The sequence below is a fragment of the Macrobrachium rosenbergii genome, chromosome 4 (genome assembly GCF_040412425.1).
Source record: "Macrobrachium rosenbergii isolate ZJJX-2024 chromosome 4, ASM4041242v1, whole genome shotgun sequence".
NCBI classification, from domain to species: Eukaryota; Metazoa; Arthropoda; class Malacostraca; order Decapoda; family Palaemonidae; genus Macrobrachium; species Macrobrachium rosenbergii.
Genome location: NC_089744.1, coordinates 80,692,413 through 80,764,501, shown reverse-complemented (window position 1 = coordinate 80,764,501; position 72,089 = coordinate 80,692,413). Strand labels below are relative to the sequence as shown.

Sequence of the window (72,089 nt, the reverse complement as noted above, 5' to 3'; positions counted from 1 at the left end):
TAGATTAACATAATCGAGTAGACTGTAACGTATGCCTATGAACTTGACTAGGAAAGCGTAATCAATCAACAAATTAAAAAAAATGATAAAAGGCAACTACCAAAACAGTTGGCCAATAAACTTTCTTAATGCTCGAGGAACACATTGCCCCAGATTGCATCGTAGTATGCTATGAAAGTTGATTAAATCGATAATTTTCAAACGGAACTTCATTATTGCATGCCTCCAATTCATCTGTCCAAACAAATAGGCCTAGGTGTTACGCCTTTCATAGTTACCGAAATAAAAGAGGGCTAATTGTGCTATTTCAAACTCCAGTAGCCTTTCCGTTTTTGTTGGCATGGAAAAAAAAAAGTGGATTTGAACCTGGCTAATCGAAAGATAAATAATTAAATGGGTATTCTTACATTTTCTAGTTTCGGAATTAGAAACATCTGTGAATGTTGTAGAGGGCGAGGGCATTGTAGGTAAACTCATCACTTGATTTTTGTATATAAAAAGGTGTGTGCCATTTGCCTTTTAGCTAATGATTTCAAATGATTGTAATATCTGCTTTTTAAATAACATCCAAGACGAATATTTACAATAACACTGGCAATTATAAAACTGGTGAAATATACTTTTTGTTGGGTATGTTTTCAACACATTTGATAATGAACCTTCTTGAAAATTCATAGGTTAATATAATTGGATACATCCATAACTCAAGAAATTAAGGATTTCCACCAGAAAGTCCATACATGAATCATTGAAGACACATGAAAATACATTAGACAAGACCATATTTCAACGGATACAGCCTAACCTAACTTAAGGTGCCGGGTCCATATTGGGGAATACCCAGCCTAACCTGGCCCAAGGTGCTCTAAATCATACAGAATTATTTTGAGTATATCATGTGATTGCCTTTCATGTGGAGAGTAGGCACAGACAGAATTCTGTCAGGACGAAAGAATTCTACTAAATTTAGGTTTTATCGTTGTACAAAAACCTGTTGAGACTCTATGTACATATACTTTTGAAATTACTTTTGCTGACAGACACATTAATGAATTTAGCAGCATTTGCAAGCTTTGGCAGGTCCAGCCAAAGCCTATTCAAGGCCCTCAGCAAGACTGCTGCTTGCTTACCTCTACCACCCCTCACCTCACACATGCCCCTTGACCTACAGTTTAGTGAAAATTCCTAGTACACAAATGAAGGCCCCCAGTTGTGCTGGTATTTTTGCATACCCATCACTACAAAGAGTTTTCTTACATGGTTAATTATGATATATTTTTTGTATTGTTGACAGCTGAATTGAGATTGGAATGAAATTTATGTTTTATTAGGCAAATGAACACAATGGAATTTTTAATTTATTTTGGAAGATATGATCCAAACTTCATGAATAGAGAATAAATCTAACACACACACACACACACACACACACATATATATATATATATATACATATATATATATACACATATATATATATATATATACAGTATATATATATATATAGTATATATATATATATATATATATATATATATATATATATATATATATATATATATATATATATATATATATATGTGTGTGTGTGTGTGTGTGTGTGTGTGTAAAATTATTGCCTCGTTTTGGTTTTCTTGATGCAAATTCATCACGCATATCAGTTATGGTAATTGTATGGCCATTAATTACGATGTGCACAAATAATATTCAGCCCTCTAAGAGGTAATTGCACAATTGTAGACCCAAAGTAAATATGCATAAACTTTAGTATCTAAAAGCTCTACTTATATGCAGATACTTTTCCTGGTAGATATTCCACTGTGCCTGATGGCATACCAGGAATGCTTTGCAGTTCTATAACCAGTTGCTTGCCACCATTGTCAGTGTCCTTCAGAGATAGAGTGTTGCTGAGGGTTTTATGGTAGACCTTATCTTCTTTAGATGTGCTCTTAAGACTTAGGAGCAGTCCAGAATTTCATTCACCTCAACTAGCGTCATGAACCACACTAGGAAATTTATCTGCTAATCTCTCAAATGGTAAACAGACAGACTCGTATATATACAGTACTCATAGGTGAAGCGTTTTTTTCCCACTTCCGTGTTGAACTGCCATCATTCATGTCGTTACAGATTTACTTTGTAATTATGTGTGTATCAGACATCAGTAACCCTTCCCGTATCGGAGTATTGCAGTCAGTGCACCGCAAATGGTGCATTGTCGGCATTACTAAAGTGCGTTGGCAGTTTCTCTTTGACCCCAAATTGCTTCAACTTTTAGATCCTTATACATCATGATCTTTATGTTCTGGATCTCTTTATCTTGTTGCCCAACCCCTGTAATTCCCTCGCTTGACTAATTTAAGCGCTAAATGACAGAAAATGCTCCAGTGCTTGGTTTGACAGCCTAATTTTTATAACATCATTCAGTAACCTTGGTCATTCTGTGGCTAGGAAGAGAATTCCTAGTCTCCATGAATAAATCCGCAGTCACACCAAGCTGCATGGAGCTTGGCTACAAAGTATAATACAACATTCCACGAAACTATGTCCACGATAATACTGAGCAAACCGCCCCCATTTTTTCAGTGATTGAAATTGAGCTTTAGTGACGGAATCTGAGCTATTTAAGGCAGAGTTCCAGAAGAGTTTTTATAATTCGCCGAATCTGCTGTCTGACTGCAATTACCCTTTTTTTTTTTACCCTGCTTTTACTTCCGGTGTCTAATTATTGAAACCATTACTACGAATATTGCCAAATTCGTCCAGTTTTGTAATGTCCTAATTTGGCATTCTGAGTTAACGGTAACCTTATGTAACTTGTTTTCAATGAGTAGTTTGGATTCAAAGTAGCCTCGTGAACAGATCAAATTCAATTATGGAAGTCTCTACACTATTTTAAAGGCTAACTGAAAGTGGTAAAAGTACTGAAAGTTTTGTATTTCCTTGCTTACATTGTAACGACCTTCCACTCTTTGATTCATCAGTAGTTATTTTGCAAAGTAATTAAACTAGTGTGCTTACATTTATATTTCAATGCATTTTTGGGGGCACGGTGTACGTTTGAAATTATGAAGACGGCATAAGTTGGAAGATTTCAAAAATAATAGTCCCGGATAACTTAGCACGAGGATCCATTTTCTCTAATGTAACCTTTCGAAGGAAACGGAGTCTCATACTCTTATTTTAACAGGCTCTTCAATATTTCTTATTAACCTTTTGCCTGCAAGACAAACTTCGGAATAAGTCAAAATGAAAAGGAAAAGATATCAAGAAATGACACCTCTTTTGTGTATTTATGTGTACGCGTACGTATATAGATAAGTGTTTCGAATGATTTCGATCATTAGATTTGCTACCACCAGAAAAATCTTTCCTGTTGCCACAAGCAGGGTTTATCACAACGACAGTCGTGTGCTTTCTTTCCGATTGCCTAAATACAATTGATTTAATTGGTTAATGTCTATTGTTTACTAATCATACGCTCTTGCTGAAGGCGATTTCCTTAAGAAGGAACATCTGAATTCCTGCCTTTATAATTAATAAAGTATTTGATTTGTTGTATTTAGTAAAGAAACATTTGCATGAAATTAAATCATGATTTTAGTGTTAAACAGCATAATTAAATAATAAAAAAAGCAAAATCATGGAGCTCTTTAAGGTTACCATTTGTTTGTATGTGGAAGAACGGTAATTGTGGGGTGAGGTGCGTGAATGACTTGATAACTTCGTGATTATACAACGTATGGTGTTAAGACAAATCACTGTACCTCTGAACACTTTTGAATTTATGAGAAATATATGTTTTAAGGTAATGCGTCACATATAAATTATTAGAACCATCTTAACCTCTCTTGTTTTTGACATTTTTATGCCAATGTTTTCATAGTAAGAAATAAGAGTACATATTTTTTCACATGAAACTGCTATCTACACGACTGTCTGTACAAAATGTGCATTGTTCCATCAGACTGTGCAAGACTGATCATGCCATGGTGTTGACAGGCCCAGCAAAAAACTGTCCTCATTCTTCTAAATATGAAGTTTTACTTGGAGTTTTTAATCCAGAAAATGGTCTCTACCTTGAAATTTTGCATTGTGATATACATCAATTGTTAATGTAATTTAGTTACTTTTTTTGCAGTCTTTCCAGACTATACTTCTCAGTGACTAAGCTTTTAAGTGTTATTAGAGGGTCCTGGAAAGAAATTTAGTTTTTGTCCAAGATCAGTACAAATTCCTTGTTCTTCATAATTTTGTGTTTTATACATTTGGATTTTCCAGTTCGCTAAATTTCCCTGCTTTTGTATAAACAAACCAGAAAAGGAAATCATTCCTTTATTCTGGATTCATCTTGCCACTGACTTGCTCATTTATGGTCTCATAATTATCATTGAAAGGTCTTAACTGCATGAATAAATCCTTCTATTGCATGGATCCAGTCAGTCTCTACATAAGGTCTGTTGCTTCCTCTAAAGGCTCACACCAAGGGAAGCATCTTTTAACTCAGGTTACTAAAGCAGGATCCTCCTTTTTGCCAACCTTCAGCATGATGACAACACTGGGGACAATAGGGGTTAGTAGGTGACTCAGACCAAGTGGAGAGTTGGAGAGATGCAGCTACTCTGGACATTGATGGACACAGAGAGGATGAACTTGGGGATAATGGATGAGGATGGGCCTGTAATGTAGATGCCAAAGGTCAAGGATTCTAAAGATGTGCAGGAGAGGGGGGAAATGGATGAAGAATGTTGACAAGGAGATTTGAAAAGTTATAAAAATTATATTCTGCTGGGTATAGCATTTCTTCATCTCCAATACTTCGCCAAGTCTTCATCCTAAGCATCTGTGATGACGTTAACTGCATCCTTGATAATACTCCATCATTACCCTATCTGGACCAGCATCAAGAAATCAACCAAGACCTTTATTATTTACTGATGATAGCAGGCCTTAAACATGGAAACAGTCTCTTGGTCCATAGGCTGGATGAAAGGAGTGGTGTTATGAAACAGAAACAACACCTTAGTGTTATGACACAAATTGTCTATGATCTTGGGATGAATTGCAGTATTATCTGCTGGGAGGAGGAACCTGTTAGGAATGTTATTGCATCTGGCGTACCACTCAAGAGCTGGCTAAGCATAGCTAACTATATAGTTATTGTTGTCATCCAAGCCAAATAGTTAGCTCCAGATTACAGGTACTCAAGAAACTCTTTGGTAAATCATTTCAGTACCTTCAGATCCTCTGAATGATAAACTGATAGGGGAATCAGCTTCAGATCTCATACAGCTTTCTCTTCCCAGGTTATATGCAAGATTTTTTTTACATCTTCCTTGTTCAAGTTTTGTTTGTGCTATAAGCCCCATCATATTCTGCTGCTTCCGAATCCTTGTGAATATGTGGGAGCCACCAAGTACTGTATTATCAGAAAGCAAACATTAGCTCACTTCTTGAACGCCCATGCCACCTATAACTTGCAGCAAATGTTCCCTTGTAATCTGGGCCTCCAACTCAATCCCTGAGAAGATCAGAGATAAGGGCATAACTGTTGTCATGCAAATGGATAAGCTGGCTGACTTCCCTCATTTCCTGAACCAGATGAACAGGAGCCCTTATGACTGGGACATACATCTTGCTAACCCTCCATACAGCTAAAGACATTTTGACCCACAGCAAGAACAACATTCTATTCCCAAAGGACCTGAGAAACCATCAACTGGGTGAGTCTGGGTTCCTTGACAATAGTGTAGGCATCCTATCGCTCACTGTTTTGCCACACATACTCATTTTCAGTTGAAATACCAAGCTCTTGCACAAGTTTTTAGGATTGGAATCCCCGCCACACACACTCACACACTTGCACTGCACCTAGGAGACATGTTTAAGTCATGGACACATTTCAGACAACTGAATACAGTACAATCTTGCAATTACAAATGATTCATTTAAAAATGACACTGTAACTGTTTATAATTCACCTGCAGATTCACAAAACATTCCTCATTGAAAGTTTTAGGAAATTGTTTAAACTGGTACCAACAGAGATCAGAACACAGCTGGGTAGGTACCTTGTTGTCTAATATTACTCACTTTTGATTGATAGCACTCCCAGTTGCACACAGGTAATTGATGTTGTACATAACATCTCTTCTAAGAGCACAGCACTTCTGCTTTTGACATGTTTTTCAAACAGTAAAGTTGTGGAGACCATTACAACAAATTTTGTATGGTCTCATTTGTAAAACTGAGATATTGGGTAGGCTAATGTTTACCTAGATTACCAGTACAGTACTTGTAACTAGCCTAACTCCATAATGCTGGTATATTATTTACTCAGACATCATCAGCATCATTATTGCTATTCTGGGTACTTTACTAAAAAAAATATATAAAAAAGGTATTACTGAAAAAAACAATTTTGATGTACTGAGATGAATATCCTCATTTAACACCCAACAGTAACCATTTCTACATATGTGTGTTACATTAATTTTTGCAGAATGAACCAAAAGTGACAAATTTGGCTTATTCTTGTACATCTAGTCAGTTATAGAAGATGGTGTTAGTAAACGGAAAGGAATTGATGGATATGAGCTCTTGTATCCTTTCTGTAAAACCTAGACTACCCACAAGCCCTCTGAAGACAAACCCCCTATTGGAGCTCACCACAGTGAATGTTGGAAGAAAAGTGCTTGTCATTTTCTTCCTCCATTCTTATTCTTGATTGATTTAGTAATTCCTCATTCCCTTTAGCACCAGGCTTATTGAGGCAATCTGTGAAATGTAGCAAAAAATTACTGTTTAGAAGAGGAGGAACCAGAAAAATGAATTTTGTTGCACTTCTTACCAAGGTTAGTAAAATCACAAGTGGATGTACTGCAGCCCTAGCAAGTGCAAGGTCCTTATCTCCTTCCTTCAGCGGAATAACTTCACGGTATCTGGAACTATTAGGAAATAGACTCCATGGCCATTCTCAGCAACATTGTCTCCTGAATCTTGACTACTGATTACACAACATTGGCCTCTAATGGTGAGGATTTTTTGAAATTGCAGAGTCTTAACCTCTAACAAGATGATTTGGCTGCTCTTCTCTTCGGCATAAGATTAAAATCCTAAGTCCTGGCCAAAGCTTTTGCGGGTCACTGATCTGCCGATCAAGAGTGCAAGTCTCCTAGGCTGTGAACATCTGAACAAACAAGGCCACGCTGAGTGATCCTGCCATGAACCTGACTTATCAAGACATTGGACATGCCTCAGTACTGCATATTCAGGGGTATGAAAGCTTAACTTACATTTCTGTGCCGGAGCATTACATCCACTGCTTCTGAGATTTGGGAGGTTAACTCTTGGAAGCTGAGTTAAATGGTATAAATTGTTATGTATAAGAAGGAAACATAAAGGCTTAGGTGCCTTCTAATTATGGTGATGACTCCTTTAATTGTCATTTGTAACCTTTGCTGTCAACTCCCTACAATAACAGTTAACATCCATGATATCAACCAACATCCAAGACCTTGGCAGATGCAGTAGTGTACTGCATTTTTCCTCCATATCTTAGCCCTCTTTCAGGTGGGTGTTAAAATGTATTTTCTTAAAGGTGCTATGATGAAAGAGAATCCCTTCAGTCTACCTCTCTTAGAACCAGAGCACAGTTTGAGAATATGACTCCAGTGAAGACATCTTTCCAAGAGGAGTGATGTTCCTGGTTTTGGTAGCCCATGAAGAGCCAGGGACTTGCTTCTTGACTAGATATTATTATTCAGTTGATTAATAGTAATCTCTTGGTTGAACGAATTTCCAAGAAAAGAAGCCTGAAAAAAAAAAACTTATAAGATTTATGACCCTCTGACCTTTGAGAATTTTTGCCACTGTCCAGTAATGTATCTCTCAGGGAACCTCTGTTACCAACATTCATGATCTCACCTCTGAAGGATTCCAGATTAAACAAAAAAAAAAAAATTAGTTGCTGGCTGGTATTATGGTTACTTTTCCTTGGAATAAGTGTTGTCCACTTGCTGGAAAATTAAGATAAACAAGTGAGATGGTCTGACCATGAGATGAAATGGGTAGAGGGGAAGTTCAGAAAAAAAAAAAGTGACTTAGTTATGGAAGCAGTAGGTTAGACCAATTGAAAGGCATAAAAAATCAAACAGAAGGAAAATAGGTGAAGACCTGGCTCAGATAGGAATTGGTGTGGAAAAATTAAAGGACACAAGGGAGTTGAGAGATCTAATTCCTCATTTAACTCATCAAAGGAAAAAACCTGACGTGAAAGCATTGATAATGATGATGATGTAGTGCCCTATGTACTAACAGCAAAGGGATTCCTTATCTCCTTCTTTGAAGAATAACTTCATTGTTCCACCAATTGTCACACAGCAACCACTGTTCGTAAGTAAAAGTAATAAATTTATTGATTGCATAAACACATACAGTGCACCAATTATGTCACAATATTTTAATGTATGTATTGGCTAGTGGAGAAAGCACTAAACTCAAAAACATAATTTTAAAAAAAATTTGCATACAAACCCATTACTTTTCAACAGCCTTACTTGCTGTAGCTCCAGATATGTTCCAGGAAAGGGGCCTTACCATTTTCCACACTTGTCTGATTATGTATCCAGGTCCATCGATGCCACTACTGGCCTAAACCATCTGAAATCAAGAGATTACATTTGTTTTATTTGATGATAACCTGAGCTGCTGTTTAGGTGGGATTGCTTTGGTGTCCTGATGATGTCTGGAAGCTACAATATACTGTATAGTAAGTAGGCAATGGACCAAAGACACACTTGAAGGTAAGTGTATTCAACAGAAGTCTTCAGGCTAACTAGGGGTCATAAGTTTGACAGGGCCTCGTTATTAAGGAAATAGGTTATACTGTACTTTGTTTGAGTAGGGCCTTGTTAGTAAGGTCATAGGTTGTACCTGTGCCTGTTGGAGCATAAACTTCCAAAGGAAAACAGGAAAAGAGATGCTCTCTGGAAAGGTGAGGCAGTAGGAACAGGTTGCCCAGAAGGCATACACCTGAGTCAAAGGATGACTTATGAGGATGATGATAAGTATGTCCCCGCTCCCCATCCCAAATTTCCTTTCCAGGCTAAGGCACATCTTAGCCTGCAGCCATTATACACCTACCCTGTATGAGTATAAATTCAATTATTTGTTTCAAATCCCTCACATAAAATCTGAAAAAAAATAGGAGGGGACCTACATATACAGTATTGCCAAGCTAAATATCTTATTATTCATTTTAAAAGAACATAGAGGTTGAAACACCCCTGACTTTATGACCCTTGACATTGAGTTTGAATGCCCCATACTTCAAAATGCAAGCAAATGTATACACTGAGATACTTTAATCACGAAGATATTGCATTCGTGGAAACCTGCCATTTAATCGCACCAGTAGATGAAAATGTGATCCCCTCCTCAAGATTTTATTCCCTCCATATAATGCCTTATGGATCTGACAGGACACATGGGAGGGTCTCCCTGATTACCAAATTAGACAGGCAGAGCTGATGTGACAAAATTAGTAGTAGTTCGAAAAAAGGAGGAAGTTGCCATTGTCTTGGCAACAATACAAGCACATTAGTGGGGCCAGTATTTCAACAGTTTTGGGTGTGGGTGACTTGATTGGAGTGCATGAAGTACACTCATTCTGAAGAGAGGCTATGGCAAGCAAAAAACTGTTTTTGAAATCTTTAAGGGAAGAATACTGAAATGGTTCATAAGTGTCATTGGACATATTCTTGAGGACCTGAGATAAGACCCACATAAGTGGTTTAAAGCATGTATGTAATGCCTTTCTCTTGAAATGCTAGCATATATGCTTAGTCGAGAACAAGATCAGTACCTTAGCCTTCAAATATCTGTGATAGAGCTGATCTGCTGTATATGCCTTTATTGCTGACACACAACTTCCTCAATCTATGTATATATAGCAAGAGCTCCTTGTAAGGTTGGACAATTCTACCAAGAAAGAGAGGTCCATGTCCTTCAATCGAAAAACCTAGCTCAAGGCAAAGTGATAGCCTTTTATCACCGAGACTGAGAGAAGCTTGTCTCATTGAAGGTGGATGAAGATGTCTGCAATCTTCTGAAAAACAAAGCCAATTGGAGAAGATGGCTCAATTCCCTGGTACATATTAAGTGAGGCTACTTCAAATATTCAGCTAAGAGAGAAGAGTGGGCTAGCATACTAGGATACCACTCAGCACGGGGTCAGTGAGGAACTACCATGGTTATCTGAGGCCCAGAGAGACAAGCACTCAGTTTATTACTTGGTAAGTGTGGCTGATTGGAGGAAAAGTCATAGACATCCAGATCGTTTCAGGGGTTCTAAAAGGCATCCTCCAACCCCAAGGTACCTCTAAGTGGGAGTGGGAGAGCAGAACACAAGGACTCCCTGTTAGCCAGTAGAGATTCCATCTGTATGTGTAAGAAGCAGATTTTGTGATACATACAGACCACAACCAACTTGCACAGGTTGGACACTCATGGTCCCAAAGCTCAAAAAGCCTTTACTTATGCAAGAAAGACTCAGTTTCTCCTTGCTACTGGTCCCTTGCAGCTAGGTTGGTCTGCAAAAGCATTTCTTCTGCCTATAACGTCCCTGGATAACAGCTTGATGGCATGGCAAACCACCTATTCATGCATTTACAATGCCCACTAGCAAAAGTGAAGGGAGACCATCCCCAAGCAAACTGCTGCACATCACAGCCTACTTCTTGATGCTGGTCATTCTTTGTCCTCTCACGTGAAGCGTAGAGATCACAAGGTGTGTGCTCCACCCCTCCTTTGATGTGATCATGAACAGAAGCATCTTTGGAGGTGGAGAGTTCAAAGAAACTCACAAATTAGTTCCTGCTGTTCAGCCACTAACAAGGTTCTCTTAATTCTTGCCTCAAGGGAAGAGGGTGAAAGTAGTCATTTGAGGCCAAACAATGCTACTCCAGTCAAGTGTTGGAGGAAATGCCCATCAAACACAAACTTCTCCAAAGGTGACAGAAGACCAAAGACATCCTCCCAGAGCTGAGCTGGTTGTTCCTGCAGTAACAGTAGCTGCGTTGTTACCTCCTTGAGCTTGCTGAAATGAAATTCTGATGAAAAAACTCATGCTGCTACTATGTCTATTAGCATGCCCAGGTACTGTGCCTGCTGCCTCGGCAGGAGATCCAGTCTCTCACTTTATCACAACCCCTAGGTCACAACCAAAGGCTAGAGGCAGCCTTTGTTCTGGAACAACTGAATCTCTAAGCTCCCTGGAACCAGCATGTCTTAGAGATATGCAAATGTAGCTAGTATAAGTGGGCCCAAGAGATATGTTAATGTAGCTAGTGTAAGTGGGCCCAAGCTGGCACAAAGATGAACACTCACATGAACACCTGAGGGGCCGTTGCCAGTCCAAATCACAGGTCTTTGAACCAGTATCCAGTCCCACCACACACAGAGAGTATCTACTTCCTGGATGGCTGATGGATGGGTAGCTGAAAATAAACAACCTTTAGATTCGCCAAAAGTATGAAGTCACACTCTGATGGGATCCAAAACAGAACAGTCATTCATGGAGAGGTCGATGACCAGGCTGTAACCCCAGTTGACTTCTTTACCAAGAAAAGCTGACAATAAAAGCCTAGAGACAGGTCATCTATGACTTGTAGCACATTCTTTTCCAAAAACACCCACACCTTTGCTGACAGGACCAGAATGTTGGGAGAGCCTGGAGGGCAGGCTGGAAACAGGCTCAGCTTCTGAGGGAGGGGAGGGTGGCAGACATTGACAATTAGTTTATAATCATCTAAAATACAAACTACCCAGGGCTCTGCAACCAACACTGCCAAGCCAAATGGCAAAGGGAAAGACCGTCAGGTCCTTAGCACACAAAAGATCAGACCTCCTTAATTGCTGCAGCGGTAGAATGAGACGACCAGTCCCCCAAATTTCTAAGTACCTCCCATTTGAGCCAGAACTGGAGCAGACCTTGTCCTTTTGTGAGGAAGAAGGAACCTGGGCTCCCATCACAGTTTTTAGAAGGTTTGAGGCTTTACGATACCAGACACAGAAGGCATGGATGGCCCTGAAGGATTGACCACATTGCCCTTCAACACCCCAGAGGGCTTAAAGGTGACTGCACAGTACACCAAGGTGTTCCAGTTGTTAGAATGCATTTTCTTCACCGCTGCCTCAGCTTTCCTTACCAGAAAGAGTAAAAAGGAACCCAAGTGCAGTCTCGCCTCCAGAGCAGGGGTGTGCACAAGGTGGGGGCCTTGGGGTGCTTGAGCCCGTGCCCTTTTTCTTCTCCATAGCTAAGATGGCCCTTTTTTGTTAGAAATAATTTAATTGGATCATATTATGCACAGGTTGATTGATATTGGACCAATATTTGTCAATAGTATATTTCCGCCTAACTTTTGGTCCACTGTCCGATGCAGTGGTCTGAATCTGATTCAAAATGCTCAGCAGCAAGACCTTGACTTACAGTTTGCATATATGATCACTGATAGTGTGCTAAAAAAAAGACTTAGTGAGCTAAGGACAGAAGAAGAATTCAAGGTTACATATGAAATTGCTATTCGACAGGTACAAGATGCAGATATTGAGGTTCCAGAGGAGATTCCAGGTCAGAAGAGACCAAGAAAAGTACCAGCAAAGTTCAAGTATACCTCTGTCTGCAACAACAGATCACACTTCACAGACTTTGGAAGAGTTCTATTATGTAAAAGTATATTTACCATTTCTGGACACACTTGGTCAAGAAATTAGAAGCTTTAAAGGGAAGGATGAGCGAGAATCAAAAGATAAAGAAAAGATCCTGAAGTTGCTCCATAGCTTAATTATGCCAATGAACTGGAAGGCAGGTGCAGACTTAACAGCAAGTACTCTAGTTCAAGATCTCCATATGGTTTACAAATTCTACGAATTCAAGCATGAGGAAGACAAACTTTTGACAGAATTCATGGTGTTTTACTCATATTATTCCCTGCTAAAACATGATCTGAGAGCCACCCTCAAATGTATCAAGGAGTTGCTTAAAATTTCCGCAACTCTTCCAGTTACAACAACAACTAATGCTGCTAGGCATTGAGAAAGACATCATAGTTGATAAGGAAGAAGTCATAAATATTTTCAAATGTATGGCTCACAGAAGAATGCTACTATGATCTTTGTAGTTTATTAGGCTGCAGCATCCACATTCTTCACTAAAGCTATTAATTTAAGTTTTGATGATTAAGAAAATAATTATTTTTATTTTTCAGTAGGGTTAGGTTTTTATTATTATAATTTATTGAAAATCTTAGTGGAAACAGGTCATGTTAAAGGAATTAATGTTGATAAATCTGCTTTCTATAATAAAATGTATTGAATTTACTGGATTTTAAGACTGTTACATAATCTTTTCAACATTTCTTCTTTTTATATACAGTATGTCTTATATTACAGTATTATATAATTGTAGCTTTCAAAAACTAAGGGAGTGCCCTTTTTTTTCCACTAGAGGCCCTGCCCTTCTGAAAGTCTGTGCTTGCCCCAGCTCTAGAGTGCCCCCTGAATATGCTCTGCTGATGAGATGGGTTTCACAGCCTCATTGCAAAAACAAACACACTATACATTTAGAAAATAGCATTTCAGTTTCCAGTCAAGACAGTGTAACACACATCTACCTAGAAAGGTGGCAAAGAAAAGCTATTGGCTTATGGCAGGTGAGTGGGGATACTAATCTAAACCCCCACCTACCTTCCATCAATTAACCACCTTATTATCAAGCTACAATGTCCATTCCAGCTTACGCAGAGGAATAATATATACGAGGCAGTAGTTTGTATTTCAGCATGAACTATTTCAGCAAGAAAAAAGAGTTTGTTTATTGTATGGGCATATCAGATTCAACAATTAACATTAGAGAATAACTTCAACATTGTGAGGCAAGTGAAAGTATCCTAAATAAATAAAGTTTGTGGCTAATAAAACACTTTCTATAGAACAATAAAAGGCTTTTACTGGACAGAGCCAATCAATAAAACACTGACATTCATAAATGAAGTTTTACAAAAATAATTTAACGTGTCAGGAAGAATGTCTGAAAAGAAACACATCTTATTTTCATGTTCTAGAGGTTCTAGAGTTTGAAATATATTGAAAAAAGCATTGTTATTCGGAGCACTGTATTACGGAAGACTCACAAGCACTTTCTTCTTTTATTTCCAATGAGGAACCCCATAAGCATCATTAGATGATAACTTACAGTGCATAAACAAGATATATTACTTTCCAGGCATTAAATTAAAAATGATGGTAGGCTACTTCAAATAACCTGAATTGAAATACATGACAAAAGTTAATATCTAAATTACTAGATACAACAGCAAGACCTGAGATACTTGTGAGATATAAAGTACATTACCCAAATCTATCATTTTCAAAATTAAAGAGCTGTTTCACCTTAAACAAGACAGTATCAAATGCATTATCAAGAAAATATGAAATTTATATGCATCTTTTTGTTGTTTTGGACTTCATTATAAGTAATTTCAAAATTCTAAACTTAAACACTGTCTTACACTGTAATTTATAGTAGCTACAATGGCACTGCATTACTCATACAGTGTTAAACTACTGTGTATGCATGAGTACTGTACCAATAAAAAATAAATTCTACAGATTTTAAGAATAAGCTAAAATAAATTTGCATGGCTCATCTTGTCCAATTGCTGATAGCAGATCTCTAAAATTAAAAACCAATAATTGCTGTCACTTTACAATACAGGAATGTGGGGAATAAATACTGTCAGGTATAAAAGCTTATGTTTTTCAGGTTTATTTGTCTCTCCCAAAACTTTAGACCCACACTATACTGAGCTTCATATTCCTGAAACAGAATTGCTTTGTGAGGATCAGGGTCATTTTAGGTAGTTGCAAAAAACTTATGCAAAAATATTAAGTTTTTTCACGTAAATACTGTCCTGAATTTTAGGTATTGTTCCAATGCCACAACAACTGCTTCTATCTATGCTATATATCAACGTCTACATCACTGTTATCCGATGTACTAGCTGATGTTGATCTATCGTCGTTGATGAGGAGTTGTGCTGGCACCGAAGTTAATGCTAGGCTGACAGGTTTCATAGCAAGGCCAGAAACAGGATGAACTCCCAGACCTGGTGACAAAGGTCCAGTCTGTACAACCCCTCCTCCTAATGCAATCAACTGATGGACTCCACCAGCCATGGCCTGTACAGTCGTATTTACACCATGTACAGCTTGAACAGCATGCATGGCTTGAACAGCACGTATTGTTTGTGGCAAAGATGTGTTTGCAATAGCAGGAGATGATATACTGGTGGGTATCAAATTTGTATTTGCAGTACTAGTAGTTGTTGCAGTTGGGGTAGTGGTTGTCATAGAGGCTGTACTACTACTGCGCCCATGGACTGGTTGGACTTGGTGAATTTGAATGTTTGCTAACTGAGGGATTACTGGTCGCACCTTTTTACCACCAGGACGATGAGGATTCCTACAGCCTCTACATCTGCATTCTATACATGCTTTGGCCTCCACATAACAAGGACAACGCTGACCACAACAGGTTAGTTTTCCCGGCGTAGGTGTTGCATTGCCACAGCGACACCCCTTTCGTTTTGGCTTTGGCTTGGGTTTTGGTTTTGGCTTCTTTATTAAATCTTGGTCTGGAATGGCTGCTTCTGGCTCTACTGGAATACCAATACTCTTATTGGTGCATGCCGCTGTAGCATCCATTCCTGGTGGCTTTCTTTTGATAGTTATTTTTGTACTATCTCCATCTGCATACATGACAGAATACATTGAGGACGAACCATTATTTACGGGTGAATTGTTATGTTTTGGTGGATAGGATGGCATGTCTCCTACGACACTATGTGTAACAAGACCTTTTGTACTAGAGAAAATGGTTCCCGGTGCAAAACCACACCCTGAGGTGCCACTCGGTAGAGCCGCCAAAGTTGTTGGTATTACCTGGGAAGAATAATGGTGATGCTGTACAGGCAAAATAGGTGTTTGAGTAGGAACAGCAGTTTTTACAGCACTCAAAGAACCAGTGGTTGATGAGGATACTGGTGAGGGCACAGCTGTACATGTCGGCTGAGTTGGACCTTGAACCACTCCTAAACTTACTGAAGAGGGCACCAAAGAAACATGTGGCGTAGGTATAGTTTGTATTGGCGCTGGCGGAGGTCTGACCTCTTGCTTACACTCACTGTGAGAAGGTATGATGGGGGAGACAGCAATGTTCACTTCACTAACACTGGTTTCTGGCAATAAAAGTTCTTTACTAGGTTCACTCGCCTCAGGCAAGGAAACCTCTGTCTCATTTGTACCGTTACCAAAAAGTGTATTTTCTTTGTGTGTATCATCCACAGAAATGGTCTCGTTACTTATGTCCGTCAATATGTTTTCCTTCGTATCACTTTCGTAATCATCACAATGAATGCTATTAATTTCCTCACACTTATTATTGTTAGTTTTCCCAACGGCTTCGTCAATCATTTCAATTAAACTCAACTGGCCTCCATTGTTATATATCGGATTTAGCTTACAGTATATAGGAGTAAATTTAATATATTCGCAGAGTTTTCTGTAGCACTGGAGCAAAAGTTTGATCTGGGCATTGTCCACATACATGTCGTAGTCTTTGCACCAACTGCAGGTGGGCTTCAAGCGCTTCTTGCCCCCTAAGCACTTCTTGCACACATGGTGTTGACAGGTCGTCTCCGTCGGCGTGTAGGGCTCAACGAGCAACTTGCCACACACTGTGCACGACAGGGACTGACGCAAGTACGGCAACAACTTGTACAGCTCGAGCCATGTGTCGCGGTTCTCTGGCTGCGCGTGCATCACCAGTCGACAGGTGGTCACGTACAAGTTGGTGGCATTCATGGTGCACTGGCTGTCACTGGACCTACCACCATCCTTCTCCCGCAATTAAAAAGGGCTTGCGAAAGGGCTTTCGGGCTTATTAAGGTCCGCCTTCCTTAGGAGCAACCAAAATGTCTTTTCCTTCCCCGAACCGAACGAACCTATTTACGGTCTTCGGTGACTCTCGGCATCCTGTTTGTCTCTCCCGAATCCTTCTCTTTATGTATTCACCACCGACATCCAATAATTATGGCAGCGACATTTCAAACACGAATTAGTAGCATCTTCGCCAGGTCTCAGCCTTGTAAACAAAACAAAGGTAAACAATGTCCCTTATAGGTGGGGAAAAGGGGATCCGAAACAGAAGAGCATCGGAAGGGTGGACATGATGAGACGGAATTCGCTGCCTCTGCTTGGGATTATGTGGCATTTGATCAAAATATTTCTTTCATTCCAATTTCCACCGTTTGCGATATAAGGCATAAGCACAAAGTTATGGTTCATCGCGTTTGGTGTCAAACTTTGTAAGATAAGAAAGTTTTTGAATTATCCAATGGCATACAGGATAGGAAAACGGTATGACACCTCTGTAATTAGCTGCCTTTTGTATTCAGTTTTAACATTTGTATTTGTGGAAGGCTCCTCCAATCACTCGAGCTTAATCGTGCTCATTTTGGATTTTAAGCTGTGGTTGTGCATTTTGAAATGTAAAATGTGTATCTGCGGGACCTGCGTTTCTGAATGTCCACGCGCGCGCCCGCCCACAACCCCCACAAACACACATATATATATAAATATATATATATATATATATATATATATATATATATATATATATATATATAAATATAAGGAAGACTAGTTTAAAGAACCTCCAGTGCAGAAACTTCCACAACATTAGCTACTTTGTAAACCCACACAGGAGGCGCATTAGCATCACTTTGATCCCCTACACACACAATGCATCATTCCCCTCTGTCTTGCAAACGCTTCTGCACTTCTTGGATGTGAAGGACATCCTTCGCTACCAACATCCAACATCAATATGAATCTACCACAAGGGTCCTGGAAGCTAAATAAATTGACTACACCGTTATGGACACTTCGTCCCTTATGGGTTTAGCCAGAACTTGCTGAACCATTTATCTCCCCATTGCTTGCAGCTTCAGAATTTCTTGTATATATATGTTGCCCTTGCATGCTACAAAATTTATCGTTTAAAATTGGGTACAGATACTTCCTGAAATAAAACACTTTCTGTTCTTACTTTTTTCATATATTTGGCCAGTTGTGAATATACTGTATGTATGTATGTATGTATGTATATATATATATATATATATATATATATATATATATATATATATATATATATATAATGTATATATATGTATGTGTGTGTGTCAAGAGAACAAGACGAGAGTTTCTCCTTAGGGGAAGATATAGAGCAAAAGTTTGTTTACAAATGGGTTTCAAAGTCAAAACATCAAAGCAAGGACAAGGAAACGACGAAATTCTTCAGACAGCTCTCGCCGTTATCCGATTTTCTTTTGCATCTGTGAAATACAAAATGCTGGAAGTGGTGCACCGTAGGCATTACTAAAGGTTGTCTGCAGCATCCTTTTGGCTCCAAGCCACACCCACTTTGTAGTCTTATCCTGATTCCTGCTTCCTTTCTTTCTTGCAGTCCAGCCTCTAACTTCTACTTCTTAGTGCAATGCTGGAGTTTTCTCCCAGTTCCATCCTTAGATCCTTGTACTTTGTGTCCTTTATTTTCTGGATCTCTGTACCTTGCTGTCCAACTGCTCCAGCTCCCTCTTGTCATTGTATTAAATGCTGAATGGCCAAAAGTGCTCCAGCTTTTGGCGTGACAGCCTAAATTTCATAAGCCAATCAATGAAAATTTTAGGAGGTTCTTAATATTGTAATAGAGAGGAAGACAGAATAGTATGTGTCATCATGTGATATTGAATTTTCATTTTGCGTTCCTGTTCTGTGCTCCTAGCAAGGTGATTAGTTCTAATAATTGACTGGGTTATAATTTGGAGGATCACATCAAAATTGATTTTGCCCTAAACTAGGGGATGGCCTAAATTTGATTTGGTTACTATTACAGATAGTGTATTCAGCTCTGATCACACACTTATGCATGCATATGTATGTTTTGTGTGTGTAAATTATATCACGATTAGTCTTATACATACATCAGATTAACGCACAGAAACCTAATCTATAGCATCATGATGGACTAATGATCAAATACATCTACTTTAACTCAAGTACTGGCCATGCCATGTACTGGGTACTCATTGATAAATCTGCAAAGTAAGTCTTCATCATGTTTTTGTATTCTTCTTTAAAAGTTTTCTCATTAGTAGTCTGTATTCCAGTACTCTACATTCATTAAGCAAACACGCATTCAATGCAAATGTTGCTCTATCGACTAAAGAAATGATTAAAACTAAACAGAGAATTCAACTTGAGCAAACCTTGTGAACGGCTTTTTCGTTAGTGTTCTGCATTACAACACTCTGCATTCATTAATAAAACACCGACATTCAATGCAGATGTTGCTAAACCGGCTAAAGAAATGATTAAAACTATTTAAAAAGGTTAACATGAGTAACTTCATTGTGATGGTCACAGCTTTGAGAACCTTTACAAATTCTTACCCGAGATATGATCCATTCAGGTGGCAAACACGGAACGAGGTATAGATGCTATTCAGAAGGTAAACATTCCCGACCTTATAGTAAGAATAGCATCTCCATAAAAAGTCGTTTAATAATATGGTATGTCCCCGTAACTCATGTCTCCAGCTCTAGCAATGACAGATTTGAAAAGCATGTGAGACATGCTTCTTTGAGAAGTAAGTGAATGGCGAGATAGAGCTTTTAATGTTATAGGTAGAGGTAGTTTTAACGTCGTTCCTTTTCGTAGCTCGACGTTACCCTATACCAAGACATGGCTAGGCTGGATTTCCTATATTTTTCTTTGTGTTTAATAGGTAACGAATTTATAATGATGCTAGTCATAGTAAATGTAGTTATTTAAGCCTTTCTGTTACATTCGTATAGACCTGAATCATCGTTGCATGTTTAGTTAGCCGAGAGTACTCGAACAAATAAACAATGGTAGATGTTTACATTTAACGTTCGTTCTGAAATTGGTGGGATATCGCTTCTTGTCATAGTTTTTGAAAAGCAAAAGTTAATAATTCTTATTCACTTCTTTTGGAAATGCTTGGTTAACCCACTACATCCCCTGTGTATCAAATGTTAGGTTAATTTGGCCTCTCCCCTAGCCATTAGGAAACGGTTTTTTGGATTATAAATGACTGACAGCGAGTGGAGTCGAGGTATAGGCTATTCAGTTAATTAACATTTTTAAGCTAAACTTACCTAGCATACTAGGTATCACCCTAGTTGACCTAACACGAAGTAGGTGATATGGCTTCAAACTGGTGTTCACCCACTTTATAAATGTGCTTATAGGCTAGCATAATGGTTTAACCAACCACTCACAACAGAAATGAAAGTAAAATTCTTTTGAATCACTTGAATAAATATCAGATAAACCAAATTTTACTAATTTAGGGATAAATACTACTGATATAGGCTAACACCTAAGAGAACTCTCCCCATGACAATAAATGGGCTAGGTCATTTCTCGGCTTTGAGAACTTAAGAATTAATGGTATTTCTAATATTAACTCCACAGCTTTTTTTACCTTGGAAATCAGTTTTTCCTGTACTTTTAGGGCTGCTGGTAAAGGAGACACGTTTGTTTGTTGTCAGCCAAGTGTTATTTGCTTCCTATCTCTACCCAGCAGTAAAGGGGGGCTGTGGGAATTTGGTGTTTTGGGTGGGAGAGAACATGCACAAAGAAAACGGATGTGTTTGCCTTATGGAAGCATACTCCAGACGTGCAAAATGCCAGGGAGCCATTCATTGTGGGGAGGGAGCGGCTGATGGAAGGGGAGGAATGTTTGGGAAGGCAGGGAGAGAGTTCTTCACGTCCCCTCAAATGTGTGGGAAGGTGAGAAGTGGCAGTTGGGGGGCAGGCAGAAGGAGAACATACTGGCACGGAGGAAACAGCTGGGCGGAGGGTAGGTAGGAAGGCATTAAAAAGGTAGGAAACTACCAAGCAACAAGCAGAGGCTTAGAGAATAACAGGCTGGCAAAAAATAAAATGCCATTTCCTTTACCAACAGCCCCAAAAGTATAGGGAAAACCAATTTCCAAGGCACCAATCAGTCCGCAGCAGTTCCGAACTCATAAAATAAACTTGAAAAAAAAATGCCATTTGATATACTAAGAAACTGTAAAGCCCCAACAGACTTACCTTACGGACTCCAAGCCTGTTTCGGGGAAATGGAGTGCATTTTGACGCACCTGAATGCTTTTTTTTTCTGTAAATCCAGTCTGCACTCAGTACTGCGTAGGGGTTAAAATTCTTTTTTTTTTTTTTTTTTTTTTTTTTAAGGCCTTGATCTTGATGCAGCTGAATCAACTTCTTGTTATTGCTGTAGTAATATACTTTAAATTCCTGGTATTTGACCTAACAGTTCTCGCAGGTAACGGTTAAAGAGTGGCAAGTTATAGGCTCGAAGGAGCACTAAGTTTATGGCAAGGACGTAGCCATTGTATTGAAACGAATACGCGGTTATTCAGATTATTAAAATGCAGGCCTACGTTGGAGATAAGGCTAGTGGTGGGTTGAGAGAAGAGGGTTTTGGGGGGTAAATGACGTCACTGAGAAAAGGAGGGAAAGGGTTTTGTATAAGAATCTACGAAGGAGAGTAGGAAACTTTCCGAGCGATAAGGTGTAGAAGTGCAATAATGCTTGAAGAGTCAGAAATTGTAACATGCACTAAACGTTACAGCAACCAAAAGAAAAAGCTTTGTATAGGTTATGATAATAACCTAACCAACCTAAAATAATAGGCCATGTTAATTAAATGAGGGTGTTTATAAGAAAGAGTAAAATGTAGGTTAATACCAAGCCCACCTAACCTAGCAGACCGCGTAACCCGGCCGGAGAGACTTCACCCCCTCTGGACCCCCCCTTTGCTTAAAATATAAATTATAAGGTTTTTACAGCAGCTAAACCAGTTAACCTAACCCAACCTAGTAGGCCGCGTTACCTGGCCGGGTGGTGAACCCAATGATGAAAGGGTTATGAACCATTCCAACTCAAACAGATGGGTGCAACAGTTGGAAAGACGAAGGTCTAACCTGTGAGGATTGCGTATGAATACCCCCCACAGCCCCTCCAATGGCGAGAGAAACTTCGCAATTCCTCCTGAAACCCCCTGTTTCCTCACAGTTCCTCTAGGGTGCAGCCCCATTCTTCGAGGCCTATTCTCAATTGTAATGCCGATTTGTAACGCTTATAAGGAAACGTCACTTGAAGGGAATGACATTCATGTACAGGAGTAGTAATAATTGTGAATAAGGAATTCGAAATAAAGCAAGCAGAAAGAAAAGCTGGTTATAAAAAATGAAAACAGAAAGAAATATAAGTAACTCAGAGTATGAATCCAAACGTCGTTTCACCCAGTCCTAACCATCCGTTTGGGCTGTAGTACGAAGAATTAGGAGGGTTTTCCTCAATGTAGAGTTAAGTGTAACGTGATTGGTTGGATAAGTATTTATAGGCTTTGGATGCCATTCCCCCCCCCCAACCCTTTTCCTCAGTAAGGAGTCGGGCTGTGTACCAAAAGCTCCCCTACAAGAGTGCGCTTGCATGGCAGCATTCAAAATAGCAGTAGTAGTGAAAGGATTTGTCTTTGTAACAGCTCCTTGGCCGTCTTGTTCCTCCTGTGTTTGTGTAAGGGTGTTTCGTCTCTGTAATGCTGTATACAGTAAAATCTGATTGCCATCTTACCCCCCGTGGTCTACCCCACCCATAACCCTGCTTTCCCTAGGGGTCTCCTAAATTATAGGATAATAACAAGCGGGGGAGCAAATCACCCTGTCCCAGAGGTATACCCCAACCATAACCCTGCTTTCCCATCGGGTCCCCTAGCTTGTTGGATGAAGTTTTGTGGTTAATTGCAGGTTAATTACAATCATGCAACAAAAATTGAAGGTAAATCCTTAATTAGCAACCAAAATACTATAGGAAAAGTTTATTTACATGGGACTTCCTGCCACAGAGTTAGTATTAGTTCTAATGAATTAATGATAACTGTTCACAACCATAACTAAGAGTTGATTACATATCAAAGTGAATTGCTGTGGGAACATTGGAAGTATTTTAGTTTTTCTTACAGGAGTACAAACCATCACCTGTTAGGCTATGCAAGAGTATTCCTAAGTGTGAGCTGGAATCAGTTGTTGAAGCTTGGTAAGAAGGTGGTGAATTTGGTGGTAGGCTTGTGAAGAGTGGAAGTCCCACACTCATATCATAAGCTAGTACTTTTTCTCCAGTTGTTGCTGATTAAAGACATGCTTTGCCCTTGCTTCGGTGATGCCCTTTTTTCACTGGATGTATGTTTTCGTGTTTGGTTTTCATCATTAACCCTTAAGGGATGGGCTAAATATATGTATAAAGCACACCCCAGACTGGGCAAACTTTAAGGTTGACCAGTTCAAGAAAAAACACATCAGTGGAAACAGGAGGATATGCAAATGCACATGGTGCAAGAAAATAAATTCTAAAAATTTTTCCTTACCTTCCATGGGAAGTTGAAACTGGGTATTTACAGCCCTGTGTGGGGCCTCTTTTACAAGACACTCGTAAAAATATGTTAATATTACCAAGTTGTGCATGTTTTTCTAATAATTTTATTTTATTTTGTAGAATTATAATTATAGCTCACACAATATCACAACAGATAAGAACCAAAATCAGTAACAAATTCTGAGTACTCTATATTTGTTGTAAAATATTTACGAGATTTACCGAGATGGGGAAATGCAGTAACTTTTTGTGAGGTATACATGTTTATTCTAATATTTATTTGCACTTTTCTTTGCAAAACTACAATTATAGCTGACATACTATCATAAAAGATAAGAACTAAAACCAGCGGCAACCCTTGGGTATATTTATGAGCAAATAAATAAGAAGACATCCTGGAGCAGCAGAGAGGCAGTACATTCCCCTCTGAAATCTCAAGGCACACTGATAGATGTCCCTCCCGAGCTGAGCTAAATAGTTGCCATAAGTCATTTATGGCCTATTCAAGTACTGTGAACATTTCTCCCCTTATAAATTCATCCAAACTGAATGGCGCATAATATTAATACTCATATGAGGATTCCCGTCCATCACCCGAAACCTATTATAGATACTCATATGAGGGTTCTCGTCCATTAAGGGCTAATGTTAAAGAGTAGTGAGCAACAAATGTATGAAAGATATGAGTAGGCTGAATCTCTTTGATGCATCTCTGCTGGACTGCCTTTCCTGTTTCTCCTGGTTGTTGTTCTCTGATTGTCAGGGGGCCATATGTGAGTAATTTGTAAACCAACTCGTGCTCACCTACAGTGACAACCTGCAAACATATGCTAAGCTCTCCCCAGGTGAGACCTTGGTTAATACTTGGAAGTCCATTGCCTCCTGTCCTTGTTTCATCAGCTGTTCAAGCTAGGTTGGAGTAGTTGGAGTACCGTGAAAGATTTGACCTTTGATAGGCATTATAGGCTACCCAGCTTTCTGTGTTCTTGGACCTGTTGCTCCTGCCAAGGGTCTCAGTGCTGTTGAACCTTCTGTAACTGTTGTGTTGCTTTGGGGAGATATCCCTGCTTCAAGAATGACTGGCTTCACTTGTTTTCACTCCTGTACAATGTTGACTATAGAATATTCTCACACATTAGAGTATACAGTATGTAGAGTGGCTTACCTATCCAGTGTAAATACAAATTATTTTTATAATTTGTTATTTTAGGCTAATGCTACATAACAGAAACCTTTCCTTTACTCTCACTCTGCTTTGAGGACTATTATTGTGATGTTAGTGCACAGTATTTTGGGAGAAAATCTTTGGATCATTGTTGTGACATTCTATCCTATAATAATATCTCTCTCTCTCTCTCTCTCTCTCTCTCTCTCTCTCTCTCTCTCTCTCTCTCTCTCTCTCTCTCTCTCTCTCTCTCTCTCTCTCTCTCTCTCTCTCTCTCTCTCTCTCTCTCTCTCTCTATGTTTTGAACCACTTTGGTATATGGCCCTATGGGCACCCTGTATTCTTATATACCATGGTGAATAGTGGGTTGCAGGAGTCAGTTTCTACCAGTTCTTGCACAAGACTAGAAATCTGGTATTGCCTGTAGTGATGGACTTTCGTCTCAGTCTCACTTGCCAGATGAGATAGCATGTAATGGTTTATCACCAGTATAACTTCTATGAGACAGATCCTCATATTCAATGAGTGGTTCTCTTTTGTATGAAGGACAAAGGTTTTTACGTATCACTGTATGTAAAATTAGGCAGAAAACTAGTTGGAGTGACATTGTAGAGAGCCATGAAATTGCTAGGCATAGAATACTGTGGAGAAATAAGGCTGAAGCAGCTGACCTGATGGGAAGATGGGATTAAGGTCATGAAAAGAAGATTGGGACCAGCAGCAAATTTTAAAGGCAAGTTGCACTCTTTCGTAAGTATACAAATCTGGACATTTTTTATCCTCAGCATTATTATTCCTTCCTTTAGTGAACTCTGTATTGGTACAGAGGAAAAATAAGGATAAGCTGTTTTATAATTCCCAGTGCTAAGAGATTTGTAACATTAGAAAAACATGACAGTATTTGTAGTAAAAAATTATTTTCTTTGAATAAATGTGTCACACTACTCATGATCTGCTCTTCCCGATGCCCAGTTTGTATAAAACTTTCTGTGACTTAGTAAAAATTGTCCGAGCTTTCAGTTGCTAAAACAGTTTTGAGGAAGTCGTACCTTCTGTATACCTCTTTGTATACTATAACCAGCAGTTTGACAGTGTGTGTGTGTGCATCTGCTCATTTCAGCTCTAAGGCATCAAGTATGTGGAGTTCTGCATTTTTTGAAATATTACTGTATTACTTTAGTTTGGGTTTCTTGTGTATTCAAGTTCTTTTTGAATATTTGTTTAATTTTTACTTCCCTGAAATTTTGGGTAATTTAAAATTAGGAGTTGATCTTAGAGATATCAAAATATAATGAGTAGGATATTATTTGTATGTAAACTTTTAAATGATTTTCTGTATATCTTATGGTTGTAAGTTTTATATTTGAAAGAATATATAAGTATTATATATTTTCATTTGCTCTTTCATTTCCAGATGAATATCCAGAATAAGAGATGGATGATGTTAGATTTTGAAGAAAATTTTAATCATTGCTGGAGAATCAAGTTTTAACATTGCAAAATGCTGTTACTGTAGATTTGCCATGAATCTTTTAAATTTTAGATACTCTAGGCCTTGCAATTACTTCTGCTACCATCGACATTATCACAGCAAAAGACATTGTATTTCGTAGAATTTTGGAAATGTGAATTTAAAAGCAATCTTTGTGAGTGTAAGTGTAATTAATATTTTAATTCAAGAGGTTGTGTGTTTAATATTTAATGGCAGGATGAAGGATATGGCTGGAATTGATAAACAGCACATAAAAGATTTAATTGCTCAGGGCAATAGGTTTGAGGCTATGAATATTTTCCTTCAGTGTAAATTTGGTAAACCAGAAAATGCCAGTGTTGGAGGTGTGAAGATAAAACGTGAAAGTGCGGAGTCGGCAGTACCTAGGCTTGAGAAAAAGAACAAAGATGAAATCAACAAAACTTATGATAATAAAGACAACAGCGAGAGTGACAGCGATGCCAGCGAAGGTGGGAGCGAAAGTGAGACGAGTGGGGCCAGTCAGGTGAGCTCCCCTGCACCACGTAGTGAAGCATTAGTACCTGAAGTGGAGCTGAAGGAGGATGAGAACTTTGATGTGGACGTGGAGACTGTCGACCCTCTCTCTGAAGATTTTCTTCCACGGCCTCAGGTCATGAACCAGTCCGGACCAGCACACATGATGCAGCCTCAGCATAATATGCAAGGTACTTGCCATGTACTCTTGGTTGCAGATTATTATTCTTGATTTTACAAAAACTTAGTGATTTAGATAGATATCAGTAATCTTCATTTAATTACAGCAGAATTAAAGCTACAGCCTTAGATAGAATCTGTTCATACAAGAATATTAGTAAAAGAATTTCGAATTGGTCACTTAATTAAGTTCTTCCCACTTCTGTGACTCATAAAAAATGTACAGTACTCACCAGATATTGAGATATTCTCTTGGCATCTATATTTATGCCTGCAAAGCATACTCACCTTCTATGTGAAGCAGGTTTTTTCTTGCATTTGTCACAGTGGTGGTTTAGGTAGTAGGCTACTCATTCATAATGTTTTTTCCAGAATTTTAAAGGAATGCAAAGAACTTATTAAAATGTTCTTATTTTTGTGTATTCACCATGTATATAATTATAGGGGTTGTTGTTGGTATCGTCATAACTTTTCAAAACCATACTAGTTGTAGGAAAATGTTTTAGTTGTTTTCCAAATAGAAGCATGTTTAATTTTTTTTTTACACAATAATGTGATTTATTTGCAAAGTGGTATGCTCTTCCTCTTGACAAGAGATAACTTACTTGGTGCCAGTAAGATGTGAACAAACTCATGGAGGTTGCAGAGGTTGGTTATGCTTCATATTGTATACATACTGTATTTGAAGTTGTTATCCAGAGCAGAGCAATCTGATGACCATCATAGTAGAGAGGCTGGACTTGAATATCGCTCCTGGGGGAGCACAGCCATGACAGAGACAAGTATTTCTCGGTGGTAGACAATATACAAGAGCCTTTTATATGGGCTAAAGAATTAAAATCTTTCAAAGCAATAACTTGAAGATGATAATTTCAAGAATTTTATGATTTAGATTGGTGCATGATGGACAGTTATATGGCCTCAGTTAGGACAGGAGACTAAATGCTGCTTTAGCATTAATGCTAGAAAGGAGTTTCAGGGTCTAGGGTGCAAATCTATCCCAACTGAGAAGATGAAAGTGGAAGAGGACTGACTGTTAGGATTGACAAGAGAGCTGTCAGGAGTTCAGTGTCACAAGAAGCATGAATAGCAACCTAAGTAAACTTTCATGAATTTACTGTAAGACTGTGTGAGAGAAACAGAAAAAACATATTGATAGCAGCCCCATTAGTCCTGTTATGCTCACATCAGCCCACAATGATCTGCCGACTTAGAAGCTTGTGTTCTAAAAAGAACAGTAATGGTACTCTGATACAACATGAGTGCCACTTTGCCCCCAGACTTCCCTATATTTACTGCCACAATTTATGTTTATGTAGAGCTTATTTTATAAATATAAAATAAGCTGTGACTTTACTCTGACTTTATTGTGCTTTTGCAAATATCTGTCAAAGTTGTGGCTGCATGTAACAGAGAAGAGGGAACATTCTCAAAAAGTATTTGAACCTTTACCTGGGAAGTCCAGTTCCGAATGCAATCATAATATTTTGTCTGCCTAGCCTCCTCATATGATGTTTTACACCTGTGATTGGTTTGATTAAGTTGTTAAAAGTACAATTGATTTCCAAAACATCCATTTTTTCTCCATAAAGAATTCAGCTATCATGCATTTTTTCCCTTCTGCATCTCATCCATTCTCATTCAAAACCCTTACTTCTTTTCTTCTTTTCATTATGTCTTGCCCTCTTTTTCCCTTCTCATACATATGCTTGCATTAGTTTATGCTAGTTGTCTGATGTTTGATTTGATTAACACTACTTCATGCCAAGTGACACTATTCAGCTGCTCTGATCTTCTGCTGTGTTAATCCCTCTAGCTGTTTATTATAAAGTGCTGTATTTCTTCCATCACCTTGTGTTTTTATTATAAGTTATTTTTAAGCCCAATAAGTAGATTATTCTAAGGTTTGCATTGGTGAAAATGGTGACAATCTACTTTGTAATTTTTTTAGCTACTTATGGTCAGATGGGGGGAATGGGTCACTTTGGTGGGCCCACTGGACTCTATGGACCATATTGTGGACAGATGCCACAGTATGAACCAAGGACAGATGGTACAAACACCACCCCAGTTTGGATGGACTTATCGCACCAACAACATCCCCATCAACATAATCAGCAGCAGATGCATCCCAATATTCTTCAGCATCAGCAGCTTCAGCAGCAGCAACAGCACCAACAACATCAGCAGCACCAACATCCACAGCAACAGCAGCAACAGCAACACCAACAACAACACCAACAGCAACACCAACCACCACAGCCGGAGCAAAGTCCAGATTATGTAAGTGGAATACTGTAAGTGGAATGTTAGTGTAATGAGCCTCAACTTAACATTTTGCTGAGAAAGATAAGACTCAGATTTTTAGTAGAGTATATTGACCGCTTCTGAATGATTCTTCTGTCACACTCATCACTTTACAATTGCCTTAAATGTGCACCAGCTCAGTTTCTCTTTACACTCAGAAGCAGAAGTTCCCACATTGTCGTCTGGTTGCCCAGGCTCTAAAATAGAGATTTTGACTATACTGTAAAATCATTCCAAGTCTGTTTGTCAGTTCAGGTGTTATTTACTCCTGGAGATTTTCAAATTTTCTTACTTATTTCTCTTTTGTAATTTCTTATTTCATCCCTTGCTACTTATAATTTTCAGTCTGGAAATGGGTTTTCTTCTTGATTACACAAAAAGTATTGAAATAAAAGTGATAAGTATTTGATATGGAGGCAGTTACGTGCTGGTGTGATATGTAGGCAGTTACTTGCTGGCATGAAAAATGTTTTATAGAAGATGGTTAATTGCTGTTAAATGGCTCTCCAAGTAAGTGATACCTTTCTCTTTTTCCTACTTTCTGTATTATTAGCTAGCCATAACTTTTGCTTTTATAGTAATTTTGTGTTGGTATTGTCGTGGAGAAGGGCTATTAAGCCATTTGTTTTCATTCACGGTTGGAGACTATCCAGTATCTCCTGTGAGCTAGAGACTTTTCTCGCTGAGCAGCAACAGAGATGTAAGGCTATCTCAGAAAGTCTTCTTCACCTGTGTACCAAGGGAAATGGGCCATCCACTGTGGTTGGTGTTGTGGACAGGGTTTCTCTCTGGTCAGAACCTCTGTTCAGCAAGTAGCTGATTTCCTTATTTTTTCCTTAGGGAAAAATGCTTTTCTGTGTCTGCCATCAGAGGCTACAGAGCTGCTTTGGGTATGGACCTAATTTTGAAGGATGTAGACTTGTCTCCCTCAAAAGTTTTGAGTAGTCTTGTTCTCTTGAAGAACTTGAACCACCTAAATGGGATCTGACTGGTACTAAGCAGCCTCACTCATGCTCCATATGAACCTTTACAACGATCATCAGACAGGAACTCGACCGCCAAGGCCATCTTCTTACTGGCCTTGGCTTCTTCAAAGAGAGTAGTCTCTCTTTTAATGTTAAATACACAAGGGGTTGGGGGTCTGTAGCCTTCAAATTTGTCCCAGAATTTGTAGCTATGACTCAAAATCCTCCAGCTCATGATGACAGATTTGAGTCCTCAGTACCTTCCCTGGGAGATTTTGTTAATAACGATGTGGAGGAATTGCTGTTATGTCCTGTCAGAGCACTGTGTAGCTACCTTAAAAGGACTTGTCACCTCAGATCTGGGTGTCGAAGACTTTTTGTTATCTGTGGGACATTGCCCACAGGTCCTTGAACACTTTTTTCCTTGGGTGCGGTGGTGGCTGCTCAACAATCTGTGTTAGCTTATCCAGTGCCCCTGGTGTGGCAGTTTGCATCTTACCTAAGATGATGGTATGAAATGAGATTAACTGGTCTCTCTTTTCTCTTTCCCCTTGTCTTCTCTACTGGTGGGAAGTAAGAAGATTAATCCATCATGTGGTGGAACTGGTTAGATACAGGTGAGTGAGAGGTTATTCCATATTGTAAGATTTCAGTTTAGCATACCTTGAGAATGTGTATTGAAATCCAAAAGTAAATAGTGCAGCAGTTTCGTGTCTAATATTGAGTGAGATCCACATTTCAAGTTAGTGTTTGTAGAGGATGACACCACCTTGGTCGTACAGAAAAAAAAACATGCAACATTCAAAAATACTAGTTGAGGTAAATGCCATTTGTCAGAATATAGAAATGGTTGTTCATAGCTTCCTCAGAATTATGATCTACTTGGAGATTTTGTGGTAATGTTTAGCGAATGGGAAGGGAAATCTCATGGCAACACTGTTTGAAAATGAATACAAGGGTTCTTGATACAGGTGAACCTAATCTCTCCCTACACAGACAGGTCATAGAAAACTTTCGGTTGGACATTCTGACTGCCTGTTTGATTTCCTCTGGAGAACATTAGATGACTGGCATAAAGGTAAATGTGCCCATTATAGTAGATCATCTTGGTGCCTGTGTAAAGGAGACTGCCAGAAGTTCAAGGAACAAAGTAGAATAGAAGACATTGCAGATGCATTGCGGTGTTGATAATGCATTTACTTGCTAAGTGGAACCCTTCACACAGCAGGATTACACTACTGTATTCCAAAAGTCCGGGTTTGTTCCATCAACGAGCAGTTCCTTGGTGATCACCGGAGAATCAGATATTACACTGAGCTGCAAGCACTGTATTGACTAGGTGCTGTAAATACCATACTGAACCACATATAATTTATAAGAGATGTAGAGCACAATGCTGACTCCCAGTGAAAGCAGTTTAGCATTGGCTTTGGTCATCTTTTGTTTATCTGTTTGGTATTATTTGAAGACTTGCTCAGAGAAATTCTGCAAAGACGTGGACTTTCTAGTTGTGTTTTATATGTACATTGTAAGCATTCAGCATGCAAATGTGTTTGTTGAAGCAATGTTTTTTGTATTTCTTCATTGTTCTCACACATTCTATTATTACCTATCTGCACATGTGATGTGTTGACAAGCTGCAATGCATGCTTTTCTTATAATCAATATAATACCCAGCTTCATAACTGGGCCCACTGTCCAGTGGTCATGTCTCTCTACTGGTCATGGTTGTTAAGAAGATTTCTTTTCTGTCCATCTGTTTGAAAGGTGATGCCCTTTCTTCTAAATGCAGTCTTTCCTTTCTTTGTGCCAGAGCCAAAGATGGTAGCCCCTTTTGTGTTTTTGTGAATGATTGATTTTATTTATTTTAAACTTAATTTCATGCATAAAGACCAAATTACCTTAATAGGGAACTTTATTAACATTGTGTGCTATATGCTGTAAGCTAACTACAATGTGGAATGTGTAGGTTAACTGTTTTGGACTCAAGAATAAACTGAATTTGCAAACAAGCTCTGGGAACAAAACTTGTTTGTATGTCGAGGACTAACTATAAATGTATTACAACAGGTACCACGGATTCAGCGTGAGAAAGAGCCTATTCCTACAGATCTTCACAAGAAAACTCACCAGAAGTTCTTTCGAGATCAAGGAAGACCTTATGTATCCCGCGCTACGGGTAAGGAAGTGCGTGGCCGAGCTATGGGTCCACCTTGTAATTGTAAAAAGAAATGTTGGTCAAAAATTGAACATGGGGCAGATGAAATATTTTCTTCCTTTTGGGATATGGGCAATTTCGACGAGCAAAATGTTTATTTGTATGGAAATATTTCCATAAAACCTGTGAGTCGTCACTATGTTAAAGGATCTAACAGAAGGACGTATACATTTACTTACTGGTGTAAAGTGCGAGGAAAACATGTTGAAGTTTGCAAAGAAATGTTTATGGGAGTTCATGGACTACAGAATAGTAGAGGGAGAATTGGAAATCTAATGAAACAAATGAAAGAAGGTAACTTGCTTCCAAAACCTGACCAACGAGGTAAGCATGCTAATCGCCCCAATAAATATACTGAACAAAGTCTTCGAGGAGCACGACAGCATATTGAAGCATTTATCAACCGTAATATGACATTGAAAAAAATGTATCGTGATTATTATGTTCCATGGTGTGATGAAAATAAAATTGCACCAGTTAGTGAAGATAAATACAGAAGAATATACTCTGAAGAATACAAAGTTTCCTAATAGTTGTTACAGATATGTGATAGAAGTATTTCATTCATTGTAAAATATTTTCATCTCATTCTAGTTATAATGCATAACAAGACTCATTTCATAATTTTTCAGTCTATTGTATATAAAATCATTCATCTCCCACGGTCACAGTTTGTTTTAATGAGGTTATTGAGAGCTGTTAATTTTTTTTTACTTTTGTTTAGGTTCTATGGAAGGAAAGGTTTTCCTCATTTATTTTATGTAAAATTAGGAAAATTGAGTGTTATGTTGTCATAGGTTTTCCAAAAGTTCCATCTGATGGGAGATCAAATATGTATAGCCTATATAAGCAGTTCTGACATACATGCTGACTAATACAGAAAGCTTGTGCCAAGGTAACAGCATACAGTAGTACAGTGTAAGCTCGCTAATATGGACATATTGGTTAAAACCCAGTCTGGATAAGCATATGTGCTGGAATGTCATGAATTTTTTCACCCCCAGGATATTCAAGTATTTTTAGCCTATATTCACCGATGATATGAAAACTATTTAACATTACTGGTTTAGAAGTACAGAATTCAAATTTTTCATTGTTTTAAAAAAATAGTTAGGCTAATGTTCCTACCTAGCTAAACTTTTATGGGTAATCTGAATACAGCCATTTATACTTGATATTAAATGAAAATGCCAATACAAACACTGCATTAATTTGTAGAGACAGATAATCGTATACAGTAATCAAGGAAATTTTTCATACAACTTTGCAAGGAATAGATTTTTACAGGGCTTTTGTAACTCCCCAAGTCTCTCACTGAGCACATTATTCTCATTGGCAGAAGAGGAGTAGAAATTATGATGTAGAAGTACACAAGTGTGTTGTTATCAGCTAAATACTTTTACAAAATAATTTGAAACATTTAAACAAGACATAAAAGCCAATGCAACTTGTCCTAAGTTAATGAAACGCACACTAGTGCAAAACCATTCTACAACATAAGCAAAGGGTAACATTAAATTTTTGAAAGTCATCCTTTAAAAAACATAGTAGCCAAAGCATATCCGTAATTGGAGTGAAATGATAAATGCAGTTGACGTAATTCTTATAAACCCTTTTTGTATACAAACCCACTGTATAAATTAGTTCTGCTTAATGATCATGACAATCCCCTGACATGGGACTAAATTATATTTAATTAGTGTGTGAAACCATTGTAATTTGTTTTTAAAATTTGGTTTCTAAATACCCGGTAAAGTGTTTATAGTTAAGTTCAGTTGTGGGGTTCAGTTTTAAATAGTTAGTTAGTTGTGAAACTAATTAATGTATTATTGGAGGATATAAAGGGAAATATTTTATGTAACTTATTACCTCCATAGATCATTCCAAACTTAACCAACCAAGTGTACATGCATTTGGAGGCACAACCTTTTTCACGACTATTGATACAGTATATTTTCACTTTCTACCGTATCTTGCAGTGATACTGTATATTACCAATAATTTTTAGTTATGCAAATTAATAATTTATTTAATAAAGCTTGTTAAAGGAATACAAGCTCTTACTGTGGTATGTTACTTGATATCTTTTTGCACAGAATTTTATATTAATTCGCATTTGTTCCTGCACGTATAAAAACCTTCGGTCTTTACTTATGGGATTTACTTTCAGCGCAAGCTGGAACTGACCGTTAAACTTAAAACAAGGTGAATATTGGTAGTTGGCTACCAGCGGCATGGGAGGAAGGCCTGCCATCCAGTCGGTATGCATAACTTTTCTTTTGGCCACAGTCTGAGACAGACGTGCGTCTTCTGCTGCCTGCCACTCGACTTAATTACATATTCATTTTTTTTTTTTTATAATTGTTATTTTGAGATATTTTGCTTATTTTGGAAATACTGCAACCTTACAACATGTCTGCTCTTTTTAATTTCTGTTTTATTTAAATAAGCTCCTTGCTGCAAAGTTGTTCTTACACAGTTACGCTGCGCAGTTATCATCATCTCAGTTTAGCCTTATGAGCATTTCTCTTTGATAATCTCTCTAACTTGTTTTGCCTTTTGATATAATGCAAACCCAACTCTTGTCTTAGCCTTGGTGTTTGTTCATTTATGCTGCTATATCTTTTGTCTCTTACATTTCCAAGGAGAGAGAGGGAGCCTATCGCCTCCAGCTGCTCTATTTTTAGACGCCTTCCCAACCTCATTTTATTGAACATCCTTGTTCTACATCTTTTCTCTGTTTGTTCTGAAGTGTTTTCTCTCTGAAACAAACAGGGTTTTTATTTTGACTACACTATTAATCGGAATGTAATGTTTTACTCTTTCAGATGTTGTTGAGATCGAGAGGCTTGAGATGGAAGAGTTCTCTTGCTACAGTGCAGTGGCGTCGTAACGCAAAATGGAGAGTTCTGCCATCTTCAAACATGGAATCCCTCTCTCTTCACATGATGAGGAAGTGGAGGTTGATGTTGCAGGACCCTTAGACAGAGTTGACCGGTTTCAGAAAATTACCTCCAAGACTAGTAGCTGTTTCTTTCTATGGATTTTGCTCTTGTCTCAGGGGGTTGGGGAGAGTCAGGCTTTCTTCGCTCCCTCCCCCTCCTCTCGTTCCTGTTCTGGAGTCTTGGGACAGCTTTTCATAATGATTTTCATCACCACCTTCACTTTCTTCGTCATCGTATGCTGTATTGCATTCTTTTCGGCTTCTTTCTTCCCTGGAAGTTACAGTATCTGTAAGGAAGATGACACACTTTCGGAGAGACAGCCCATGAGCTGTGTTCAGGCAGTCAACTTTGATTCTTGTGTGTGCATGTGTCTTTGCCAGCCATGAGAGCTATTTTATCCCCTCCTGCATTCTTCGTTGGTTGTGCAGTAGAAGTCAAGCCCTCGCCTTTGTCTTTTGCTGTACATCATGCCCACGTCTACCTCGGGCGTTCCTGCCCGACCATATGTCTGCTGTCAGTGCAACTCCCGCCTGGGTTTTCTTCCCCCCCTCCTTCTGTTGTCCCTCAGGGCACGGATGAGCTTTTCTTCAGTTCTACAGAGTCCCTGGCATACTTGTGCTTCTCTTCCTGCAAGTTTCCATTCAGGAACAGTTCCTGGTTGCCGTTTTCTGCGATGTCACCGCAGTTTTCCGGACAGAATAGCCGAAGATACGCCCTCCATGGAAGGCAGATATGTGGCTGTGCAATTTTGCACTCCTATCTCTTTGCTTCATATTTGTATGACCGAGGAGGAAAGAGAAGAACCGGAATAGGTAGAAGTAATCTTTGCTTCATATTTGTACGACCGAGGAGGAAAGAGAAGAACCGGAATAGGTAGAAGTAATCTTTGCTGTTAGCACTATGTTGCACGTCAGTGACATTTTGACATTGCTACAGTGACCGAATATCTTTAGCCGAAGTTTTGCTCGCCAAGGACAAAGTGCAGCTGCACTGATGTTGCATGGCTGTGTCCTCTCCACAAATGTTACACAACTGAGAAACATACACAACCTAGAAACAACTATCCTGGTTGTGTTTGCTGATTTCATCTACCTCCTTAGGCTGTTCCCTGTCTATGGCCATAGACTTGGAGCCCCTTATAATTAGCCTGAATGAGTGTCAAATATGTGGAGGTTTCTCTACCCAAGCAAGTTCACGTAGTGATGGATCACTCTTCACAGAACGTTTTCCACCACCACAATTGTGTGGACAATTGGCTGACATCCATAGGACTGTAACAGCCCCCCCCCATTCACTTTGTTGTTAACAAGATCGTCAACATTGCCATGGCACTCCCGGGCGGCACCTCCACTCTGTGTTCTCATGGAGAGTTCCCTGGCGAATGGAATTGCTCAGTTCCCGTACTGGATTGCTCTTCCGAGAGCGTTTCTTCCATGGTTGGGCAGGGCCCATCTCTGACACTTCCGTGGATGTGTGGAACACAGCTCCCTCCCATGCTCATGTGATTCGGGGCCATGTCTGTGCCTCCTCTGTCCCACTCACGTTCATGAATATGCAGCAATATCTTGGAGCGGCCAATGTCTTTTTCAGGTAACGACTACATCTGATGAGCGGCTTCGTTCTACCTGACCTTCATGACAGCATCCATCCACGGGGACTTCAACATTCTACAGATAGGATAGGAATATTTGTTTAGTTGTTGCTACTCAATAGTTCCAGTTGTTCCTACATGTATAGAAACCTTCAGCTGTGGCACTCTATCTCTTCCGGAGCCGGAATAGTTCCAGTTTCGACTGCACTGGTTTCTTCAGATCCCCATACATTCCCAACTGCAGTTCAGGTTTCTGTACACCTTATGGAAGGCCATGCCTCTGACAGACAACTTGAACATGTGTCTTCGGGTGTTGTGTTGATATTGACTTCCTCAATCGGACTGCTTTCATTGAGAGTGTGCAATTGCAGTGTTTTCTTCCACAGGTGCTTTTCTTTGGATGAAGATTGAGGCCACGGTTGCGTAGAACACCGTCCAGTGGCCCTAGAGGAGACGATGTCGCGTCTGAAGGGCAACTCTGACCTACCTTGCGTGATCAGGACCGTGCCCTTTGTATGAGAAATGTCCCCCAGCTGTGTTCGCTCAGCTGGGACTGCTTCTCTTATAGCAACTCTTTTCTCAACCAGGTGAATACCACCATTCTCCAGGACCTGTATGCGTGTTGTCTCCTCTTTCCACGGATCATCTGCGGCCTTCATCTACCGTCGAGCCTTCAGTCTTCGGATTGGCTCAAAAGTTTACTAGGCCCTCTCCTCTCTGGTTCCCTTAGCCTCTCTCGATGACTCAGTTGTTTCATCAACTGGAGTTGTTGGTAGTTTTTGTGTCAAGTGTTTGAGACCTGTCAGTACCGATTGATTTAGGAGGTGTACACAGGGAACCAAGAGTGTGCCAGGTAGAAACATCAGGGCCAGGACTGATCCTCTTCTTTTCAAGTCAGTAGAGTGGCATAACCGAGTGGTCATACTTATCTGCGCATCAGAGTAGGATCCAATAAATACTGATCATACAGGGCATTCCCCTGTACCATCAGAATTTATTTTTATTCTACCTTTAGAATGATACATTGTGGGATCGGTTTTAGCCACTGGCCATCGTACATCCAAGTTTTGTGATAGATTTGAGAAATGTCAGTGGAGTTCTTAGGTCCTTTTGGGACCACAGAAGTAATTAAAGGTTTCCCTTTCAAACCTCTTCCCTTCCTGGAAGAGGAACTTGGGTAAGAAGAACAAATAGATGCTAAGATGGCTTTCCTCCCTTCATGCATTTTATACTTGCAACCATCAGGGCATTCAACTTGAGTCCTACATTGGATTTTAGGGACGAGTATTCTGAATACTCACCCGCATTCCTATCTCTGTTGTGAGCTTCCAACCTCTACCCAATATTCACTTGACTTTCGTCTTGACTTCAACTAGTGCACGTTCATTCAAGGTATGTCTCCTGATGTATATCGATGATCGATTGGTCCTAGCGAGCTCTCATGCGCAACGTCTTTAGGACAGGTCCGACCTCTCAGATATGGTCACAACCTGAGAGTTGTGTGGATTTGGGAAGTATCTGTGAGTCTAACAGATACAGCAGCGAGGTTGCCCTCGTCTTGACAGAGACAACCAGCTAGGCAGTTGCAAGACGTTCTTGGTAACCATTGTCACTGGGGATTCCAGTTCTTCATGGGCAGCTTTGCCTTCATTCCTTTCAATGCAGTTTGAAGGGGTCCAGGCCTTTGGAAAGGGACTCCCCGTTCCTTCCCATTCTCTTGGAGAAGAGAGACAGGACTTAGTCTATGGTTAAATGACAGGTATCTCCTTTGGATTGTCGCTACACGATTTCCCCCCCAAGGATACTTTGTGCATCAAGGCATCAACCAGAATGGCAGTCACCTGCAGTTCAACAGGTTAGGTTGAGTTAGGTTAGGTTTGGTACCTATAATCTGGAACTACTTAGCTTTTCAAGTCTCAGGATCCGAGGATAGATGCTCTATGGTATTGACAAGCAACAGTACCATGGTAGTTCCACAGCCAACATGAAAGGGGGCTAGTGTCCTTAAATTGACGGTGCAGGTGCATAGGTGGACAGTAGTACATTCAGCATAGCGGTCAACCAGACACATTCCAGGCAAGATGGATGTATGACAGACAAGATCGGTCACTAGGGACGGTGTAGGGACAGTTGTGTCGTGACACCTCAACATTCCGAAGGATAATTTGATCTTGGAAGACGGTCGAGTTAGGCCTTCTATCTTGACACACTGAAGCTGTGTCTGTTCAGCTCTGACTTTCCGGACTTGGGCATAACAGCCAATGGTCATACCACGTTGAAAGTACCTCTTCTCATCCGATCAACTAAGTTTAGCAAAGTTGGGTCTGGCCAATACTTGGATGGGTGACCTCCTAGGAACACAGATGTGGTTGGCATCTTGGGACTTGTTAGTTCTGGCTCAACCAAGAAATGGTGTCCAAGAGCACCATTTCTTTTGACTTCGTATGATGATCAAATGGGCGTACTTTACAGCTGACGTGGTTAACAACAGTACATTCCGGGCAAGATTTCACAAGGTCGGGCATTGGTCTGCCCTCTGCATTGGGAAGAACCTGTCAAATGGGTACTAAGGATGGGAATGTGGTCATGACAGACCACATTCACCCCTTTTTTTTACTTTCAGGACGTTGTCCATAGATCCTTGGACTCTTTCCTTGGGGTCTGTGGTGGCTGCTCAACAGTCAAGTAGCTCACCCAGCTCCTTGGGGACAGGTGGCATCTCACCTAAGGTGTACCGTTGCAAAAGAGAGGGGGTGTGTGTGTGTGGGACTGGTCTCCTAACTTTCTCTTTTATACCCTTCCTCTCCCAGGGAGCAGATGTACGGTTTGCAAGCTATTACGTGCTGGACGGGCGTGCGTGCAGGTGTTCTAGATGACTGAATATCCTATCTATAATCTAGTTCATCTGGATTAATAGATGCAAGTCCTACCCTCATTCTGGCAAGGGGAGAGCTGGACTGACAATGAACAAACCCGTTGGTTATCTTCAACTTTATTGTCCCTGACAATATGGGTTTATCCTAGCCTTTCTTCGAATCAGTGATGCTACATTCCATTAATTTGAAAGACCCAGAAGTCTGGCAGTTAAATACTATACTGTACATGTTCAGCAGATCAGAGATTGGGTCTCCTCCTTTGCTCTTACATGACCAGGAAGAGAGATCCCATGTGAGACAAACTACCAGTCAGTTAAAAGATTTGTCCAGAATCCTCCCACCAAAAAGTAGGTCTCCCATATGTAAAGACCAAAGGTTTGTATAAGTGTAGGAACAAATGACATTTTTAAAGTAATTTGTATTTTTCCTAACATACAAACCTGAGGTCTTTACATAAATAGCCCACCTCTACCAACCCTCATTCTGCTACCTGGGCCAAAAGGTAAAGTGAATGCGTGCTGACTGGATGGCAGGTCTTCCTCCCCTGCCATCAGTAGCCAACTACCAATAATCACCTTGTTTTAAGTTAACGGCCAGTTCCAGCTTGCACTGAGAGTAAATCCCATATGTAAAGAGGTTTATATGTTAGGAAAACTATATATTACTTTAAAAATTTGTCATTCTGTCATTTGACACCATCACTGGTGCATTGTTTCATGTGAAGGAAAATTTGTTCTCTGACACCATCTTGAGTCCAGGACAAGAAGCCAGAAGTGGTTTCATTTGATTGCTTTTCATCTTAAGCTGATAGAATTGTCAGTAGAATATTTTACTATAAAAATTAACTATGCAAGCTCTGTATAAATAGTGCTGTAACCATACTGTAATTTACAAAACACAGCTTCAATGTTTTATTTGAATGGATGTGTTTTTATGTTGTCCTCATCTGAAAATTATGGGGTACTTGAATAGTGCTTATTTGTTAGGATTCCTTTAAATCATGTTGGTCACATGACAGGCTCTATATGTTCTTTTATCTTGTATGCTTTGTATTTGAATTCCCATCTGGTACAGATTCTCATCTATTCCTACCTGATTGTTTGGGTCTTCCCACAATTAATGCTTTTGATTGTACACAAGTTTTTAATACTGTGATGCCCCGATCTACCTGTGCTATTGCCCATTTAAAGTGCTGTATTACCATCATAAAATTCTTCTTATCTAATGTTGCTTATATATTTATATTTATTTTTTGAAATTATTACCAAATATTGTGTAATTATTAGGTAGATCCTTGAAAAAGATCTTATCCATATTTTGTGCAAATTATCCAGAATTCCATTGTTCATAAGGTCTAAATTAACGAGGCTACATTGTACATTGTTATTAAATAAATACTGGAAAATTTTTAGATGGCCACTTTTATTTTCACCCTTTACTACACATGGTTAACTCAGTCATGTTTCCCTTATGGAAGTCCATTCCATGGGAAAGATTAATTTTTGGTGGCTTAGTTTTAGTTTGTTTACTTCGAGAAAGTCTCGTCTTTTGAAATAATGTACTTTTAGTTGTTAATGTTTGTTGTTGCAGTCACAAGGAGGAAATTGTTTTTTAACTTTTTAATGGTGAATTTGTGAGTCTTGTATGTTACACTTCAGATGTCATACAGTTTGGAATTGATAGTTATTATAAGTTAGTCACATGTACTAACCCATGGACTACCTCTTTTAGCATATACTGTACTATTTTTGGTTTATACTGTAGTATACAGTACTGTATATTATATAGTAAGATAAACTAAACAGGAGTTCCAGATTTCACGTTGTTTTGAAGTTGCTGTCAAAGTATTTGCTATTCCACCTTAATAGTTATGCTAAAGTTGGTAATGTGAGTAAAAGAATAAGAGTTATTTTAACAGTAAAAATACAAATTTATAAAAGTTAATCTTTCTCCTAGGTATACAAACCAGATCCTTTTATATAGGAGTATTCTTCAGTGCCAGTGGCAAATGGTTGTTGCACTTGGTAACAAGGTGGTTAACTGTTGATTATGAGGGTAAGTTTCCAAGCACTTTTTCCCTCGGCCTCAGTGACAAAGGGGAAGGTTCAGGTGGGAACTGCTTTGAAGAGCTTGTATACCTAAGAAAAAATACAAATGACTTTCAGTATCATTACTTGTTCTGAAAAGAAATCAAAACCATCACTTTTTATGTAGGAGACACTTCATGGGTGAGAATGTTGTCTCTGCCAGTGCCAACTGACTGGAAGTTGCACATTTCTGGTAATAGATTAGAGCTCATTTTCACAGATGTTCCAGCTGTTGTGAAGTCCAAGGTCTGTGAATATATAGGCACTTCTGATCATTGTACCATTGAGATGGACATATCCGTCAATCAGTGTATTCCTAATTCCACTATTGGAAAAATGGTCGTGTTGAAATCCAGAGCCAGTTGAGATTGCATTATTGAAGCTTGTCAGGCACTTAATATTTCAGATGCTATATTAGATCCTGATCCTAAGAAGTTAAATGAAATGCTGAAGGCTATTTTAATGAGATACGTCCCTAGAAAGATCATCAAATTTAGGACAAACAAACCAAATTCAGTGCTTGGAGACGAAATCGATCAAATGACAATAACAACATTTTTGTTAAGTCTCGCCATGCAGTGAATAGAACTTACCTTACAGCCAAGAGAAATTACAATAATTCCTCTAAGAGGAAACTTGAAGGAATTACTCGGCCTACTCTGTGGTCGACCAAATTGGCTTCATTTATCTTTGGGTCATGCTCGTCTTCCATTCCACCACTGCTAGTAGCTGATGACAGGTTGGTTACTGGTCCTAGGGAAAAGGCAGAACAGTTTCATCAAGCTTTTGAAACTAAGCAGTCAGCTGAGGATGTCCCTCTCCCTGATGCTTTGGCCATACCTCGTTGAAAGCACCGCTTCTCGTGCGATCCCTGATGCTTGTCATCCTGAACCTCTTCTTACAAATTTGCATTTTGCTCCAGGGATGTTAAGAAAGTTCTGAATTATCTTAATAGCTGGGGTGAAGATCCTGATGGTTTCCTCCCTTTGTTTTTTAAAAAATTTTCTAGCATGTTGTCTCCCAAGTTTAGTAGGTTCTGTAGATTTTTATGTCGACATAGTATCGTTGTGGATGAGCGCAAGCTCAGTAATACAGTGCCTGTTCCAAAGAGTGGCATATCTGTAGACTGCAGTAACTACAGGCCAATCTCTAGTCTCCCCATGCTCTCCAAAGTTGCTGAACAACTTATTTTTAAGCCACTATATAAATATGTTGAATATAAAGAATTGTTAGCTGATGGTCAATGTGCATATAGGAAGCAGCTAGGTACCCGCGATGCTCTTTTAGACTTGACATGCCATCTTTATGCAAGGAACCTTGATAAGGGTTTTGAGTGGAGAGTAATTCAGATAGATTTTAGTTTTGCTTTTGATTTAGTAAATCACAAGGCACTCATTTATAAACTTCAGAATCTTGGAGTGGGTGGGTATGTTTTACGATTACTTCAAGATTTCCTTACAGGTAGGCAGCAGCAAGTTGCTGTGAACAGGATCTTTAGTGAACCAAGACCTGTTGTGTCAGGAGTTCCACGGGGCAGGGTTCTTGGTCCACTGCTATTTTTAGTGTATACAAGTGACATGGTTGTTGGCCTAGAAAACAAGATTGTTCGCTATTCCTATGATGCAACACTTGTGGGTGTAGTAGTCTCCACTTTTGAGAAATGAAGCTGCCCTCGGCCTCAATCGGGACATGGACCAGACCAGGGAATGGTGTAATCAGTGGAGTATGGGGCTGAACTCCAGTAAAGCGAAAATACCATTGATTAGCAGATTGCGTACAGATTTCCCACCCCACCCTCCCCTTCAGGTGGATGGAACTTCGCTCAACGATTCTGAAGCTTTAACTATTCTAGGTGTAACCTTTGACTCTCATCTAACTTTTGAGAAACATCTAATGAAAAGTTCAGCAAATGCCGCACAAAAGTTAGGTATTGTTCGTAAGGCCTCATATCAGTGATGAAATCAATGCAACCTGTTTTAGGTGATTTGCACTCCCTTTACTAGAATACTGCTCTCCAGTGTGGATGTCTGCTTCTGCCAGAGATTTATCTCTCTTAGAGTGGTTTGTGGTAGTAGGTTTCTGTTTCCTAATAGCAGTACAGTAGTTATGACTTGGACCATCGATGGATGGTCTCTTGTTTGTCACTTTTTCATAAGTTCTACTGTATTTCAACAGAGATCTTTCACTTTCACAATTGATCCCTGATCCCCTTTATTTGCCAAGAGCAACCAGATTCGCTGAAGAGCAGCACCAATACACAGTAAATGTGCCCTGCTGTCAAACTTCTCAGTTCCAGAGGTCCTTTATTCCTCACACCAGAGGAAGTAGTGCAATTGGAACTTCAGAAGTTCAAGCGAAGGTGCAGTACATACTACACCTAATACTTTTCTCCTTGCATTTGAATACATTTTTATCTGTTTGTTAATTTATTAATTTTTTCTTTTCTAATAAGTTGGGTCTCTTCTTTCTGTATTTCCCTTTACCTCATCTTACTTTTTCGTAATGAACACCATATTCTTTGGAAGCTTGAATTTCATGTCAGTGGCCCCTGTGGGCTTGTTCCATATGAATAGGTTTCATCTTCTGAATAATAATGATAATAATCCCACCCTGAAATGCCATGATCTTGGTTGCAACATTGAGCAAGTGATGCAGCGACTCCTGTAACCTCATAATTAGTTTGGTATAAAGATGACAGAGTGCTAGGGCTCTGGGCCTTAGAGAGAGAGAGAACCTTATTTGAGTAAGGAAAAGATCAGAGAACTGTGTTCTAACTGTGTAAGAGTTGCACAAGTCAGAAGACAACTTGGAATCAGAATACTGTATAGCTCTATTGCCCTAACCCCTTAAATGGAAGAGTGGAAAAGTCGCATCTTAGTTGCTGAAGCTTTAAGACTGGTTACTGCTTACATCTAAGCCTGACCCAGCATATACTTGGACTGAGCTGCTGCTCTGCAGAGGGAATAAGAAGGGAGAATAGATAGAAGCCAGTCAAGTTTGCACTTGACCCCCAGCCCTATGCTCTCCAAGTACCTTAGGTGAGATGGTTTCCTATCTGAAAGGAGCTGGGTACTTGCACAACCTGCAGAGCAGCCACCGCAGACCCAGAGGAAAAGTGTCTGGAAACCTGAGGGTGAGGTCACTTAGGTAGGACGAGGTAAATATAGTCTAATGCTGCCGACACCTTCCCTCGTCACCCATATGGAAGGTTACTCCAAAATGCCAGGAATGGATTGACGTCCCTGACTTTATGAGTTTTCTCCCAAGATGTACCGCTGACTAATGTAAGATGTCAGGTCCTGCTTGGCAGCATGCACAACTCACATCAGGCATAGAAGCCTCTTGTTTGGAACACTGTAAGATCCTGGAGAGAGGAAACAAAAGCTTGTCTCTCTCACCAAACTCCCCTTAGGGTGTTAGTGCCATCAGCACACCTCATGTGGTGCAATGTAGGCATTACTCAAGGTTCTTTGCAGCATTCCTTTGGCCCCTAGCAGCAGCTGTTTTCATTCCTTTTACTGTACCCCCATTCATATTCTCTTTCTTCCATCTTGCTATCCACCCTCTCCTAACAATTGATTCATAGTGCAACTGCGAGGTTTTCCTCCTGTTTCACCTTTCAAACCTTTTCACTTTCAATTTCTGTTTCAGCACTGAATAGCCTTAGTTGCCCCAGTGCTTGGCATGTATGCCTAAAATCTATAAATCAATCAATTAATCAATCTCACCAAACTGATGATTACCGAGTTCTGCTACAATCCAGGAATTAATGAGTATGAGAGTGATTTCAGCCACTTGAGTACTGGACAAGGTCATGATACACACCAATAACATTCAGGAACAATATCCTGTAAGGTAGGTCCAAGTCTGATTACCCCCAAGTTATATCTAACTGATGTAAGCACAATAACTGCAGAGTTACTACATTTTCTCATGTCACAGTTCTTTGCTGTTCAAGTTATGAATCTCAATTCCCAGTCACCAGGTTTTGTTTCCTCATTTCATATTCTGATAAGTAATCTTGTTAGGAATATCACCTCGAGTGATTCCATCATTGTCCAAGCATAAGTTTCCTTATTACTGATTTTACTACGAAAACCATTAATTTATTCATTATTATAGTACATTCAGATCATCATCATCTGGTATATCAGCCAAATTATCTCCCTAATACCTCTATTACAGACCTCATGATAATGTTCAACATATTCTCTTTCATCTTTTTCTAATGTTACCATTAACTCACCCCTTCTTTTGACGTATTTTCTTCCTCTCAACCATGTTTTTTTTCCATTAATAATTCTGTGATGTACCCTGATACAAATGCAACTCCCTTAATACATGACCTTGTCAGAATCATCTGCTTGTTTTTCCAAATATTCACTTCTCTCTCTTTTCGGGCTTTGTTTCACTTTACTTTCAAGACATGAGTGCTTAACAAATTCTACTTTGCATTCATCATCTCTGAAATATTTTTGTAGCCACAAAGGATTTGGTTCATTCTGTTGCAGTGAAATGGCAAGAAGCCATTAACCTGAAGCCTAACATGGAGAGATGAACTAATGTCTAGCTGTGACTTCCTAACTGGGTAAGCTTTTTTTTTTCCTATGGAGACGTGTCTTTCTACCTGCCAGAAGAAAAATTTGTACGGAGCAGTTGAGGAGGGTACCTAAGTCTAAACTGGAGATACAGTGTACATTATAATCCTTAGGTGCTTGACTAATTTAGACCTATGCCTGGTTAGGGGTTTCAGTTTAGATAATGAAACTGATATCCTGAGCAAGTTAAAGCCAGTTTCTTGATTAACTTCAAGGTTCAAAGGACATCTCCAAAGATCAGAAATGGGACTTTCTTGTAAGAAGCCTTAGTAGAGTATCCCATTGGTCTGCAAGATACAGATTTAAATAGGAGTTAATGCTAGGGCAGAATATATTTTAGGAACGAAAAAACTTTTTAGACTAAAGCTGGAAGAATGAATTACCCAAGGAGGTTGTAAAAGTGTTTCAAAAAAGAGAAAAAATTAAGTGTATAAGTTTCTAAAAGTTATATGTATTATACCAGCAAATTCAAATTCTCTTCTTTCCAGCCCAAAACTCACGGATCCATTTTTTTTTACAACCATACCTTGTTTACCAGTTATTCATCTTTACATTTCTCACCTTTTCATTCTTCCGAAGCTCAGATACAACGCAAATATTTTCAACAGCAGCAACCTTTACTTTTTTAACATCCACGTTTCAACCCCATATACGGTATATGTGGTGAAAAAGTACATGGACAAAGTGGACTGTGTGCTTAATGTTGTTACTTGGTCAAAAACCACAATAAGCCTTACCTAATAGGCTAACATCCATACAGTGTTATACGGAAATTTAACGCGGGTGGATTTTTAGACGGCATAAGTGAGGATAATATGAGAAGAGAATGCGTCCCTTGTGGGTCTGATTTCCAATCAGTGTTTGTGGGATCGCGAGACCTTTAATGACAACAAAGATCGTAGACGACAGTCCAGAGTCAGTGAATCTTTTATAAACACCTAGGAATAAGCGTCCAAAGAGGCTGAAAACTGAATCATCAGGAGTAACAGACAAAAGAAACAGGGGAAACCCTTGCTTGGGTATTTGTCATATGCTGCCCAATGGACTTCCTTTTATGCTGTTAGAAGGAATAGTCCAGTTGGACCCCGAGAAAGAGCAAGTAAAAATGGAGAAACTGGTTGTCTGTCAAGTACAGCTACAGCGACAACTACTGCCGCTACTTAGCGGTTTCTTCATCTTTTCCGAAAGTCCCACTCCGCCGAGGTTACCCCTTCCACTATCAACTGCTTTGTTTGACTTTGGAAAGGAACTGAATATGTGGGAAATCTTCAGTCAAAATACGTGAGTGAGAATCAGCTATCCCCAATTAATTTCAAGTTTGTAGTTGTAGAAGCTAACTGTACCTGCAACTGTTTGTTGGGTGAACGGTGAGGAACTAGGAACAGTTCAGCAAAGGTAACAGTAACAGAAAATTGGGATATAGTAAGAAGGGTTGTTGAATATATCAATCTTAGATTATAATAAGATTCTGTATTCTTTTTCGATTTCTCCCGGCTTTAAAAGTTCGTCTGCTTGATTTATTACCAATTTTTTTTAGCCAAAATCACAAAGTGCTTCTATTTTAAAGAGAAACACATCTGTTGTTACTTAATTATATTTTTTATAATTTTATAATTAAAATCATGTAATTAAAAAAATATTTTTGTAAGCGGCCAGTAGAAACTATAGTCATATCATTAGTTGTTTAAAGGCGTAAGCTACACGCTATTTGCCACTTAATGTTTTAATTTATAGCCTATATCTTTAGGTAATATCCGTACGCAAATTTTGAGACTTATGCTTGGTACTTGCGCTATTACAACTTTTATCTATTTTCTATTACTACAACGACTACTAGCGTTGATGTTTAATTGTCATCTCTAGTACTACTACCACAGCAATTATTAATACTATATATATATATATATATATATATATATATATATATATATATATATATATATATATATATATATATATATATATATGACTCATATGTATATCGAATAGGTATCTCAGGTGGATATATATATATATATTATCCATATATATACACAAGTCTAAAATATATGGAACCTGAGTGTGTGTGTGTGTGTGTGTGTGGTGTGTGTGTGCTTGCATACCAGTACTATGAGTTTTCACAACTTGGGTTGACTTTAAAAGCAATGATTGCTATTATTATTATTATTATTATTGTTATCGTTATTATCCTTCTGCCAAGAGCAAATAAGATAGAAATCATCAACATACAATCAACGTGTGGAACAGAAATAAATTTGTGAGTCCCGTCGGGATCGAACCCAGGTCTCTCAGGTGATGGCGAGGGCGTTTTCTGGGCCACTCAAGTCTATGATAATGGAACACGCAGGATCAACTACTCAATCATTCAGACTTATCTAGTAAATGTATACCTGTTATAACTTGTGCATATGTTTCCCCAACTTATGTGTCAGAATGTTGTCAATTTGATCATTGTCCATTTTTGCAACTCAGAGTTATTTATTCATTGTATTTATTGTCAAGAGAAATAATTGACCACAGGTCACCTTGGTTCTCATTAAATTCCTCTGACGTCAGTGTCCGCTATATAAACCGCCTGTGTCCTCAGGTGGCAAACTTTTCTCCTGCTTTTCTTTGCGCCACTTAAAAGTTCCCAATAAAGGGGAGAAAGTAAAAAGTGAGGACTAAACTATCAAAGGGAATGAACACTTGACATTAAAGGAGGTAAAACAAATTACACTGAACTAAAGTCAACAGTTATATTTATCTTCATCCTTCCTTTGGCTGAACTTAGGTTCCCGTTTCAAAAAATTCTGTGTGTGTGTGTGTGTGGTGACAGAGAGAGAGAGAGAGAAATTTTCATAAGCCGCGTATCTTATGTCACGATTTTTGTTGGGGGGTGGGGGGAGAGGCGAGGAAAAGAGCTAAAGTGAAACATTTGCTCTTCATGGAAAAATTATTATCCCAAAAAGTCGTTTCGCTTGTTCATTCTTTCGATTAATGCTTCTCTTTTGTTAACCTTATCGTACTCAACAAAATTCTTACTGAATGTGTTCCTAAGGTAGAACATATTCAGCACCAGTGTTATATCGCCCCAAATGAATGCAAACTTTCAATGTTTCATTTATCAATTTTGAGATATGAATTGCTTAGACAGCTCAAAAGTACACTGAAAAATTGTCAGACGAGGAAACTCAAAAGGTCGTCCCGCGGAACCTTGAGCACTTCCAACATCAGTTATTCCCTCTTGTTATAACAGCGGAAATAGCTACCAAATTTATTACTATTTTATGCTATATTTGAATTAATATATTCACAAAAAGTCCATTAAAGGGAAATTACGTTTTCAGTATGCTACTGTACTTTCCTGCCGGTGGACCCGTGGAAGTCAGTGGTGTGGACCAGTGTTGCCAATTTAGTGCTTTCGCGCTAGATTTGGCGCGCTTTCAATTATAAAGGCCTCCATAGACTATCATTCATGCCTGTGCAAACAAAGTGATTGTGCAGTCATTAAAATTTGCCACACACTGGCATGAATACTGAGCAGTCATCAGTCATCGACCGATATTCATAGGGGTGAGATGAGCACTAATTCTGCCTGTTTAGGGATAATCGTGGCATTGGCAACGATGAAAGACAAGAAAAAGTGTTTGGATGAAGGACTGGCACAAAAGAAATACATTCACACATGAAGCACTTCTAAAGGAGTTAGCTAATATGAGACTGAATAAGTTTGCGCAGTCAGTCCCATACATAAACAAGCATCACTGTACAAGCGTGTTATCGACAAATTGCCTGTTGGCTATCATTCAGTCATTTGCGCAACCTTTCAGTCATACCCACACACGAAGGTTAAGACTGCTCAATCACCCATTTTGTGCAGGCATGAATGATAGTCTATGGAGGCCTTTACGGCGCCCAAAAATTTTCGTTTGGCACTGGCGCCTTACTTAGCGCTTTTTAAGGAAAGAGGATTTCTTCATTAAATAGTATTCCTGCCATTAAATGTGGATTGAAGAAGTGCGGGCAATGTTGCTATCAATGTGAGCTTCCAAGTGATGTTGTCAAGAAAATTGGAAGTCCCGAAGCTTATGAAAATGAAGATGCAGATGAAGACTTTATTGGAATGTTAGAAGACTTCTAAATTTAGCAGAACCACGTATATAATTTTTAATGATGATCAGTACACGTAAGTACAGTATAAGCTTTATTAATTACTGTTTATTTTTTATTTGGCGCTTTTTTTAGTGCATATATTCAGAAAGTCTAGCGCCTTTTTAGCGCTTTTGCGATCCACTTTTAGCGCTTTACTGTCAAATTGAGTTGGCAACACTGGAGTGGACTCGATTGTGGCAATACTATTTAAGCAGCCGGTCTTGCTTCATTAGTGTCGCCGCCTCGCCGGCTTTTCTAGTTTGTACAGTTTGTTGTATTTTCCTCACATCTTCTGTTTCGAGAGGATGCATACTGGTCCAAGGTTGGTGATTTTAAATTTTTCGTTATTATGCCATTAATATTAAGGGAACTTGGAAAAAAATGCTACATCTTGCACTTTGAAATTTCACTACAGATTCTTATTCATACCCTAGCCTCCATAGGTGAAAGGAATGTCGAGAAAGTCATTTTATTGTAAAATATTTCTGTAAGGTTCCCCAGGTTGAAGCACACTCGCATCGCCTTAAAGGTGACAATATAAAAAGGGGATTTCATTCAGGTAAGCTGTGCCAAATTGATTTCTTAGGAATGAGGCTAGTTGGTCGAGTAGTGTTTGGGGGCATTTTGACAATTTTTAAAACTTTCTCGGTAATTTTTGCATGGTGAGCTAGAACTATGGCAATTGACGTTTTCTATGTTATTTTACTTCCTTCAGAAGAATTTAAAGTAATATTTTGTCGGCCGGCTGTAACTAAACTGTCATTGACCTTTGAAGACTACATGCATTATGGTCTAAGCCGGCATTCCGCGGCAAGCCCCCACCTCCGTAGCTAATACGGCAAAATTGTAACCAGTAAACCCCAAAAAATACCAACCTAAATTTAACCTAGAGGTGTTTACTGGTTACAATTTTTGCCGTATTATTATGGAGGGAGGTGGGGGCTTCCGAATCTTCGACAGACCTACCCAACGTTAGGGTACTTAAGTCGTTAGTCTTCAAAGGTCAATTACGGTATATTTTTCGACAAAATATGACTTTAAATTCTTAAAGCAAATAAAATAACATAAAAAACGCCAATTGCTACATACTTAGAATTACCACTTTTCATTTTAAAGGTAGAACTAGGTATTAACTCTGCACGTAACTACTATGTTATGGAAAGTAAGTTATGAAGCCATATGTTTAAGAAGGGATTGGTTAAAGAAACCTATTATAAAAGGAACTTCACTAACCTAACATACCCTAAACTAACCTAATTGGTAGAACAATAGGGTAGCTCCGCGTCGCCGACGGCACTATAATTTGACTCTTTCTACAGTTTTTTGTTTGCTAATTATGAATTTACCTTTCATTTTTGGCGCTCGAGTCTAATTAACCCGTAATTAACTCCCGAAGTCCGTCCAACAAGGGGTTTCCATACGCGATCTTCACAAGACGGAGCACGGGTACGTCTGTTTTGAACGGTTCATATCCCATCTGGCAAGTGCAATAACTTGTTAACGTATGGGTTCCCCTCCCCCCCTGGCCAGTACTAAATACGGCGAAGGGACATTCCATTTGGCCGACAACAAACAGATGCACCGCCAGTATCAGAACCCATAAAAGTGTAGAAAAAACCAGTTGTAAAGGTAAAAATAGGCACGTAGCTAATATATAGAATTACCACCTAGTTTAGTAGGCCATGTTACTCAGTCCCCATGGAGCCCTGGTGAAGGAAACTCCACTTTTTACCAAAAGCTCCCCTATGTATATTAACACTGTGCATGCGCGACAGCATTCCAAGATGGCCATCGTGCAACTTCTGAGGTTAATTACAGGTTAATTATAGTTGACCAACAAAAAATAATGGTAAAGGTAAATCTGATAAACAGTTCCGCACTAGTTTAAGGGAAAATAGATTCTTACGTTATTTGTAAATATACTGAAGAATCGTTCACTTCTTATTTCAGGTTGGGGAGACAGTTCTAAGTAATAAAATAAGCAATTCAAATTTCAAATGATTCGGTCAAAAACAGAGTCCAAAAATGTTGTCGGTGTGCTGCTGTTTGTAAACTGAACGATAACATACAAAAGTCCACCTAAGAATAGTTTGAAAGACTGTGAAAACCAATCACCTGTCTTTTTGTACATGAGTCATTACGTCACTATAGCCAATCAGAGGGTCTGTACTAAACGCTTTTGATTTTCTTTTGTTTCTCGTCGGAAGAATATAATTTTCCAGAAAGGTTAGCCATCTTTTTTCCGGTGCTCAGTCTGCATTGCAAAGTCCATTAGGTAACATGGATGATGGATGAAGCTGGCCCTTCTCGTTAACTCAACCAGGTTAGTGAGTGTTTTGTCAGTTATGGTTGACTATTTATACAGCAAATATAGCCAAGCTTGTGGAATATTCACAAATTCATGGTTTAATTTTAAATGAAAAACTGTGTCCTGAGTGCAATGGTGTGTGAGAGTTTATTTGAAGAAAAAGGGTTTCGGTGTGACAAGTCTGTGGTTCATGGACATAAGCGGAGACGTCGGTGTAATTTTTTGTGTCCCTCTTCAAGGGCACATGGTTTGATAAGTCACATTTAGATATTGAGACAATTTTAAAATTTGTGGTGCTGTTCTGCCAAGATTGGTTTTCCTACAAATGTTCAAGACATGAACTGATTTATCTGATCACGCCATAAATAATTGGTCTTCCTTTTGTCGCGAGGTGTGTGTTGATTATAGTAAGAAAATTGGTGGTGAAGGGAAAATTGTAGAAACTAACCAAATTTGGAAAAAGAAAATATAATGTAGGTCGAGTGGTGGAGGGACAGTAGGTTTTTGGGGATTTGTCGTGAAACTCGTGAATTTTTTATGGTTCCTGTAAGTGACCGCACTTTGCAGATATTGCTGGCCATTATTCATGACTACATTGAGCTTATCGTAATCTGACTGCTGGAAGGCATACGACTGTCTTAAGTTCAGAAGGGTACCAGCATTTGAAGGTGAACCACAGCCTTAATTTTGTTGATCCCAAAACAAGAGCACATACAAATTGGAAGGCACTGGCGGGACACTAAGAATTTGGTCCCAAAGTATTTCGACGACAGGCCCATTTTGTAAAATTTAAGCGTGGCATACTTTAAGTTGCATCATCCGAATCCTACTAACGCCTTCATTTTTTCAGCTGAATTACATCCTCCTTGTGCCTAAGGTAAGCAACAAAAATTCACATTTTTCTGACTTTATATATTTACATTACTGAGGTTTATTCCTTTGGTGACCGGAAATACAATGAAAGGGGTTTGACCAACAAGATATTATTATGAGCTTGAAATCTTTAAAAATGCGGATAAGCAACGTTCCAATGGCGTTCATTTACGTTTTCAACTGATATTTTACTAATTTTACTGATTTTCCCAATTGGTCAAGATTGTTGGATGGTTAAAGGGTTTCCCCACAGTTTTATTGATACAGCAACAAAAAAAAGCGTTTTTGAGAGATTTCTTAAGTTTACTTAACTTCCGAAAGTGATGCGGAACTATTGTTCAGATTTACCGCAGAGCTAATGCTTAGTTCTACCTAAGCAACCAAAATACTATAGGAAAAGTCAATATCCTAAGTAATGCTCCATGTGGAGCTCTTGCTTAGTTCCACCTTTTATTTTAAACTATGATCTCATTTTGAATTTAACTCCACAGTGGGGGAAAATGGATGTTGTGGTATGGGGAGGCGGGGACGGGGGACAAACAGAATGAAATACAAGGATGTAGGCCTATTTAACCTAAGAAAATCTAGGGTGCTGGGTCCTTACACGACAAATTCCAAGGCACAAATATGTTGAATAGGCTAATATGGTTGTGACATGACCCAACTATGCCTAATGTAGCTTAACTTAGGGCACCAGGTCTTGACCTGGTTGATGGGCAGAGACCTCTCACCTAGCACAACCTAGGAATTTGGGTTCCCGTCAGTTGCCGATCAGAATATTTACCACCTTTCATTTATGCTTTAGATTGTTTGTCTTTTAGGTTTCTGATCTTTACCATCTGTTTGTGTTTACTTTCACCCCCAAGTAGTCGTCAGCTTTACTGGGCTGTATATGGTAATGCTAATCTTTTACTTTAATACCACAACCACTCTTATCAGCCAGAGAGAAATTAATATTAAAACATAATTAAACAGTTGGGTAACTAGCCTATAAATTTGCAATAGAATGTAGTTTTTTTTTTTTTCAAGCGTATCAAGGAGACTTAAGAGCACAATTGTAAAAACACCAGTATCAAGTTGTGGCATTAAATATAATACTCAAGTTATATTTGATAACAGAGTTGTTACTTAACCTAACCTAGGGTGCTGGTTTTTACCCGTTTGGTGGTCACCCCAACATCCTTGCCCAACCTAACTGAGGGTGCTGGATCCTGACTTGGCCAGGGCCTTTACCCCCCCTAACATTGAAATATTTTACTATTACCTCGGTGCCCCCTTGTTATTTTTTTAAAACCACATTATGATCTGGGTAGTAGCATTAGTATTGAATTAGCTAGTTTTATATAAACAAAAAAAAAATTCCTTATCCTCCAGTATATGCATATTTTGTAATACTTCAGGTTTTCATTGCTGCTGGTTTTTGGTAAGAGAGTGGCAGTCATCAGCAAAGGATTTGTTGTGAAAATAGAATGATCTGAAGGAACAGTAATCAAAATTGTGCAACTACAGTTTCTGGCAAGTACAATTTCTGAATTCAGCTAGGTTGTATTTACATCCCTAATTGTTTAGTAACACCCAAATAATCCTACCTAAGTGTCCAGAATTTGCAAGCACTTTAAATTGTCCTCAAAGCAAGGTAAGCAGTGAGTTAAAGAGAGGTTAAGGTTGTCTGAGTTGCAAAAAAAAAATGCCCTCCCCGTTCCCAGGCATGTAGGGACACTGCACCATAGGTTAGGTTAGGTTAGTGGTGCTTATGTTAACTTTTATCTTTGGCGTATGTTTAGGCAAGTCAGGCTAGGATGTGGTTTTGGGATCAGTGTTGTGTAACGTGGTTGTTTATCCAATAAACTTGTACAGTAATGTCTTTATTTTGCTTTTACAAAGCATAAGCACAGGATAGTGATCATTTGCAGTTTTGGTAAAGAAGTTGCCATAGACTATCATAAATTTTATATAAAATCTTAGCAAGGCATATTCTCTGAGTAAATGTGAAAAATCCAAATAAATTCAATCATTACAGTATTAAATAATCAGAAAAAGTTAGTAAGTAAATATTTAAGAATTGTGTTGTTAAAGTTTAAAGGTTGATTAATTATTGTGGTTTCAAAGCTTGAATTCTCCTGAAATGCAAATAAAGTTGTACCTGTATAGAATATGTAGGGCAGCTCATTAGCAAGAAGCCATGCTGGCACAAGGATTGTTTAATCTTAAAATCTGTTCCTGGTCTGTCTTAAATTTTGTAAGGAGGGAATTTTTGAAAATGGAATGAAATCTGAGACTCACTCACATATTTAATTGAAGCTATCAATTCAACAAAGCTAAATTATAAAAAAATCCTCATATGTTCTAACTAATTCTCACTTTGATATCCCTCACTATAAAGACAAGCATTACCAAGGCATTTACAGCTCGCAGCCTTGCTATAGAAATCCTGGTTTTAGTCATTAACAGCCAAATTTTATCAATATTTTGTGTACTGTACATTGAGTCAGACTTTGTTATTAAACATTACTTCTTAAATTAACTACAGTAGAGCATGTGGGAAAGGAATGAATTCAAGTCACTGGTCTAGGACTGCAACATTTTTGTTATAGAGACTGGAATGTTAACGTCGTATTGAATAATGTAATAATGTTTGGATGAGTGGTAATAATTGTCTCATGAATGAAACTACAATAGATAATGTGAGATAATGTTGGTTGTGCATTAAGGTTTTAAAGTTAGTTATCAAAGATTATCAGTGAGATATATAAGGAGATAGACTTTGTATAGTCACTGCAATATCATCAAGGAATATGATGCTTTTTGCAAGGCCTTACTAGATGTAAGAGTAGGAGTGCTATGTCTGATTTTTCTTATTTGATGGTACAGTATGCTGAAAAGTGTCTGTAGTGTATGTATACAGCAAATTATTTTGAAATCTCAACACTGACTTTTGTTAATCTATTTCAGGAGGCACGGTCTATTAAAGTGAAGCTTGAACTTGAGGTTTTTGGAGACAAATAATTTTGCCATTTTGGAGAACTAGTTATAATCCTCCAGTGTGTATTGTAAGAACAAGCGGGTTAAAATTCTGCTACCTTTTATTGAAAATAAGAAGCCTCTCAAGAAACCAGCTGGGTGCAGTAATTGAAATACTTTATTTTAAAGGTAAGAATAAGAAAAGTTGACAGACTTTCCTGACAGTAATGCAGAAAGTCTAGGAAGATGTCATTTCACTTGACCAACAGAAATAGTACAGGACTTGAACTTTTGACAAGATCTGACGTTTTACAGATTTGTAGGATAGCCCTCTTACTTTTAAATTCCACTGACTCCTGGACATGTCATTTGTAAAGGAACTTAGGAGATTCTGATGACAAGCAGATGTGTTGCATTAGAGAAAAGTATAAAATCATCTTAGTTTGCATCATTGCTTTGGACAAAGACACCTTGAGGGTGACATCATTAGATGCTTATCAAATGTGATGGAGGCAGTGTGCTGAGCATTTGACATGTAGCACGTATTTTTCATGTATTTTTTATTAGAGGTTATTTATGTAATTTGGTCAACATAGTTCTTTTACCGGAAGATAATCTCATAGCACATAAATTCACACACACTACACACACACACACACACACACACACACACACACACACACACACACACACACACACACACACACACACACACACACACACACACACACACACACACACACACACACACACACACACACACACACACACACACACACACACACTCTCTCTCTCTCTCTCTCTCTCTCTCTCTCTCTCTCTCTCTCTCTCTCTCTCTCTCTCTCTCTCTCTCTCTCTCTCTCTCTCTCTCTGATAATGGAGAAATAGGCGTGTGTTTGTGTACTACATGTAGGGGAGTTTCTCAGCACATTATCTCTCTCTCTCTCTCTCTCTCTACAATATATTATGTATTTTTAACACATTTGTTTGATTAGAATTTATGCATTTTGCACTATTATTATAGGATACCTTTACTGTATGGCGCGCACAGACAAAATATAGGAAATTTTAAATTTTCTGTGTTTGAAAAAATTAGGATAGGTACAACAGTATAGAGTAAGGATTAGTGTTGGACTGGTTAGTCAACTGGATTAACATATGACAGATTAGTGAATGTATTACAGAGGAATATGTTAATCACTGGATAATGATAAGGTAGGTCAGTCGGTGGTTTCTGGTAGGATATTACGTGGGCAAGGTGTTGATTGTAGAATAATTGTCAGTGCATTAAATTATCATATGCCATTCAGTGTTATTGGATTGAGGTAGGGTGGTTTTCAGTGGGCTAACGTATCACTGGTTACTCGGTGGATTATGGTACTGTAGCATGTTTTATTCAGTGGGTTTTACTGTAGTAGATTAAACGTTTTCAGTTTGGGTAATTAAAAAAAGGGTTTTTCAGAGGAATTTGTAACAGAGATAGGGTTAGGCACTATCATTGTAAGCTGTGTTAATAAACAGAAGTAATTGTAAAACAAAGGTGGTAGAATAGTTATGTTTAGTTAAAGGTAATAATGTCTAAATTGATGTTTTGTGAACATCATAGTTGCTCTCAAATGGCATGAAAATGCCTAGTTTTGTCATTTATTTTGACTAGATCAGATCAAGTAGGCTGTATATAAATTTTTGATACTTTAGAATATAAAGAAACCATTTCATTAGTATAACAGTTCACAGTAATATATACAGGGTATAGCATGCGTGTCAACTTAATGACTTTCCTTTTTTACAGGGTTGAAATGAGTGAACTTTGAAGATATTTCGCAGATATTCACCAAAACATAGTGAAATGAAAGCATGAAGAGTTCCTAATTGGATCAAATGGAAGATCTACTGGAGAAAATATATCAGTTATGAATGGAAAAAATGAATTTTTTTTAATTATACAAAGCACCAAATGAAGCTCTGAAACATTGCAAATCTCATGTTAGACTTAGAGTATTATAAAGCACAAGAATTATCAGCACTTACTATGAACTGTAACAGTTATGTTTTCATTTTAAAAATACTGTAGTACAGGTAGTGCTCGAGTTACGATGATTCGACTTACGATAATTCGCTTTTACGATGGGGTTAGCAATTAATATCGTCGACAATATTTTGAAAATACGTAATTTTAAATTTCGCGGGTGACTGGCGCAGGCAACAACGTACAACTAGGAGCGACGCGTTGCGATCGTTAGAGCCTGGAATAGGTACATTAATTCAATGAGCTAACCTCACTTGCTCGTTGTGTCGGAAGTTAAAATAGGTCAGTGTTCGTTTGCAATTTTTGTGCGTTTGTAAATACAGGTAGTGCAAAGTGACGATAATTTGTCTTACGATAATTCGAGTTTACGATGGAGTTAGCAATTAATACCGGTACAACAATATTTAGAAAATATTTTTAAATTTCGAGCGGGCACAAGCAACAGCGTACACTACAATTGCCGTAGAATCAGGCAGCAAGAAAGACCAACTTACAATAGACTAACTTTTTTCTCCATTTCTTTATTCCATCTTCTAGTTAAAAAGTAAGAGAATAATAAAAGCATTGTTAGTAACTTATACTCTTGCGAAAATGCGTACAGCCATAAACAACCGAACGAGACTGTTGTTTTGCTAATAACCAAATCGGATAACAACTGTTTTGCTTGTATTTCAACCATCTACTGTTAAACAATTATCGTAGTTATATTAAAAATGACGTTAAGTACTGATATGTTTTTTACCCTTATCCGCTTTGGAGAAAAGATTAGCAAGGAAATATACTGCTACAGTAAAATTAAGCTTCAAGTTTAGCTGACGCTGAGAAAAGAATGTTCAAGCTGCTAATGACTATAAATTATCGTACATTGGCAACATGGATGAAATTCAACCGCAAATAAAATTGGAAAGTATTTTAATCAAAACTACTGGACATGAAAGAACACATATTACTGCTGATAAAAGACACATACAAAAGCTCGTGGTATGATGATGAAATCAAGAGAAAATAGCGAACAGAATCTTGATTTTTTTGTTTACACAAAACAAAGGGCCAGCCGCCAACGTCATCTACTAACAAAAAAATGGCTAAAATAATTTCACAACGAGACATATTTAAGTTATATTTCGACATAAAACACTTCGTATAATGAAAAATACACATGTCCCTTATAAATAAAGTATCTAGAGATTCATTTACGCTAACTTGAAGCAAGAAATGCCCTCTGAACCGAGTTAAATGCATCGAAATAAAGACCGCGTGATCGATTCCGAAACCAAAACATTTGATCGCTATGATCGGAATTTATAATGCAAAAGCAATATAAGAATATTTACGATTGGATACAGTGTAGTAAAGCATAACATTTTAAAAGATCCATGGAAAAGATGCACATTCGTTATTTTGATGTTTGTATAATACGGCGGTGTTATGTGAAAATAGAATACAGTATAATGTAGGCTAGGCTACCGTATATGATATACGAAAGTGCAGGCCAGGCCTTGTTTGTTATTCAATTTTTACGGGCTTATCATGTCAGTCTGCATTGAACCTGCAGAATTAGCTGACACTAATAATTACTATACCATATATGTATAAAGTATACTGTGTAGTGTAGGCTAGGCTACCATATATGTATAGATGGTACTGATTACCCTAGTGTAGGCTAGGCCATATTCGAGTTCTGATTTTTTCAACAAACGATGGGTTTTTGGAACCTAACCCCATCGTAAGTAGGGGAATACCTGTACTATTTTGATGCAGTTATTACTAATTTGACATAATATTTTTTAACATTCTCACTGTGCAATGATTTACAGTAGTTAAAGACATTTCACATTAATTTTACAAAACTTAGTCTCTGTTTTTATAGAACACAGAATTCCATTGTTTTTATAGAACACAGAATTCCATTGAAACACTCAAGTATTGTAGTGCAATGCTTCCCTCTGTACAATTAGTTTAAATCTTTCAAGCAATACAGTGGTGAAATGTCTATTTAGTGCTTCATTATGGTAAGAAAAATATCAAACCCTAATGGCAAAGTTCAGTTAACCCACATAATTGATTTTTGTTTTACATTAACTGTAAATTCAGTCAATATTTTTTCACAAAAAACTTATTATTCACTAACTGAACTTTGTTTACATCTGATTAGGATTAAGATAATGAATGAAGATTGAAAAGGATGTATTAGATTTATACCAAATATCCAGAGTCAGTTTACCTGAAGTACATTGAAGTCTCATCTGTGAGCCTCAACTTATTTTAAATTTCACAATGAAGGTGCAAGCATTTTCATGTAGTTGGCCTCAAAAGCCTGATTACGTACTACAAAGGTAGTATTCAAGTAAAATGAAGTTATTTTTTAGTTCCTTGAAAAGTCTTATCATTGCAAACTGCATATGACAAACGTCCATTTTCGTTAACACCAGAGTTGTGTGAAGCTCAAAAGTTATTAGGTAATTATAGATAGCCTTGAGAAGCCTGATTGACTGGCAGTCAGCTCTTACACCCAAGCTTTAAAAGAATTATAATTAGAACCAGATCTACTTTAGAAAGTTGGTAAATTGTACATACATCACATTTATTCATGTTTATTATAAAAAAATATATATAATACCTGCTTGCATGATAGCAAGTCATTTTACAGAATTTGTATTGAATGGTAGTGGAAAATCCCTGAGTATCATGTGAATGAGGCTGAAAATTACTTCAGGTATTCTGAAGCATATCTGTGTAAAGGGAGGAAATTGAATGTTAGGGAATAATCAGACCTAAGAAGTGCAGGTGAAGACAAATGATGTACTGTACTTAGTTCTTGGCCAGTTTAATGTCAGTAGGTTTCATTTTTATCAGTTAATCTAAATGTCAGTTTCCTCAAAAACTCCATCAGTCTATTTCCAAGTGAAATCTTTAAAAAAAAAATTATTTACTGTACACTACTGTACCTTAAATAAGTAATCAAAACGTGACTGATTGTTCAAACATCTGTCCTTGCATCTGTGAAAATTGTCTGTTTACCACCTGTTGCTGTTTCTTTAGATCTCTGTTGCACCAAACTCCGTTATATAATTCTTAGTATCTGTTAATAAGTTTGTTACACTATAGCTTTAAATCTTAGATTTTTGTGACACTATAGCTTTAAATCTCTTAGATTTTTGTTCCTTGTCCTGTGCTATATTATTTGCTCGTTTGCCAATTACTGTATATATACTTTTTCATCTGGCTAGATAAATCTTAACTACATTTAAGTAAATTTCTGTTATAAAGGGTTTGCTGCCTTTCGTCTCAGCTACCTATTTTAATTTCTGTTCTGTCATTTTTTGGGGGGGACAAAGACAAGTAATTTTTGAAATAAACAGAAAAATGGATTAAATTCAAAACATTGGATCATTATTATTATTATTATTATTATTATTATTATTATTATTATTATTATTATTATTATTTGTTTATTTATTTATTTATTTTTTGGTCTATCACAGTCATCCTATTTGACTGGGTGGTTTTTACAGTGTGGGGTTCCAGGTTGCATCCTGCCTTCTTAGGAGTCCATCACTTTCCTCACTGTGAACGCTGTTTCTAGTAGCACTTTTCTGCGTGAGTCCTGGAGCTACTTCAGCATCTAGTTCTTCCACATTCCTTTTCAGGGATCTTGGGATCGTGCCTATTATGGGTACAATTTCCACTGGCATATTCCATAGCCTTCTTATTTCAATTTTCAGGTCTTGATACAAATCAATTTTTTCTTTCTTTCTCATCTACTCTGGAGTCTCATGGTATTGCCACATCAATGAGTGACATTTTCTTCTTGATTTTGTCAATCGTCACATCTGGTCTATTGGAACGTATCACCCTATCTGTTCTGATGCCATAGTCCCAGAGGATCTTGGCCTGATCATTTTCTAACACTCCCTCAGGTTGGTGTTCGTACCATGTATTACTGCAAGCTAGCTGGTGTTTCTGGCACAGACTCCAGTGGAGGTAGCGTTTGCTACCGAATCATGCCTCTTTTTTGTACTGGTTCTGTGCAAGTGCCGGACATTCGCTCGCTATGTGGTTTATGGTCTCGTCTTTCATATTGCACTTCCTGCATATGGGTGAGATGTTATTTCCATCTATTGTTCTGTGGACATATCTGGTTCTTAGGGCCTGATCTTGTGCCGCTGTTAGCATTCCTTCTGTTTCCTTCTTGAGTTCTCCCCTCTGTAGCCATTGCCATATTCCATCACTGGCCAGTTCTTTTGTCTGTCTTATGTACTGTCTGTGCATTGGTTTGCTGTGCCATTCCTCTGTTCTGTTTTTCATTCTCCTGTCTGTATATTTCTGGGTCTTCATCTACTTTCATCAGTCCTTCTTCCCATGCACTCCTTAGCCACTCATCTTCTCTGGTTTTCAGATATTGCCCCAGTGCTCTGCTCTCGATGTTGATGCAGTCCTCTATGCTTAGTAGACCTCTCCCTCCTTCCTTTCGTGCTATGTATAGTCTGTCTGTATTTACTCTTGGGTGTAGTGCTTTGTGTATTGTCATGTGTTTCCTAGTTTTCTGGTTTATGCTGTGGAGTTCAGCCTTCGTCCACTTCACTACTCCTACGCTGTATCTAATTACTGGTACTGCCCATCTGTTTATAACTTTCATCATGTTTCCGGCGTTGAGTTTGGACTTGAATATCACCTTAAGTCTGCATATATTCTTTCTTGATCGTGTCCTTCATCTCTTGGTGTTTTATATCTTCTCATATTATTCTCAGGTATTTGTATCTTGTCTCATCTATGTGTTAGATGCTGTTCCCGTTTGGTCACTTTGCCTTTTTGTATGTTGACCAAGGTGCATTTTTCTATTCCAGACTCCATCATTGTGTCCCTAGATACAATTCTTACAGTCTGGATTAAGGTATCTATTTCCTTGATGCTCTTACCATACATCTTGATGTTGTCCATGAACATCAGATGGTTAATTCTGTTGCCTCCTTTCTTGAGCTGGTACATAGCATCCATCTTCTGCAGTATTTTTCTCATGGGAATCGTGGCTACTACGAAGAGTAGTGGGGGCAGTGAGTTGCCTTGAAAGATCCTTCTTCTGGTGTTAACCTCTGCTAGTCTTGTCTCATAGCAAGTACATGTACTGTATTCCAGTTGCACATTGAATTTTTTAGGAACCTGGTTGTGTTTTCCTTTGCCCCGTATATTTTCAGGCATTCTATTAGCCGTGTGTGTGTGGTATAATGTCGAAGGCTTTCTTGTAGTCAATCCATACCATGATTAGGTTGTTCTCATGACTATTTTGTCTATCAGGAGCTGGTCTTTTGTGCCCCTACACTTCCTTCTGCAGCCTTTCTGTTGGTGGGGGCTACACTTCCTTCTGCAGCCTTTCTGTTGGTGGGGGAAGGTGTTTGTATCCACTAGGTAGTTGTATAGCCTTTCACTGATGATACCTGTTAGTAACTTCCACATCATTGGTAGGCAGGTGATAGGCCTGTAGTTACTTGCTATATTTCCCATGTTTTTGTCATTCTGCACTAAGGATGTTCTCCCTTTGGTCATCCATTTGGATGCATGGTGGTTTGTTGTGGCGGGATTTCACAACCACACACTCACACTAACAAAAAACAGCGCACACACTCACCTCGTACTAGGCTAGGCCTACGAATTCCGGACGGGAAGTTTTGCCAAAGCAGAAGGAGGTCACGGAGTCACCACAACCGCCGATGATGCCAACACTCACCACCAACAACAGTAGTCCACAACCAAGAAAACAACAAACCAACCAGTACACAAACACGACCCAAAACAAGACTCAAAAAGACTCAACCACGAAGATTCAAACTCACCTCACTAGGAACACAGCAGAAAAAAAACAACCAGGCTATTACACGACACCGATCACGCAACCAAAGCAACCCAAAACCCAAAATACACCCAAAGTACAAACACTCCAACCACAAAGCCTCCAAACACCAAATCACACAAACTGAACATAAAAAAAAGCAACCAAACTCCGATCAACTACTGGGAAAACCATCCTTTTAGCACAATATCTCTGTCAAGACTCCCGCCACGATCATCCGAAAAAAAAACACAGTTCCGCGCACTCCCAAAACAACGAAACACGAAACCTCACGGACCATCAAAACGTAAACAAAAGAAAACTACACTCTCTAACGATATCATTCACCAATCACGTACGCCGTTGTTCGTTTCTCTCAAGACGTCGTCAAATGCAATAACCTCATTCCTCCATATTGTGTTACAATGCTGGAGTTGTTCTGCTATTCTTGGGTGTAGGGCCTTGAAGTTTATGAGCCAGTATCCATGGACTTCATCGGGACCTTTGGCTTTCCAGTTGGGCATTTTTTTTAGTTGGTGTCTGATGTGTCTGTAGTGATTTCAGAAAATTTTTGTTTTATTCTCCCCATGTCTTCTGCTTTGACTTCCTGGAGCCATGTTGCATGTTTGTTGTATGATACCGGATTGCTCCATGTGTTTTCCCAGAGTTTCTTACTTGGCTCGGCAGCAGGAATTTCCTGGTGGGTGTCTTCCCCTCTTAGTTGACTGTATAGCCTTTTCTGGTTCGTTCTGAAGTTTGCTCTGTTGGTATCCTTTATTCCTGTTCATGTACCGTTGGATCTTGTGTGCTTTGGCTTTAAGCCTGTGTTTTATATTTTCTATTGTATTGTTTAATCCCTTCTCCTGTACTTTGTATTTCTCATTCAGTTCCTCTCTTGTTTTCTTGCTTCTTAACCTTTTTTCTGCTGAAGAGCCTTTTTTCTGCCATCTCTTCAGTTTACTCAAGTCAGATCTCATTGCCATAATTGGTTTTTCTTGGTGCTTTTTCAAAGTCGTTTGCTGGTTTGGTTTCTGTTGGGTTGTTTGTGATATCAGAATCGATTCAAGCTCAACAGGGTCTTCTTTCCCCGCTATTGTGTGCAGGCCCATTCCCCTGCCTGTGGGTTCGCTAGATAGGTAGGGACGGTGGGAATCTTGGTAATCAATTCATGCGTGGCACTAACTAGATGATGAAGCATTTGGCTGGATGGACGACTCAAAATGTTAGCATAGAGAAAGTGATCTCCCACAACCACTGCAGACGACCTGAGGATCACCCTTTTAAAAACAAAAAGGGAATAAATAAAAGTGAATAAAATAAAATTGTTTCTGACACACGATGGTAAATCCCTGGGTGCGAGCTGGCCACAGGGCCGGCCCAGACGCCAGCCAGGCCTGGCAGTCTCTTGGGCACTCCCTAAGGAGTGCTAATGTCGGCAGTTTACAGAGCTGAGCAGGAGAGAGATGGCCCTCCATGGTCCAACCACACAGAGGTGAGGGCAGACTAAATATCCCAGGGAGCAAAGAAACCTTTTTGTGGCCAATCTTATGGCCCCTCTTGCCCCCTACCGCCACACCTTGATACCTGACTGGGTCCTGTAGACCTCGGAAGAGCTCGGAAGACTCAAGGTACTCCCGTATCGCAACATCATGGGCATGGTATTTCTCTACCTTCGTTCTTTCAGCTTCCATCAAAGAGGTAGCATTCCGCTCCCAGGGCACACACAAATTGATTACATTGGTCTGCTCACCACATCAGGCTTTATGAAGGAGTGACCTGTTTGTATGATTGGCTCCACGCTCACAATGTAGCCAGCCAATCTCAACTGGGTGGAGCTTTGTGCAGGATCGTAGTGTGTCGCCTGATCCTGTGGTGCTGAAGTAAGGGGCATCTCTGCAGCAGATGACAGAGATCCTCCACCCCTTTGTTACAGCGCCTACAGGTCAGGTACACTAGTTGTTCATTTGGGATCCTGCCCACTGCTCTATTGACTCGACCCGAGGCTGCCTCTGCCCTGAGTCACAGCAGATCAAGAGGGAGTTGTCCAGAGACCCCTGCTGTAGCCACAAGGAAACAATTTGCTTCTGAGTCACCGAAGAAGGCTTGAGCCCCCTGACCATGCCAACTCCAGTGCCAGGCATCTTGATGCTCTGACACCAGGCGTTGCCTCAACGCCCAAATAGATCAAGCATCAATGACTTCGACTTGACATCTACGAGCCAAACTCCTCACTTCCTTGCCTTAGAGATCATGGGTAATGACTGCTTTGACGGCCTGATCTTCGCTATTGGAAAGTGAATGCAGGAGTCTCCTCATTTTTCCCCAAGTTACTTTTTCCACCAGGCTGGGGATAGCCAGGCCCACATCTCAGGTGGGGAGCCTCAAGAGACAGGTCGGGACAGAGTGAGGTAAGTCCACCCACTCCCTAACTGCTCTTGCAACCTTCTTATCAATGGCACTAAGAAGGTTGAGGAAACTAGGCCCCTTCTCATACTAATACAGTAACTTGGGAATGAGATGTTCTTTCAGAATATGGACTTTCTGCATGGGCTTGAATCTGGCTATGCCTGTCCTAGATAGAAGATCACAGGCATGCTCAATCTCAGCATTTGCCATATAGCTGGGGTTTCGGATGCTAGAAGGCCCAATGTCTAGCCCCAGATATTTTTGTGAATTGCCCCGGCCCTATTAGTGGGGTAGGCTTGGCTACATGGGTTACCATACTCTCATAGGTAAATCCATTTTCCTGAGCAGTTTCCACTCTCATACCACCTTGTCTCACCTGGTCTCTCTAGGATGAATGAGGCACATTTACTTGCCTGGACCTGCAAGCTGCATGCCTGCATGAAGTCCCCCAGTGGTGCCAACAGAGCTCTCATTCCCAGTTTAGAATTAGACACCAACACGATGTCATCAGTGAAGGCGAGGACTGCAATCCTGGTCCCACGTGGAAGCGTGTAACCAAAATCCCTGCCCACACCCACTATGAACTTGTCCATTGTGATGTTAAAAAGGACTGGAGAAAGCAGACAGCCCTGCTATACTCCTCGACTCATTGTGATGGATTCTGACCTCTGGCCATTTGCCTCGATCTGAGTTGCGCTGTTATTATACAGTTCGAGGATGATCTTAATTAAATGGCCGAGTGCATTTTGCCACCCAAGCACATGAACAAATGACTCATGCGAGATGATGCTGAATGCCCTGGCGATATCTATAAACGTAATGTATAGCCCCTTCCTCCTGAGCCTCGCATCACGAATGATACCTTCCAAGAGAGCCACATTCTCACCGCATCCATCCACAGGCCTAAAGGCTTTTTGCGAGATGGAGACATCGACCAGTGATGTCATTTGGTCAGTGAGAATTTTCCAATAGAGCCGCAAGTATGTAACCCTGTTGTCGGAGAGTCATAGTTACTCCTGCTGTTTACCCGCGTTTGGTTGAATCTCTACTTTGACATTCAGAGCACTGAGCAGAAATTACATTGATTAATTAAACAGTTGGATTCCCAGTGTCCACGCTGGTTCTGAGCTTGTTGTAGGCTGCCAGCTGGAGTAATACACAGGTGCCTGAGTCTGGTTGCTTACATACCGTAGCACAACCTTGCCCATCCCGCGGAAGGGCACGTGGTCAGTGAGGTCTGGACTTGGTCTGGAGCAGGGCTGAAACCCTGTACCAAGACCTCACCCAGGTCCCCACCCCGAAAAACCCTGCACCCGCTTCCCAGAAAGGCCCGACTGGTGCAACCCTCAGACCAATCCTTGTCCCAAAGTTATGGATCAAGATTGCCAATTTCCCTTACCCACATTCATCTATTGACTAGAGACTCCAGACCTTGGAGACCTGATGAAGAGATGGGTACAGTCTGTGTCGAAACAAGGTCTCTGCTAGGCAAGCTAGGCCAACAACCCCAAAAAGTGCCAGCCAAGCAAAACCTGCCCTGGATTCAGACACGTGACTTCGTCACTTGCATCTTTCACGGACTGGCATTTGTGCATGGGACAACACAAGAACTGTGTCGCTCTATTATTATTATTATTATTATTATTCTTCAGTAGATGTAACCTATTCATATGGAACAAGAAATAGGGAAGAGAATCCCCCACAAATAGCTAACTAGCCAGCTTTGCTTATGTATGTGCAAAAAGAAAAATAATTCCATCTACATCTGTGGTAGTCATTAATATTGTGATAGTGCAGTTTGGGTTAAGTGGGGTTGAGTAGGGCTAGGCTGATGAGACGTGGTGAATGTTCAGTGGAAATTTTAAAACTAATTGTTTCTGTCATTAAATGGAAATATTTTGTTAGTGTTTGTAAATTGTTCTTGTCACTGGGTCTTCATTGGTCAGTTAAGTATCTCTCTCTCTCTCTCTCTCTCTCTCTCTCTCTCTCTCTCTCTCTCTCTCTCTCTCTCTCTCTCTCTCTCTCTCTCTCTGAACTTAATAATTCCAAGTATCTTCTCCACGAGACATCAAATATGCTATAGTGATTCACAGTAAGTTTCACAATTTGTTTTCAAAACCCAAATTGCTCACCTGTTCAGTTGCATGCCAAAGACTTCTTTAGTGTAACAAATTTTTTTTTGTTCGTTGACTCCCATGACAGTCACTTTCCGTGATGATTCATAACCACAGAATGACGAAGTTGTGAAAATGATGTACACAATTTAAGTACTAATTGTTAGCTGGTTTTAAACATTGTATAGTATGTAACTGTAAAAATTACTAATATGTGCTGCATGCATTAAAATATAGCTTGCAGTTGGTGAGGTTTTGCAAATGAATGCTAAAGGTTCTTAAATGACATAGTCCTAAATAGGATTTAGTTTGTAAAAGAAATGCTAAAGGAATAGTTCTTGAAGGCTGTAGGAAGAAATGTAAGGAAATCTTTAAAGGAGGAGTAATACTTGATAAATGGCTTAGAGTGAAGACATTTGTTTGTAAATGAAAGGTGAATGATGAGAATTTCAGGATTAAGGAAAGTCTTCAGGAAAGATTAGTTCTAGAAAGGAAAACTTGAAGGTGGATTGGTCTTTCAAGGGAATGTTGAAGAAGGAAGTATTCTCAAAGGGAAACTTTTTAGAAGAAATTTATTTCAGAGAATTCATTAGGAGGCAATAGTTTTTAAGACAAAAGGTGGCATATCAGTCGAATGAGAAACCGAGAATTGATATTGTTAGTGTGGCTAGTCAAATTAGCGGTCACATCTGAGGGACCTTGGCTAAATTTTAAAAGGAATGTTTGAAAGGACCGAATTTTAATGAAAATGCTTAAGTAAGGTTAGGTTTTAATGGTATTGCTGACAGGAGGAATATTATGAAAATCTAGTAGCGTTTTATCCAGATAAATTTTTGGCCACAATAGAAATATGCTAACCTGGACTTACAATTTTGATGAGGTTTTTGTTTTATGTAAATATGGTACGGTTTTTAAAAGAAATGGATTTTAGCTCACAATAGAGATATGCTAACTCGGACTTCCAGTTTTAATGGGAGGGTTTTCTTTTGGCAAAATGTAAATTGGCAAGGTTTTTAAAAGAAAAAATATTTATACTTTGAGTATAATTAAATTTATATTTGATGGTTTACAGTAATCAATAGGATAGGTTTAGTGTTTAAAGCCAGCAGCAGCAGCATGATTAATACTGCATATCAATTCATGAGAGTTAATATTTTTGTGTTACTAAGATTTTATTTTTGGATGGATTCAAATGCAAAGGAATATCTTAAAATGTTAAATGATGTATGAGTACAGTATTGTGAAGTCAAGAGGAGTCCATGTGCAACTCATTGAATTGGTTAAAATGGTGATTAAGGAGAACAACCAACAGAATGTTAGATTTCTCACAAAAAATTGTCCAGTACAGTACAATATTTCTTCTGTGTACATTACATTTTGTATCGCATATTGAACTAGCAACAGTGCTACTTGATAAGGTCTATTTCTTATGGCAAATTGGTCAAGGAAACTTAGCTGTTAATGAGCTAATTACACCCTGACTATGGGAAATATTTGAAGCACCTTGTTACTCTGTGTATAGGTACATAAAACAATGTACAGATACAAAAAACAATAAGATATCTTTGAGCAAAGTCCATGAATGATGAAAGATTGTGGTAAACAAGTCTCTTTAAGGAAATGGCATGAGTACCTGCAGAAAATAAGACTGAAAGGTACCTGGCTTCGTATTTGACCCAAGTGGTAGGTAATCTCAACATTTCTTAAAAGTGTATGGTCTTATGCTGGATCCATTATCTTTCAAGAGTCAAGTTTCGGTTGTCATTTGAGCCATTTTATTATAGGTCACTTGTTTATTGTAGATCTTGACTTATTCTGGGCCTTGTTTATAAATCTCTGTAATCTGTATCCATACAAAGGCCTTGCTCAGTATATTCTCTGTGGAAAGGTTGCATTGAGGTCTTCAGGTATGAAAAATCACGAATTCGAGGAAGAGCATATTTTCATGTATGGTTTTAAGGCATCACTTCACCTCTTCATTGTGAAAGAGGAGACGTGATGCCTCGAAAATGTATGCGATAATATACTCTTCCTCGAATTTGTAGCTTTCCTTAATCATTACAGTTTGATATTGGGGTTTTGATATAGTTCTAAGGTTTTCAGTGATCTTGACCAATTATGCTTTTAGCAGTGTCTTAAGTGGATCAAACATTGATTGTAGTAGAACATACTACAGTAGGTAATTTATAAGAAATTCAAGATGTGTGACATTTTTGACGAAAAGTTTGTATGTTTATTAAAAGTTTATACAGTTGTATCTGCAGATGCGAAATAAAATACAAATAAATTATGCATTCTTTTATTTAACTTATGGTATATACAATTAAATTGTATTAAAAGTTTATACAGTTGTATCTGCAGATGCGAAATAAAATACAAATAAATTATGCATTCTTTTATTTAACTTATGGTATATACAATTAAATTGAAACAAAGGCAATTAAACAATTTTTAAACAAAAAATAAACATTCAATAGCAATAGGTATTCTCCCCTTCCAAAACGTTCATATGACCGAGTGTTCTCCCAAAGTGGCCCCCTCCCCATCCCTTTCCCTCTCTCTCCGCTAGCAAGTGCCATTGGACGCCACTAAAACGGCAAAAGAGCTCACGAAATAGACTTGGCTTCCAACTACTGTAGGCTGCCATTCATTTCAGAGCTCGTTCACACTTCAACTGATGGAAAGAGAACAGTGCCACGGTGTGTTTTATGCATGCAAGTACAGTCAAATGGTTGAGTTATAACCTAGTAATTCATTTTGGACAACACTGTCCACTTCTCATATCCAGCTGTCTTTTAAGGAGGTTCCCTGACTACGTAAACCATGTCAAATAAATGCCTTGATATTTCTGTGTAGATTGCTTACAAGTCTCATATGAATGCATAGCCTATAACTCAGATTACAAAATTTACTTATACTTTGAACTTAG

The 72,089-nt window shown here is 38.8% G+C and overlaps 2 protein-coding genes and 1 long non-coding RNA gene across 8 annotated transcripts; 2 read left to right on the top strand and 1 right to left on the bottom strand.

Moving 5' to 3' along the window:
• Positions 1–13,982: 13,982 nt before the first annotated feature.
• Positions 13,983–17,282, bottom strand: msl-2 (male-specific lethal 2). The gene has a single exon (XM_067099882.1). The coding sequence runs from the start codon at positions 16,921–16,923 to the stop codon at positions 15,022–15,024; it is 1,902 nt and encodes a 633-aa protein (XP_066955983.1). The 5' UTR covers positions 16,924–17,282; the 3' UTR covers positions 13,983–15,021.
• Positions 17,283–19,616: 2,334 nt separating this feature from the next.
• LOC136835966 (signal transducer and activator of transcription C-like) lies at positions 19,617–41,234 on the top strand. Of its 5 annotated transcripts, none has more exons than XR_010852318.1 (5): positions 19,617–19,771; positions 26,169–26,932; positions 28,873–29,204; positions 32,264–36,168; positions 36,230–41,234. XR_010852318.1 is itself a non-coding variant. In XM_067099909.1 (5 exons), the coding sequence occupies exons 2-5, from the start codon at positions 26,464–26,466 to the stop codon at positions 34,602–34,604; spliced, it is 933 nt and encodes a 310-aa protein (XP_066956010.1). In that variant the 5' UTR covers positions 19,617–19,771; positions 26,169–26,463; the 3' UTR covers positions 34,605–41,234. The 5 variants fall into 5 exon arrangements, 4 of the variants coding, with proteins under 4 accessions (XP_066956010.1, XP_066955999.1, XP_066956008.1 ...); XM_067099909.1 differs by having other exon boundaries at positions 32,264–32,372; positions 34,582–41,234; XM_067099898.1 differs by having other exon boundaries at positions 32,264–41,234.
• A 9,608-nt stretch (positions 41,235–50,842) lies between these two features.
• LOC136838376 (uncharacterized) lies at positions 50,843–58,890 on the top strand. Of its 2 annotated transcripts, XR_010852966.1 has the most exons (4): positions 50,848–50,964; positions 55,224–55,338; positions 56,776–56,973; positions 58,577–58,890. It is a non-coding gene; the product is annotated as an uncharacterized lncRNA (long non-coding RNA). The 2 variants fall into 2 exon arrangements; XR_010852965.1 differs by lacking the exon at positions 55,224–55,338 and having other exon boundaries at positions 50,843–50,964; positions 58,577–58,888.
• The last annotated feature ends 13,199 nt before the right edge of the window (positions 58,891–72,089 follow it).

What these genes read in the sequence shown, in the direction of transcription:
- msl-2 (XM_067099882.1), bottom strand. Translation starts at nt 16,923, where the DNA reads ATGAATGCCACCAACTTGTACGTGACCACCTGTCGACTGGTGATGCAC.
- LOC136835966 (XM_067099898.1), top strand. Translation starts at nt 26,464, where the DNA reads ATGAAGGATATGGCTGGAATTGATAAACAGCACATAAAAGATTTAATT. An exon ending in GCCTCAGCATAATATGCAAG is followed by an intron (nt 26,933 to 28,872) that starts GTACTTGCCATG and finishes TAATTTTTTTAG; the next exon opens with CTACTTATGGTCAGATGGGG. An exon ending in CGGAGCAAAGTCCAGATTAT is followed by an intron (nt 29,205 to 32,263) that starts GTAAGTGGAATA and finishes GTATTACAACAG; the next exon opens with GTACCACGGATTCAGCGTGA.